Consider the following 72,089-nt stretch of genomic DNA (forward strand, 5'->3'; position numbering starts at 1 on the left):
AGGAGGTCATAGAAAGGAGTTACAGGGAGGTGGTCACTCCAAGACCACGGGAGACAGAAAACTGGGTCACAGTTAGGAAGGGCAACGGGCAGAGGCAGGGACTGGTGAGTACCCCGGTGGCTGTACACCTTAGAAATAAGTACTCATGCTTGAGTAAGGGTGGGGGGGACAGCCTACCTGGGGGCAGCGACAGCGACCGGGTCTCTGGCACAAAGACCGGTCCGGTTGCTCAGAAGGGTAAGGAAAAGAAGGGGAGGGCAATTGTAATAGGGGACTCTATAGTCAGGGGGTCGGATAGGCGATTCTGTGGACGCAGACAGGAGTCCCGGATGGTAGTTTGCCTCCCTGGTGCCAAGGTCAGGGATGTGTCTGAACGTGTCCAAGAAATCCTGAAATGGGAGGGAGAGGAGCCTGAGGTTGTGGTGCATATAGGTACCAACGACATAGGTAAAAAAAGAGAAGAGGTCCTGAAAGAAGAATTTAGGGAGTTAGGTAGAGAGTTAAGGAGAAGGACTGGAAAGGTAACAATCTCAGGATTACTGCCTGTGCCACGCGACAGTGAGAGTAGGAATGGAGTGAGGTGGAGGATAAATGCGTGGATGAGGGACTGGTGCAGTGGGTATGGATTCAAGTTTCTGGATCATTGGGACCTCTTTTGGGGAAGGTGCGACCTGTACAGAAAGGACGGGTTGCACTTGAACTCAAGGGGGACCAATATCCTGGCGGGGAGATTTGCAAAGGCTACTGGGGAGACTTTAAACTAGTATGGTTGGGGGGAGGGACTCAAATTGGGAAAGCTAGCAGTCAGTGTGTGAAGCAGGGGGCAGAGAATGGTAGCACTCTGACCCAAAATGTAGGGGAGAGAGAAGAAAAAGAAAATAATCAGAGAATAAGAGAGGGTGGGTTTCTTAAATGTGTATATTTTAATACTAGGAGCATTGTAAGAAAAGTGGATGAACTTAGAGCCTGGATTGACACCTGGAAGTATGATGTTGTGGCGATCAGTGAAACATGGTTGCAGGAGGGCTGTGATTGGAAATTAAATATTCCAGGATTTCGTTGCTTCAGGTGTGATAGAATTGGAGGGGCAAGAGGTGGAGGTGTTGCATTGCTTATCAGGGAAGATATTACAGCAGTGCTTTGGCAGGATAGATTAGAGGGCTCGTCTAGGGAGGCTTTTTGGGTGGAACTGAGAAATGGGAAAGGGGTAGAAACACTTATAGGGGTGTATTATAGACCGCCAAATGGGGAGCGAGAATTGGAAGAACAAATATGTAAGGAGATTGCAGATATTAGTAGTAAGCACAAGGTAGTGATTGTGGGAGATTTCAATTTTCCACACATAGACTGGGAAACACATTCTGTAAATGGGCTGGATGGTTTGGAGTTTGTAAAATGTGTGCAGGATAGTTTTTTGCAACAATACATAGAAGTACCTACTAGAGAAGGGGTGGTACTGGACCTCCTGTTAGGAAATGAGATGGGTCAGGTGGCAGAGGTATGCGTTGGGGAACAGTTCGGGTCCAGTGATCACAATACCATTAGTTTCAATATAATTATGGAGAGGGACAAAACTGGACCTAGGGTTGAGATTTTTGATTGGAGAAAGGCTAACTTTGAGGAGATGCGAAAGGATTTAAAAGGAGTAAATTGGGACAGTTTGTTTTATAGGAAAGATGTGGAAGAGAAATGGAGTACATTTAAAGGTGAAATTTTAAGAGTACAGAATCTTTATGTCCCTGTTCGGTTGAAAGGAAATCGTAAAAATTGTAAAGAGCCATGGTTTTCAAGGGAAATTGGACACTTGGTTCGGAAAAAGAGGGAGATCTACAATAATTATAGGCAGCATGGAGTAAATGAGGTGCTTGAGGAGTATAAAGAATGTAAAAAGAATCTTAAGAAAGAAATTAGAAAAGCTAAAAGAAGATATGAGGTTGCTTTGGCAAGTAAGGTAAAAGTAAATCCGAAGGGTTTCTACCGCTATATTAATAGCAAAAGGATAACGAGGGATACAATTGGTCCATTAGAGAGTTAGAGTGGACAACTATCTGCAGAGCCAAAAGAGATGGGGGAGGTATTGAACAGTTTCTTTTCTTCGGTATTCACCAAGGAGAAGGATATTGAATTATGTGAGGTAAGGGAAACAAGTAGAGTAGCTATGGAAACTATGAGGATCAAAGAAGATGAAGTACTGACACTTATGAGAAATATAAAAGTGGATAAGTCTCCAGGTCCGGACAGGATATTCCCTAGGACATTGAGGGAAGTTAGTGTAGAAATAGCAGGGGCTATGGCAGAAATATTTCAAATGTCATTAGAAACGGGAATAGTGCCAGAGGATTGGCGTACTGCGCATGTTGTTCCATTGTTTAAAAAGGGGTCTAAGAGTAAACCTAGCAATTATAGACCTGTTAGTTTGACGTCAGTGGTGGGCAAATTAATGGAAAGAATACTTAGAGATAATATATATAAGCATCTGGATAAACAGGGTCTGATTAGGAACAGTCAACATGGATTTGTGCCTGGAAGGTCTTGTTTAACTAATCTTCTTGAATTTTTTGAAGATGTTACACGGGAAATTGATGAGGGTAACGCAGTGGATGTTGTGTATATGGACTTCAGTAAGGCCTTTGACAAGGTTCCTCATGGAAGGTTGGTTAAGAAGGTTCAATGGTTGGGTATTAATGGTGGAGTAGCAAGATGGATTCAACAGTGGCTGAATGGGAGATGCCAGAGAGTAATGGTGGATGGTTGTTTGTCAGGTTGGAGGCCAGTGACGAGTGGGGTGCCACAGGGATCTGTGTTGGGTCCACTGTTGTTTGTCATGTACATCAATGATCTGGATGATGGTGTGGTAAATTGGATTAGTAAGTATGCAGATGATACTAAGATAGGTGGGGTTGCGGGTAATGAAGTAGAGTTTCAAAGTCTACAGAGAGATTTATGCCAGTTGGAAGAGTGGGCTGAAAGATGGCAGATGGAGTTTAATGCTGATAAGTGTGAGGTGCTACATCTTGGCAGGACAAATCAAAATAGGACGTACATGGTAAATGGTAGGGAATTGAAGAATGTAGGTGAACAGAGGGATCTGGGAATAGCTGTGCACAGTTCCCTGAAAGTGGAATCTCATGTAGATAGGGTGGTAAAGAAAGCTTTTGGTGTGCTGGCCTTTATAAATCAGAGCATTGAGTATAGAAGTTGGGATGTAATGTTAAAATTGTACAAGGCATTGGTGAGGCCAATTCTGGAGTATGGTGTACAATTTTGGTCGCCTAATTATAGGAAGGATGTCAACAAAATAGAGAGAGTACACAGGAGATTTACTAGAATGTTGCCTGGGTTTCAGCAACTAAGTTACAGAGAAAGGTTGAACAAGTTAGGGCTTTATTCTTTGGAGCGCAGAAGGTTAAGGGGGGACTTGATAGAGGTTTTTAAAATGATGAGAGGGATAGACAGAGTTGACGTGGAAAAGCTTTTCCCACTGAGAGTAGGGAAGATTCAAACAAGGGGACATGACATGAGAATTAAGGGACTGAAGTTTAGGGGTAACATGAGGGGGAACTTCTTTACTCAGAGAGTGGTAGCTGTGTGGAATGAGCTTCCAGTGAAGGTGGTGGAGGCAGGTTCGTTTTTATCATTTAAAAATAAATTGGATAGTTATATGGATGGGGAAGGGAATGGAGGGTTATGGTCTGAGCGCAGGTATATGGGACTAGGGGAGATTATGTGTTCGGCACGGACTAGAAGGGTCGAGATGGCCTGTTTCCGTGCTGTAATTGTTATATGGTTATATGGTTATTTTGATTTGTCCTGCCAAGGTGTAGCACCTCACATTTATCAGCATTAAACTCCATCTGCCATCTTTCAGCCCATTTTTCCAAATGGCCTAAATCACTCTGTAGACTTGGGAAATCCTCTTCATTATCCACAACACCCCCTATCTTGGTATCATCTGCATACTTACTAATCCAATTTACCACACCTTCATCCAGATCATTGATGTACATGACAAACAACAAAGGACCCAACACAGATCCCTGAGGCACCCCACTAGTCACCTGCCTCCAACCCGATAAACAGCCATCCACCATTACCCTCTGGCTTCTCCCATTCAGCCACTGTTGAATTCATCTTGCTATTCCTGCATTTATACCCAACAGTTGAACCTTCTTAACCAACCTTCCATGAGGAACCTTGTCAAAGGCCTTACTAAAGTCCATATAGACAACATCCACTGCTTTACCCTCGTCAATTTCCCTAGTAACCTCTTCAAAAAATTCAAGAAGATTAGTCAAACATGACCTTCCAGGCACAAATCCATGTTGACTGTTCCTAATCAGACCCTGTTTATCTAGATGCTTATATATATTATCTCTAAGTATCTTTTCCATTAATTTGCCCACCACTGAAGTCAAACTAACAGGTCTATAATTGCTAGGTTTACTCTTAGAACCCTTTTTAAACAATGGAACAACATGCGCAGTACGCCAATCCTCGGGGACTATTCCCGTTTCTAATGACATTTGAAATATTTCTGTCATAGCCCCGGCTATTTCTACACTAACTTCCCTCAATGTCCTAGGGAATATCCTGTCAGGACCTGGAGACTTATCCACTTTTATATTTTTCAAAAGTGTCAGTACTTCTTTTACTTTGAACCTCATAGTATCCATAGCTACTCTACTAGTTTCCCTTACCTCACATAATTCAATATCCTTCTCCTTGGTGAATACCGAAGAAAAAAAATTGTTCAATATCTCCCCCATCTCTTTTGGCTCTGCAGATAGCTGTCCACTCTGTCTCTCCAATGGACCAATTTTATCCCTCGTTATCCTTTTGCTATTAATATAGCTGTAGAAACCCTTTGGATTTACTTTCACCTTACTTGCCAAAGCAACCTCATATCTTCTTTTAGCTTTTCTAATTTCTTTCTTAAGATTCTTTTTACATTCCTTATACTCCTCAAGCACCTCATTTACTTCATGCTGCCTATAATTATTGTAGATCTCCCTCTTTTTCCGAACAAGATGTCCAATTTCCCTTGAAAACCAGGGCTCTTTCCAATTTTTACTGTTTCCTTTCAACTGAACAGGAACATAAAGATTCTGTACTCTTAAAATTTCCCCTTTAAATGTCCTCCATTTCTCTTCTACATCTTTCCCATAATACAAAATGTCCCAGTTCACTCCTTTTAAATCATCTCGCATCGCATCAAAGTTAGCCTTTCTCCAATCAAAAATCTCAACCCTAGGTCCAGTTCTGACCCTCTCCATAATTATATTGAAACTAATGGTATTGTGATCACTGGACCCGAAGTGCTCCCCAACGCATACCTCTGCCACCTATCCCGTCTCATTTCCTAACAGGAGGTCCAGCACTGCCCCTCCTCTAGTAGGTACCTCTATGTATTGCTGCAAAAAACTATCCTGCAATGGAATGAGGATGAATGTGGAAGAGCTGCACAATAATCTGATCGCTGCAAGAATCAACATGGGAGCCTTCAAAGATGACATTGTTCTCGTTCCTAGGATAATGCTCAATTTGATTGAAGGCAAAGACATTCCCCTTCAGCGGAGCCAATTCCAGATTCAGTCAAGTTTTGCTATGACGATCCATAAAGCGCATGGCCAAACCGTGGAGAAAGTGTTGATATACCCCGAGAAACCTGTATTTCAGCATGGACAACTATATGTGCTCTTAGCCGATAAAATGTTAATTTTTTCCTGAAGGATGGAACATCGACCAAGAATGTTGTCATTAAATGTGTGCTTGGTTGAATGATGACTTCTGAGATAAATTCTCAGATTTTCTTCAAATTAAAGTTTGATCACTCAATAATGTCTCTATATTAAAATTGCGTGTCTTTTTTCCCCCATCAACAGCAAAGAGACATCGAGACGCAGTGAGCAGCAGAACGTAACAAGAGATGCAACAAGAAAGAACTGAACTGAACAATTCTCATCTTTAACATTTAAATTGTTGTTGTATTTTAAGAGTTATTCTCGTTTTAAGCTTTAATAAATCCCTTTTCCACTTGCCGTGCCCGTCAACTGTACCTGTGCAGTAATACCTGCGTGTTCTACATCACAGTAACCATATGGTGCCAGCACAACAACCTGGCTCTCTATACTGGCAAAACCACAGAACTGATTGTGGACTTTGGAAGAGGCAGGTTGAGGATCCACAATCCTGTTTACATCAATGGGACGATGGTGGAGAGTCAAAAACTTCAATTTCATATTTCCAACGATCTTTCCTGGACCCAGCACACTGATGCAATCATAAAGAAAACACATCAGCGCCTCTACTTCCTGAGAAGATTACGGTGATTCAGTATGTCAAAGAGGATTCTCTTGAACTTCTACAGGTGCACAGTAGAGAGCATACTGACTGGTTGTATCGTGGCCTGGTTTGGCAACTTGAATATCCAGGAGTGGAATAGACTGCAAAAAGTTGAAAACACTTCCCAGGTCACCACCGGCTCTGACCTCCCCACCATCGAAGGGATCTATCATAATCACTGCCTCAAAAAGGCAGCCAACATCATGAAAGACCCATACCATCCTGGCCACACACTTATCGCACCACTGCCATCAGGAAGAAGGTACAGGCGCCTGAGAACTGTAATGTCCAGGTTCAGGAGCAGCTTCTTCCCGACCAGCAAAAGGCTATTAAACGCTACAACCTCATAAACATTGAACTACAATAGACTATTATTATTATTATTATTATTGCACTGTTATTGTTTGTTCTTTTTTTTCCTGAGTTTTTGTTATGATTATATATTCTGTTGTGCAGCAGCAGCAAGTAAGAATTTCATAGTTCTATCTGGGACATATGACAAAAAAACACCTTGACTCTTGACAATGGGAATCCAATGGGCGGGAATGGCTACACCACCAGAGAGCCACTAAGAATGGATGGAGGGGGTTGAGTGGGATGGGGTGAGTGCGTGGGGGGGGGGGGGGGTGGGAGGGGAGGGCAAGCGGGTGGGGAGGGGGGGGTGGTGAGGGGAGGGGAGGGGGGGGATCAGGGGCATCACAACAGGAACCTGTCAGCTGTGCCTGCGCAGTTGGGGACTATGGGTGAGTGGTGGAATATTGCATTGGGGGACCAGGCCTCCCGTGTGACAATGGGACCCAACGGGTCCCACTTAGTCTAGTGCTTTATATCAGAGATTTAATACCAGGACACTTCACAATCAAGTTAGTTGTTCTCCAGTTGCTTGTCCATTTAGGATGAAAACTCTAGTGAAATCTGTATCTAACATTTTACAATAAACTGTACATTCAAACATAAATGGTGCTCTTTCATTTCTTGGTGTTTGACATTTTGCTTAAAATTTAAAACAATGCTTACATTTCCTGCCAAGTCAAAAGCTAATTCCACGTAATGTTATCTTCCCACCAAGTAGATAATAAATTTGGCAAGTAAATGCACCAAGATATAATTACTTTAGTGGTGGCAATTCATAGCTTTAACCTATTTAAATAAATCACAAATATCTGATCAACTAATCATATGAATTACATTAACAACCATGTGAAATTTGCTCCATTTGACAATTTAAGCATCATTTCAAATTTTAATTTGTTTATGTATGCCATGAGGAAATCACTATTCAAAAAGAATGTTAAATAAATATTGGCAATTTCAAAGTTTATGGATTCAATATGATGCAGATTATTTTATGCTGTGCAATGCTTCCAATAGCTCAGGGAGCTAAAATACCAGCATCCCATGATTTAATACCATTGTGTGCACTTAATGTATTATTCCAATATAGGGTTTTTTTTTTGCTGTTGTATGATGCACTTTTACAGATTAGTTCAGCTTTTCATTTACCATTGCTCCAATTTTCATGGTCATGACTAAGCCGTAAGCCTACATTTTGCTGTGGCAGGCAGGAAATAATTTCTTCAACCAGAACTCTTATACAGGATCATAAATCCTATTGCCCAGATTCACAGGCACATCAGGGACACGTACAACACTTACCACTCCCAGCTCTATAGAATCAAGACTGCAATCCCACTACTCCACCCACAAACTGCAGCAATGCAGCTAAAACCCCAGTTTTAAATCTGCCATTTTACACTGTATATACTAGAGTTATGGGTAATTCCTTAGATTCACACCGTAGGTTTTTTGTGTGAAACACTAATAGGTATGTTATTTATTAATAAATAGTGGTCACTTAATATTTAATACCAACATACCAACCCATAAAAACATATTTTAGTACATCAGTAAGCTGGAATAAACTAACACTTTCACCTTTAGTGCAGATAGCATTGAAACATCAAATGTTGCAAAGATCAAGTACCATTTTTTCCCATTTAAATTAAGGGAGGTAAATAAAGAAATAAATGCACCCCAACATTAAAATCCATTGGGATAGCGTTTACATTTCAGAAAACACTGTTGGAATTTCTACAAACCCAGTTCGGTTTCATGCAGACTGGACTGGATGACATTAACTGTTTTTACCCTGTGTCAGCTGCAATGGAGACTCTGTGGACACGGAATAATCATGTCCACTGTGGAAATAAAAGCAGCGTTTGCGGCGACAGCAGAACAAACAGCTGATGACGATAATAGCAGTAGCGGTGATGGTGAGAGTGGCTATCCAGAGAACGCACTGTGAAACTCGTGGTTAAATATATACTTTATGTGCACTGCTTATAATTCGGTTCAGTTTTGATCAAATGGAAGAAGATGATTGCTTTAAAGCAATTAGCCTGTAAAAAAAAAAATCAAAGGAAACTCGATCTAGCGTTTTCGCCCTCTTGGCTCCATTAATTTAGGAAAGGTAGATTCTGTGAAACAAGCGAACTAACACTAAGAAAACTCTCTCCAGCCACAGATACCAATCATTATAGGACACCGGAGCTCAGAATCTGCCAGGAATTTCCATTTGCCACCTGCCAACACCCATGTGTCGTCCCTGCTCATTTCCCTGTGCCTCTAATCTGCTGACACCACAAATGATAAAAGTAAATTAGCTGAACGAACGCCTAGTTTAGAGCATTTGCCAACACCTTTCAATTAACCTACGAAAGCAGCAGGCCTTTCGTATACATAAGTAGCACGTAGCAAATGTCGCTCTGTTCACAATGCATTAATTGAAATCCAAAATGGTTCTTTTGAGTTGAATTTAATGCTGAATTTAATACTTGCGAGGGCGTGTCTGCAGCACCCTCCCTCCCCATCCCCATCCCCCTGGAGTGCTAGAATATTGCTGCAAAGATATTGAACGTGGTCGATTGTCCGCAACCGCGCTTCAGCACCGCGGACAGCACATAACAAATTACACTGGGCGAGGACGCGGTGCGAATTTGCAGATATTATGAAACCCGCTGCTTCCAAAATATTCATTATTGATGTCAAATATTGAGCATTTTGGTACGGGATGTGCCATTAGCAAAATAGGGGTGAGCCAATATCGATTTGGATTTCAAACTGTCTACTAGCACTTTGTACTTTAGCTTCATTGGTGGATCAATATTTAATGCCTGGAGATCCAGAGAATGCACCAGTCATTTCAAGGGAGCTCTTCAGCCAATCTGCTTCGCTTGGCAGGTGATTATTATTCATAGAAGTCTGCCTGTATTCTTTCCCTTCCTGAGATCCACACTGCTGACTCAGTGCCTTATTCAGTCGTCTCTCTCTACGCCGCTGCTGCCGGACCTTTTTCTCTTACAGCCTCTGAGTATTTGCATCCTCCACCATGTCTAAAACAGCAATCGGTAAGAATTCCTTACTTTTGTACTGACTGCACCGTGATTTTACTCACCAGAAAATGTAGTGAATTCAAAGATAATGATTTGCCTTTTGTTTTCCATATGGGTGTGCGATTGTGTGTTATACATAATATATTTTTCATAATGCTGGGCTTTTTCTTTAAAGGTATATAATTTATTAGATCGATTAATGATTAACTGTAACGTGTAAAAACAGGTTTTTCCTCTAAAATTTGCGGTCCAACGTTGGAAATCATTCAAAATTACCCAGCCTAGAAATGGAAGTAGCACTTTGAAAATTATTGAAATTAGTTCTATTATTTGCAACCAGTAATAGTTCGTGTAGGCGTGAATGAAATAATCTTTGTCGCACAAAAAATAATGCATTTAAAAAAAGCTCTATCGGATGATAGACAATGATTTTAACAAAATATAGTAACCTTGTACTGTCTTTCTTTTATGTAATTGCCTTCTTTCTTTAAAGAGCAGTGTAAGTCCTAAAATCTTTACAGAATAAAAGTGCATTTGCAGTGGTGTGCTTGTTACGTTTTCTTTGACTGGACACTACACAATGCAGACAGACCCCACCCATGTAGCGTTTCTTTCAGCATGCACGCACACTCAGAAATTCATCAGCTTTTGTGGTACCTGGCGAAAATTGCTGGCAAAACCAAAAAAATATATGATTTTGTAATAGATATTTACCGAATAAGATAGGAAATTTTACTAACCACGAGAACTGCCTTTCAATAATAAGGTTAACCGTAAACGAACGTGTCCGCAGAATTGCAGCAGCCCAGCATTTAATGAATGGGACTCGATTAAGACAATGATCAAACAAATAATTGCATTGCCAAAACCTCTTATTTATAATGAGCCAATTCCTGGAAGAAAGCTTAAGATGAGATACTATGTTAGGAATCAATCAGCTGCTAATTATAATTCTATGTCCCCATTATTTAAGACAACCAACCACCTGGGATTTTCAATGATAGGGGCACATATTTGCTATTAGTCCCCTCTTTGGACGCAGATATCGCCATCAATGCATGTTCAGTCAACTTGGACCAAAGAATAGAAGAAATATGTGTGTAAATGAAGTAGACAGCGAGCGGCGCAGAAAAAGGTGGGAAGGGCGGGGTGCTCATTTAAAACAGAGCTGTATCCACATGTACACTGAGACTAAACTCTGGGAGAGCAGCCAGCCCTGCAGTGCTTACAGCAGCGATCCCTCCCCACTGCACCAATCTGGTAATCAGTATTGATAATTTGTAGTTGGTGAGAGGCTGATCGCCGCAGACAGACCTATTAAGAATTATGTTACCATGGAAAGCTCTTCGATTGATGAAAGTGGGCAAACGGCAGATTCAGTTAAGGATGGATATGCTGGGATTAGTAGTTCAAAAGGGCCACTGATGGGAATCAAAGTTCAAGTCAGCAGATACCACAGACAGGCTCTGTAATTGAATGGCCAAAGCATGCTCCAGTTGGTGTCTAGGAAGGGAAAATGGGACATAATTATAGAACCACTTTGTATATTATTTACAACATTAATATTGCGTATTAATTATATCATTACTACAAACACATTTTCACTGGAACTAAACCTTCCTCCCACATCCCTGGTTGCAATATCCTTGTCTCAGTTGGCGTTCAATCTCTTTAATTGTTTTGCAACAAATATTTTACTGACTCGTTTATTAATTATGCTTTTATTTGCATTCTGAGAAACTATAGAAATCAGTTGATTCTATTCTTCATATTGTATTGACATATTTTGTAACATGCCATACTGCAGATTATTCTCACAATAAATGTACGACTCCAGAACGTATAATGTTATACCCCCATCAGGTTCATAAATTCATCTCTTGAACAAATTAATTCTTGAAGTGGAACAGAAATGTATGTCTCGTATAACTGCATTCTGAGTGCAATTGTTGCACAAAAGCACAAATGGATGATTTACTGCCATGACGTCCCAATCCCCTGCATGTCATCAATTATCCGGAGACCAAAGTGGTCTGGGTCATTGACTCTTCAAGAACCACTACCCCTGTTATTCCATGACCAACCACCAGGTAGTGCAATTCAAAGATATTCAAATTACCCCGGCACACCCTAGTGTTCATTCTTTTGTATTGGCTGGGGGGACTACGACATTTCTCCTGCTCTTTGAGAAAAATAATTCCAAATAGTATACAGGATTTGTTACTGAAATGCATTTTATTCCCGGTTGGGCATCAGTCATTGGACTGAGTGGAATCAAAATGTTTTAGGAAAAAGAAATTCTCATTGATAAAGGTGTTATGAGAGCATAAAGAATAGCTCATCTCCCATATTTCTTTCGCCAGTTCCACTGCTTAAGATAACATGACATTTGGAAACAATGTTAAGATAATTAATTTTAAAAGTCACATGTTATCAACTATCAATACTGAGGATGAATCTGATTCTATCTTTATGGCCTTCAATTCAAATACAAAATTGGATGATTTATTATGATTCAGTAAATAAAAGAGAAATTGCCTGGGCTACAGCTCAAAGTATTATCCAACCAATGCCTTTCAGTACTGCAATGTTAACATACAGTAGGATATGACTGAATGCACTTTTGTAATGGGATTTCAGTATATTATCTATATCTGTAATATGCACATTAGCTGCCTTTAATCTTAAGATTTCAGGAACATATAGCTTCTACAGTTGTCCTATCATGTTAGTATGTTTCAAAATGTGGGTGTCTATATGTACATGTGTGCATAAACTGCTAATTGTGTTCATGCCAACATACCTCTCCATTGAGATCAACTCTTAATTGCCTTTTGACCTGCAAGGCAAAGAATTGCTTAAAAATGCCATCAGTGATCAAAGAAAAAGCCTTGTCACTGTATTCCAGGACGGATGAAGCATTGTACTGAACAGATAGTGATGTCCTTTGCTAATGGTTCAGAGAATTGATTAAGACGTGCATGCTCTGCTTTTATGCACCAGACCTTCGCAGGCAATTGTTTGTGACTAATCCTATAATTGCTTGTGGCCTTGCCTCTGTTGTTATTCTTTACCACAAAACTCCAGTGCTACAGCAGCTATGAAAGTGATATTTAGAATTGTCCTCCAGTGATGCATATTTAAGATGAAATGCAGAGTGATATTTGGTATCACGCAACATTAGATATTGAAGAATATTCTATTCCAAGTGAAATTCAATGTTCTTTCAGATAATAATTCTATCACTAATTTTACTAAAAAAACAAATAATGTGGAGAAAAAATTGGGAGAGACAGGAAAACAATGATAAAATGTTTCATTCAAATAAAAATAGTCATTATATTTATTTTAAAAATAATGATATTGGAGAGGTTGGAAATACTCAACGTCAGGTAGTATCTGTGGACGGCAAAACAATTCTGCTTAATGAACTTTCAAGGGGTTTGGACCCTGTATTTCATCAAAATGTTTCGAGGCTCACCATAGTTGCCCTCAAACAGGAACATTGTGGTAATAAGGTAGGTAGAGTGCCTGAAGCAGTAGGTGGATTTTAAGGTGTTATGAGAGCATAAAGAATAGCTGTCAGAGATTTGAAAATAAGGACAAGGGGAAAGAAAAGAGACCTGGGTCACTTGTCCAAAATATTGAGTACAGCAGCGACAGCGAGTTGATTTCTCTATTCCAAATTTAGTTTAATTAGGTGCAGCATATTTCATTTTTAGAAATAATGTAGCAATAATCAATTTGATACCAACTTGGGTTATATTTGCATCATATTACCAAGAAGTTCAACTGCCCAATGTGCCATTTGGAATGATTATCCATTAAAGTGATTGCAGTTCAATGTACCCCTGTCAGCATGGTGGGTACGTGTATTGCACATAGTGCTACAATTTCATGGTGACCAGCAACATTTAACCTTGTCTGCAATGTAATGACACATCTGAGCATTAAAATTCAATCTCCTGCAGATTGTTTCCATCAAGTTTGGAAATAAATGATCAGAACATTTGTTTTTTTATTTTGCTTTTTGTAAATTTTGTTTATAAAGAGGGCAATCACTGACCAAAAGTCGAGGATCATGCATAGGCAACAGCAGTTTTTGCCCTCCAGTTGACATGGGAAGACAGTGACACAAGACATTTGGATGTGTTGAAACCTTTACAGGCTGTGTCTGGTCAGAATTGGCAACATTGTTAAGATCACCGATTGGAAAATATATGTATGTGCAATAGGACAGATGTGGTCCTGATTGACTTCCCTTCACTCCTTCACACTGTCTAACCTTGCATGGTCGCTTAAGATGCTAACAGATCTACGACATGAAATCTGGATCCTGGCATCACGAAGAAATATAACTTGAATTTGCTATATTCAGATGGCTAGGATAGCATTGCAGATAAGATTAGGAAGAGAATAATTAAGATTTTTTTTTGTTTTAAATTATAGATTTTGCTATACCCTCACTTTTTTTTAATTTGCCTGCTCACAATGAAACAAATCAATGTGAGTAAGATTGTGGAGCACTATGATACCACCCAGTGTTGATACATCATGGTGCAGAGCCTCAGCTTTCCAGGACTTGGTTTTACACCCGAGCTTTCCAATATTCAATCACAGTTCGTATGTGTTTCCAAGGAGTTGGATCAACTGGACTTTCCTGAGTCGGCAGATTCGGAGTGGTGCAGCGAGTGCTAAACGTAGCACTTCTCCCCTCACTCTCCACTTCAAATTAACATTGGAAAACACACAACTTGGAAGATTACTTCATCGACAAGATTTTCTAAAGTCAGTTCAAAATCTGTCCTTGATGTTTAAAGCTATGGTTCTAAATACTCAACATTTCAAACTTCAAAATAGGGAAATGCAAGGAGCAGTATAAATTTCACTGAATGCTGTTAATATCAACAGTTTCTATATGTAGGTTGTATTGTGGAATTCATTGTGAAGTAATAGTTACTTAATGTAGTATTTTCCTACAATGAAGAGAGTATGAAATTATGCAGTGAGTCTTTGGCTCGTAGCTGCATCCCAATTTGTTCTCAAAGTCCAGTGGTTTAATGAGGGTGGGGATGAAGGAAACTATAAATGGCAACGGTTTTTGAATAACCCATCAATGAATGTGTTCCAAATAATATGTGCTGCAAAGGAGAAGCATACCGGTAATTATCATGCAGGTTCTGTCGGTTGTCCAACCCAGGGATGTCATCCAGCTGCCATTGTCCACCTTCAAACTGGGCAAGCAATCATTCTCCACCCATCAGTTGGTGAGCCTCCCCACCGTGGCGTGTCAGCATTCTCCATTGTACTCCTGCTATCTCCTTCCATTATGGTACTACCATCTTTCTCTAGCCCAGGGATGCCATCATTCTCCATCGTAAAGATGCCAACTCTTTCCATCATAGGTTGCCATCATTCTCCTCTCTGAGGATGCCATCTTGAAGGGGGCCCAAACATTTCCATCCTCAACATGCTCTCCCCCTCCATCTTGTGATTCTGTCCCTCTCATATCATCATAAGATCATACAGTACCCTCCATAATGTTTGGGACAAAGATCCATCATTTGTATATTTGCCTCTGTACTCCACAATTTGAGATTTGCAATAGAAAAAAATCACGTGGTTAAAGTGCACATTATCAGATTTTATTAAAGGGTATTTTTATACATTTTGGTTTCACCATGTAGAAATTACAACTGTGTTTATACATAGTCCCCCCCATTTCAGAGCACCATAACGTATGGGACACATGGCTTCACAGGTGTTTGTAATTGCTCAGGTGCGTTTAATTGCCTCCTTAATGCAAGTATAAGAGAGCTCTCGGCTTAGTCTTTCCTCCAGTCTTTCCATCACCTTTGGAAACTTTTATTGCTGTTAATCAACATGACCAAAGTTGTGCCAATGGAAATCAAATAAGCCATTATGAGACTGTGAAACGAGAATACAATTGTTAGAGACATCAGCCAGACCTTAGGCTTACCAAAATCAACTGTTTGGAACATCATTAAGAAGAAAGAGAGCACTGGTGAGCTTACTAATCGCAAAGGGACTGGCAGGCCAAGGAAGTCCTCCACAGCTGTTGACAGAAGAATTTTCTCTATAAGATAGAAAAATCCCCAAACACCTGTCCGACAGATCAGATACACTCTTCAGGAGTCAGGTGTGGAATTGTCATTGACTACTGTTTGCAGAAGACTTCATGAACAGAAATACAGAGGCTACACTGCAAGATGCAAACCACTGGTTATCCGCAAAAATAGGATGGCCGTTTTACAGTTTGCCAAGAAGTATTTAAAAGAACAACCACAGTTCTGGAAAAAGATCTTGTGGACAGATGAGACGAAGGTTCACATATCAGTGATGGCAAGAGCAAAGTATGGAGGAGAGAAGGAACTGCCCAAGATCCAAAGCATACCACCTCATCTGTGAAACACGGTGGTGGGGGTGTAATGACCTGGGCATGTATGGCTGCTGCAGATACTGGCTCACTTATCTTCATTGATGATACAACTGCTGATGATAGTAGCATAATGAATTCTGAAGTGTATATACACATCCTATCTGCTCAAGTTCAAACAAATCCGTCAAAACTCATTGGCTGGTGGTTCATTCTACAGCATGATAATTGAAACATAGAAATTAGGTGCAGGAGTAGGCCATTCGGACCTTCGAGCCTGCACCGCCATTCAATATGATCATGGCTGATCATCCAACTTAGTATCCCATACCTGCCTTCTCGCCATACCCTCTGATCCCCTTGGCCACAAGGGCCACATCTAACTCCCTCTTAAATATAGCCAATGAACTGGCCCAATGATCCCAAACATACTGCTGAAGCAACAAAGGAGTTTTTCAAAGCTAAAAAATGGTCAATTCTTGAGTGGCCAAGTTAATCACCCGATCTGAACCCAATTAAGCTCGTCTTTTATATGCTGAATAGAAAACTGACAGGAAAACTGACCAGAGAAGACACCCAGCAACTGGTGATGTCCATGAATCGCAGACTTCAAGCAGTCATTGCATGCAAAGGATATGCAACAAAATACTAAACTAGACTACTTTAATTTACGACATTGCTGTGTCCCAAGCATTCTGGTGCCCTGAAATGGGGGCACTATGTATAAACACTGCTGTAATTTTTACATGGAGAAACAAATGTATAAAAATGGCTTTGTTAAATTCAGACAATGTGCACTTTAACCATATGTGATTTTTTTATTTTCTATTACAAATATCAATTTATGGAGTACAGATTCAAATAAATAAACGATGGCTTTGTCCCAAATGTTATGGAGGGCACTGTAAGTTATTGAAATAGAATTAGGCCATTCGGCCCATCAAGTCTACTCTGCCATTCAATCATGGTGGATCTATCTCTCCCTCCTAACACCATTCTCCTGCCATCTTCCTATAAACTCTGATACCCCATAACCTCTCCATTCTAAGGATGCAATCACTTTCCCTTCAGATGTTGAGATGTCTCGTCATTCTCAGTGTTCCATCACTAACACACAAAGTATAAGGAAAGCATATTGAGAAATCAGCAGATAATCCCACTGAGGATCCATTGATTTAATACCAATGATAACCTACCTATAATAACATTTAAATTGAAATGCGTGAAAGATGGGAGGGGGAGGGGGGTGGTTTCACGGCTTTGTACATAAAATAAGTGGTTTATCATTATTTTTGTAAATGAATCATCACTGCTACTTAGGCAAGTGTGGCTACCATACTCAAAAATATTATCAATAGCAATTTTTTTTATCATGCTTGTTAAGAGAGTAATGTATGGTGGGACACAGGGCCTGTTTATTGAGTGCTGTCGCATCTTCAATATTTCACCATTACAGGCAGATTAGGAATTAGTTTGGCATTTTGTTTGAAGGGCAACATCTATGGCAATGCACTTTCCAATTGAAGTGTACTCTAGATTAGATTATCAGGACCTGGACTGAAGTATTGAACCTGTGACGTGGTGGATAGCAGGAACATAGATGTTGTTCCTCAATTACAGCTTGATGTTCAGCACCTTCATCTCTTCCAACTCATTATCAAATTTGGAGAGCTGACTCTCTGCTACTCCCCATGCAACTAGATCCTTGATTTTTTTCATTGGCAGATCTCAGTCGGTATGGATTGATGCCTCCTCCTCCCTGACCATCAGCACAGGGCACCTCAAGGCTATGAGCATCTGGTAGACACAGATTACTGGAGTAACTCAGCGGGTGAGGCAGCATCTATGGAGAGAAGGAATTGGCAATGTTTTGGGTCAAGAAGGGACTCAACCCTAAACTTTGGCAATTCTTTTTCTCCATAGATGCTGCATCACCCGCTGAGTTACTCCAGCATTTTGTGTCTACCTTTGATTTAACCAGCATCTGCAGCTCTTTCTTAAACAGGTGCTCAATCATCTGTTCTACTCGCTCTATAACCTTGACTGTGTAGCCAGACACCGTTCCAATGTCATCTTTAAATTTGCAGTGATATCACTTATGCTGTTGGAAGAATAACGGAACAACGATTCTGAGCACAGGAGGGAGATCAAGAACCTGGTTGAGTGGTGCCAGAATAACGATCTTGTTTTCAATGTTCACAAGGCAAGCAGCTGATTGTTGAATTCATGAAGGGAAAGCTGAGAAACCATGCGCTTGTCTTCATTGGTGGGTGCCGTGGAGAGAGTCAACAGCTTCAAGTTCCTGGGCATAAATATCTCTGATGATAAGTCCTAGGCCCAACGCATCAATGCCTCTACTCCCTCAGAAGTTGGAAAAGATTCAACGTGATGCCAAATATTCTATGAAACGTCTACAAGTGTAAGGTAGTACTGGTTGCATCACAGCCTGATTTAGAAATTCGAACACTCAAGAACAGAGGAGGCTGCAGAAAGCAGTGAGCATTACCTGGTCTATGATCAATACTGACCTCTCCACTATTGATGAAATTGAAGGAAGAGCTACCTCAAGGCAGCTAATATCATCAGACCCATACCACCCTGGCCACACTTTCATCTGGCTGCTACCTTTGGGAGGAAGATACACGAGCCTGAGAACCATCATCTCCAGGTTCAAGAAGAGCTTCTTCCAATCAACCATCAGGTTCTTAACCAAACCTGCACAATGCTAACCACAACCCTACCGGAACCACACAACCTTATTAGATTAGATTCCTTTATTTGTCATTCAGACATAGACATAGACTGTGGTTGCTTTTTATACGTTGATTTTTTTGCACGACGATGGTCTCGATTACTTGGAACACTGATCATGTATTGTACATTTATAGTTGGTATTACATCTAACTTGCCAGTAAAACTGCAGCTAGTAAGAATATCATCGTTCCAGTTCATATTTGATGCAAATGACCAATGGACATTTTTGACAGTAACTTTTAAAACACATAAAATGTTCCGCCTATTTAATAAACTGCAGTGTTTGACAAAAAGCAACATGAAAAGGGTAAGATGGTATTGTTTGAATAATTAATAATCGCCCTTTCTGGAAAAATAGCTTGTTTTATTTATTATTTAGGCAGAGCATTTTATGTCTTTTAAAATTACTATTTGATAAATGTTCATTAGTCATTTGCATCAAATATCAACTGGAACAATTAAATTCTTACTAGCTGCAGTTTTATTTAGTTTAGAGATACAATGTGGAAACAGATCCTTCGGGCCCACCGATTCCGTGACGACCAGCGATCACCCGTGCACTAGTGTTATCTTACACTCTAGGGACAATTTACAGAAGCCAATTAACCTACAAATGTGCACTTCTTTGGAATGTGGGAGGAAACCGGAAAACCTGGAGAAAACCCATGCAATCACAGGGAGAACGTACAATCTCCATACGGACAGCACACGCAGCCAGGATTGTGCTGTAAGGCAGCAACTCTATGGCTGAGTCATGGTGCCACCTTACTGTATGCAGTTATCTTATACAGCATCTATTTCCTGAGAAGATAGAACCAATCTTTCACTATTCAATGGCATTTTAATTTCCACTAAAATCTGATTTAATGCGAGTTCATTAGGAGAGAAAAACACTGTTGCATTCAATCTAATAATCTTGATAGAACTGGCAGACAGGATGGAGATTAATTCAATCATCTCTAAAATTGACACAGAGCCCATAGTGTGGCAGTATCACATGCCCACTGATTGAAAAGCAGCCTGCATACCAACAATTTTACCACAGTCATGGAAAATATTTCTGCCTCCAGCCAAAACTGAACGTAATGGTCTGAAGAAGGGTCTCGATCCGAAATGTCACCTATTCCTTCGCTCCATAGATGCTGCCTCACCCGCTGAGTTTCTCCAGCATTTTTGTCTACCTTCGATTTTTCCAGCATCTGCAGTTCTTTCTTGCACATAATGAGGTATGAGACGGGATAATACCTTGCATGGCTACTACCAGGTAAAACTAGCCCATACTGCTTAATGCTAGCTTGATCATTTTTGATCAGGAGGTGTGTATGAGTGGAGAAGGTGCTGGCATTTTAGATGCTGCAATAGATGACTTAGCAGTAGTGATACAAAGTAGAAGTGGTCTGTATCCACAGGCATCTGAGCTCTTGAAGACACGCACTCACAAGCCAATGGGAATAGATGGCTGTGCAGGTCATTATTTGGGATCATTTTCAAGGACTGCAGATGCAGTGCAGTAAGATGTCCATTGACCTGACATAAATTGTCAAGGTCAGTTGAAGTATATTGACATGTTCTATTCCACCATCTGCAATGTTAGCCAATGGTCAATTCACCACACAGCACTACTCTTCTCCCAAGCATCTCTATTAGTCAGGACTCTTACATTATATATCTAATATTCCTGTAATCCATCACACTTGCATATACTTGCCACTGTTATAGAGTTTTACAGCATGGAAATAGGCTATTTGGTCCAACTTGCCCACACTGACCAACGTGCACCATCTACACTACTCCCCCCCTACCTGCGCTGTTGAGAACCTCAGACCCACATTTCAGAGTTGCCACTACTGCCAACTGTGCAGCAATGGCAGCCCAAAATGCATGCTAAACACTGCAACAGCTTCCGCCCTCTTACAGGAGAGCATGGAGCACAACAAGATGGCATACAGAGGTCCTAACTACCAGAAGTAGACAAAGCACGCAAAGAAGGACATGACCACTGCCAAGACTGGCGTATGGTGGCAAGGATGGAATCAGCAACAGTTATGGTGGTCGTATACCCAATCTTCCTTCATACATCCCACAGCTTCGGCATGCCATCATCCATAATCTTTGGAACTTGAGTTACTCCTGCAATTTTTGTCATTTTGTGTAAACTAACGTCTGCAATTCCTTGTCTCCACATCGAGACCTGTCTGCTGCGCTCTGCAAGACTTATGAGCTCACCCCTCTCACCAATGTACTGCCCAGCTCAAATATGAAAGCAGGCCTGTGCCATTGTGAATCTCTAGGATCAGTCACAGCACAAAAAGAACGGCTTAATATTGAAGCCACGTTCCCATTGAGTGTGTCAGTGTAAAAGGTCAAGAATTCTTGCAGGTAACAACTGATATAAAATAAATTGAAATTCATATTATGTTTTACTTAACCTTCAATAGATGGACATGAAAATCCCTTTGTCTTTATTTTAAAAAGTGTCAGGTTTCTGACATTATGCTATTACTGTATATTGCATTTGCAGAAGAAAGAATGTCTTATTTAATAATGACCTCAGCCGCACTATCCTTTGACAGAGGCTGAGGTGACTCATTGCTCTAATTTAATTTCATTTGAATTTTGGAGGAAATATTCTATATTGCACATAACCATCATCTTGCCATACTGACATTTTAATAATTGAGAAATGATTTTCTAAAATTGTAAGTTGAAAAATGCCCATCAACATGATGCAGTTTATATAATTTATTTTTGATATCAGCATACCACCATATAGGATGTAAATCTTCAGCGTCAAATGTCTTATATTGGCAAATCAAACGTTTCCTTGAAGCACTCGCACTAAATAATTCACCAAGATTATGCTCTGGTCTTATTCACTGTTAAATATCTTTCATTCTGAATGTCAAAAATCGAATATTACTTTTGCGAAACAATTTATAGATTTTAAATGGATAGAATTTTGCACAATATTTCAAAAATCTATTGTTTTATTTGAACAGAGAATAAATAACATTGCATGATCATATTACAAAAACATGAAGCTCTTCCTTCCATCATGCTCCTCTCATTCTTTAAAGAAATATATTGTGTTAAAAGCTTTGCCTAAGAACATAAACAACTAACCGGCTGGTTATGCTCATAAAATGGTGGCATGTTTTCAGCCTAATGAAGCTTTAGGTTAAACCAAAGCTTGGTCTTTGTGAATTCTTGTAGCATTGAGACTATGTATGAAACAAATAAATGTAATGGGTCTGTTCCACTTGGGCGTGATCCGCGCGGTGACGTAGGCAGTGACGGGCGGTCGCGCACGACGCCCCAGGATTTTGGGATTCACAAAATCTTCACGCGCAACCTGCATGACGCGCAAATGACACCCATGTGGGACAGGCCCTTTAGTGTCAAAAGCTCACTGCAGAAAGCTTAGAGCAGACAGCAAGAAATTACAGTTTATTTATCCTGAAAAGACCTTGACAACATTTGTATGCCACTTAGAAAATAAATTAAGTTGTGCTTTATCCAATTCATTAGTCATTTACTTTCTACTTCCAGGGAAATGATCTGAAATTACTTCAAAACATACAGTTTTCTGAAACATGACCCCTGCTAAACCACATACATCCATCCTGCCAAGTCCATATGGCTTCACATGTGCAAGAATTAATTGCATAGTGCCTTTAAAATGAGCTGACTTAACTGCCGAACATGGTTCTTTTTCTGTTCACTAATCTTTATTGGGAAATGGATCAAACACTTTCTGAAATAAAATTCAATAGATTGAGAACAAATTAATTAGTCCATTTTTCTGCCTATTAATTTTGATAACATTTCTTAGATCAAATATCTATGGAATATGTCATATGTGGCACGGCAGTTGAGTAACTAAGTTAATTGCTCATATTAAGCAGTAGACAAAGTGTAAGAACCCTCTATTTCATTGACTGTTAACATCTCTGTCATTTCCTTTTCTATTTGGTGGTTTCAGATTTTTATTACGAGGCAAATCACAAGAACAAATATTGACTCTTTTTCAATTTGCTCTCCAATTGCATGGCATCAGAAATGGTGATGGTGCTCTATTAAGTGAGCAAGCGCACATACATGGAACATTATCAAAATACAGCCAACATATTGAAGTACAGATTTAGATGCAATAAAAAATATGTTTTGCATTTCCTGACATGAAGTAGCACCAGTCACTGAGAGAGTTGGGGAGGGATATGTTAACAGCTGCTTGCATAGCATCTGTGGTTACAGATCTGTGAAATCCTGTGACAATCTTCCCTTTCAGCTTTCTCTTTCTCCTTCAACTGGATTGCAGCAAGGAATTCAATCATGATGCAAGACATTTTTAAATATCTAGAAGGATTTGAAACTGAATCAGAAACACATTGTGTGCAACACTAGAACAGATCCAAGAAAGAAAAACTAAGTCACAATTAAACTTGCTTCTTTAAATACATTTTTGTTAATGTTTTTTTCGATGGAATGCCTAGTTAGGTTAATGAAGATGTCATTACTTTGTGATTGTGAGTGTACAATTCAGTATACATCACAGCTGAGATCTGAGGATAAGTATAGATGGCAGATTAAGTAATTAACCCTATGGATAAAGAGATGATGGCTGGAGTTTTTTATTAACTACAACTATCATAACCTTGTTTCTGAACTCGTGTTGCTCAAGAGTGTTAATCCTACCTTCAAAGAACCTGCTCCCATACACACCCATCATCTGTAATATTCAATTATTTAACTGTAGTTGTAAATGTCACAAGTATAGTGAACAATAAAAATACAAGATTGATACCAGCAGATTACAGGGATTGAATTGAAACCATTACAACTGATCATCAATAATTTATTTTGGCTAATCATCCAACTGAAGACTTTGCATTTAACTCCTGTTACTAAATCTATCAGGGCATTCTTAAAAGAAAACATGTTTCCTGAAATTCAAGATATCCAATACCCATCTCATTACTATGAAGTTTGAATAATTGGATTTTTTTGAATAGTGATTTTTTTTTTTTACACATGATTTATTTTTGCATAAAAAGTTGTCAAATTTAAGTTGTTGTCTTTTACTCTTGGGAGTTCAAATTCAATATTTTTAAAAAAGAAAAGGGGGAATGGGAGTCAATTATGAGAAATACATCAAAGGAGAAGAAAAGCAAGATTGAGTGAAAAAGGAACGAAAAAGGGGAGCAAAATCTATGACCAAAGAAGCTGCTGCAATTTGTAACTCATTACTCGCCACAATTGCTGAAGATTCTGCACTCATCAATAAACGGCCTTTCTGGATTATCTGTTTTACCGGACCAGCAGAGGTCTCGGCTTCCGAGAGGAGTCGAACGGTACCAGAATGGTCCTATTAGACCACCCAGGGGCCAAGATACCAGCCCATAGTCCCGGCCTTGGAAGTTGGCTATGGGAACAGATATGCCGGCTGCGGCTGGGCCAGAGTTCCAAAGCCCTGGCTGCAGGGGGGGATGTTCGACCCATCGATCGCCATGGAAGTCCCCATGAGATTGAGATGGGCTGTCTTACCCAGCCTAGGCTCCACATTTTCGGGGTAACTGCCAGGGGGGAAAGCGGGATTGCAAGTGCACTCTAGTGATTTTGTCCACGTTAAAGGAGGTGCTGGACCACCAGTTGCCGAATAATCAGCGCTGGACCTGTATGTGCATTAAATCCATTGTTAATTTCTCAAGAATTTCCGGACCTTTATCAGACTATACACAGAAAAAGCAAGTTAATTTGTAGATTCTGTAAAACAAAGTGACCACTGTGTAACCTACCTCTTATGACTGTTAACAACACTGCATGTAGTCCTCCTTCAATAAAGGCTGAGCTGTAGCTAAAGCATTGAATCATTTCACATGGACCTCAAATAATTAGGATGCAGCAGGTAATATATTGTAATAATTATGAGGCGATTAATCATATAATACAATATTCTAAATGTACCAGCCTTTCAGTCTATTCAGAGTTTAAGTCTCTGAGGTCTCTTCACAGGCGATTAAAACAGCTATCAAAAACTGTTATGAGGATTTTCTGAAGTATAAAGTATAAGATGCCAATGCGATATTTAAGTAACAGCTAAATTTAATTGACGTGTGTTTTAGTGGTTTGGGACCAGACGTTACGAGAATGAAATGTATTTTTATTTCTCAGTAGACTGCAGATTTAAATCATATAGATTATACTGCTGGGAAAGCCAAGCTTTGATCGGTGAATCTTTCCCTCTCACAAAACAGCAGAAACAGAATACGTTTTAATATTTAATTTACACCTCAACGACATGGCAAGAGGTGGAAGCACCTGCTCATGAATGTCTTAGAAGAAATTCACTGAAAAGTGAAAAACACTTTCATGAATAAAATAATCGGAAATCTCTGGACAGCTTCTTTTGGGCTTGGTTACAAATAGCTAAAATGAAATTGCATTTCCAGATACCATGGGCTGTCTGCTACCCAGCCTAGGCTCCACATTTTATGGGGTGTATGAAAATGCCAGGGGGGAAAGCGGGATTTCATGTGCACTCTAGTGATTTTGTCCACGTTAAAGGAGGTGCTGGACCACCAGTTGCCGAATAATCAGCGTTGGACCTGTATGTGCATTAAATCCATTGTTAATTTCTCAAGAATTTCCGGACCTTTATCAGACTATACACAGAAAAAGCAAGTCAATTTGTAGATTCTGTAAAACAAAGTTCGACTCCTCCCACTTCCTCCAAATACAAGGCGTACCTATGGGCACACGCATGGGCCCCAGCTATGCCTGCCTATTTGTAGGTTACGTCGAACAATCCTTGTTCCATGTAGGCCCCCCTCAATAAAGGCTGACTGCTTTAGCTAAACCCGCACACAACTGACTGATCATTTCACATGGACCTGAAATACAATAATCTAGGACGCAGCAGGTAATATATTGTAATAATTCTAACCGGCATATTAATCATATAATGGCTATATTCTAAATGTACCAGCCTTTCAGTCTATTCCTAGTTTAAGTCTCTGAGGTCTCTTCACAGGCGATTAAAACAGCTATCAAAAATGTCCTTATTCAGGACGGGGGTTTTCTGAAGTATAAATATAAGATGCGCACCAGGGTCTCTTCCAACCCCGTACACTGCTCTCTTCCCCATCCCCGCACTCGCAACAAGGGCCGAGTCCCCCTAGTCCTCACCTTTCACCCCACCAGCCATCACATATTTAATCCTCCGTGTGTTTAGTGGTTTGGGACCAGACGTTACGAGAATGAAATGTACTTTTATTTCTCAGTAGACTGCAGATTTAAATCATATAGATTATACTGCTGGGAAAGCCAAGCTTTGATCGGTGAATCTTTCCCTCTCACAAAACAGCAGAAACAGAATACGTTTTAATATTTAATTTACACCTCAACGACATGGCAAGAGGTGGAAGCACCTGCTCATGAATGTCTTAGAAGAAATTCACTGAAAAGTGAAAAACACTTTAATGAATAAAATAATCAGAAATCTCTGGACAGCTTCTTTTGGGCTTGGTTACAAATAGCTAAAATGAAATTGCATTTCCAGATACCATAATTGCAAATATTTTCTGCTGAATCTACCTGGCATATTCCAAAATCATTAAAAAAATTATGGGTTATGTATGAAAATGCTTCACAAATGATTTTGTTGTTCTACTGATGTTGCATTGTTGAAATGCAAAGTTCAACTTCTCCAACATTAAAGCTGATCTGTGGTTTTAAAGTTCTGAAACGTGCTGACAAGCAAGCATTATCCAAATAGATTGCTTGAAGGTATCCCTTCCACTGGCTTTACATTTCACTCTTCTCTCCTCATCTGACAACCTTTTTTCTCCTTTGAATCCTCTCGCTTTTGTCACGTAAGGGCCTGTCCACTTGCATGCGATTGCGTGCGTTAGGCGCGTCCAAACGGAAGCGGAGTTCACGCGAAGTTCGCGCTAAGTACGCGTGTGACATCATTTGCGTCATGCTTACCAATCAGCTGGGCAGGAGGTGGGCTGACTGAATTTGGGCATCGCACTGCGTCGGGCGGTGATGTCGCCACGCCGGGCGGTGACATGATCGTGCAACGCCACGCACTAGGCGTGCGCCGTCAAGATGCTGCATACGCCGTCAAGACGCTGCGTACGTCGTCAAGACGCCGTCAAGACGCTGCGTATGACCGCAATGCCCCTGCGTGCCGACAGGCCGTTGACGCACAAAGATTTCGGCCACTGCAAGAATTTCAGAGCACCGCGGGATGTCGGGACCAGTTCCACACAACTCCGCGCTTCTAAGTGGGACCGACTCCATGCGGCCATATGGTGCCTGCACGCCTCAAGCGACCACGAGGTCGCGTAATTTGCGAGCCAAGGTCGCATAAGTGGGACAGGCCCTTTACTCCACCCATCTGCCAACAAAACTCTCCTCACCTGTATCCACTTATCACGTGCCAGGCTTTGTCCTACCCCCACCTCTTTCCCAGCTTTCTCCCTTCTACTACAATCAGTCCAAAGAAGAATCCCGACCCAAAATGTCACCTGTCCATTCCTTCCCCAGACGCTGTCTAACCCACTAAATTACTCCAACACCAGGTGCTTTGTGCATGTTGGGTATCATGCTTACTCAATGCATTTTGAGCTTCAATAACAACCGGTTATGCAGAGCTTAATACAAGTTTTTCTATTGAATGAAGTCTGGAACAATGTTGACTGCCAATAACTTTTCCACTGCAGCCAAATTGGATTTAAATACAAATTCTGTACATGAGCAAAACCAAGTTCTGTTCATTATCATGTGAACATTAGGATTTCAGTCCCCTCCAAATGTTCCTGCTCTTTTGCCCAGAGTTGGCATAGTTGTATTAACTGTAATATTGACTGTATTAACTACATCTTCAGAATGTGAATCAGCAGGTGAGAAGTGCCAGGTTTTGCTATTTGCTGAATGTGCACCTTTGGTTTCATTGGAACAAAATGTCCAGGACATGGTGAGCAAAACTCTTCCACATATTGAGTACTGGCAAGCAAAGATGATTTTCCTACCAAATAACATCCACATCATCATTAATTTTGTAGTAGCAGTTATGTAGGCTCGATCCTCAAAGTTATCAAATTACCTGATTTGTGATTTTTGCATTTTGCATCTCTCCATCAGACAGATGACACGAAAGCTTGAAAGCATGTAGCACAAAATTCGGGAACAGCTTCTTCCTGGTTGTTATCAGACTAATCAATAGTCCTTCCATAAGCTTGGGTTGAAACCCCAGTCTCTCAACCTTCCTCATCCAGCCCTTGATAGACACAAAGTGCTGGAGTATCTCTGTAGGTCAGGCACTATGTCTGGAGAAAAAAAAGATGGATGACATTTTGGGTTGGTAAACCAGCACCTGTGGTTCCTTTCTCCTCATTCAGCCCATTATTTTTATCTATACTTTCCCTGCAGCTGTAATGCTATAACTTTGTAACTCTGTGCTCTGTTATGTTTCTGTTTGCACTACCTGTTGGACTGGTGTATGGCTTGATAGTACTTATTTATGGAATCATTTGACAGGATAGCAGGCAAACAAAAATGTTTCTCAGCACATGTGTCAATAATAAAGCAAGACTAATACCAATAAAAGAGGGTTCTGCCTTCACCTGACCTCCTGAGATGTGGCAATCCGGGTCCGCAGTCCTCCTGCCACTCATTCAGAACCCATAGTTCCTCATGGAGAGGGAAATCGGATCTACAAACGGTTCATTATCAAGAATGTCACCAGCATCAGCATTTCAACTAAGTGCTCCTACCTCTCATTTCTGTAGTCAGATGGTCCCACCTGCTTCAGAAGGGTATGTATGCTACCACTGCCCAAGAAGTGCATGGTAACCTGCCTCCAAGACAGGTATAACAGTATATACGTACATTGAGTAACACGTACATTCACTGTAATGAGGTGCTTTGAGAGGTTGATTATGGAGTACATCAGCTCCTGCCTCAGATTCACCTCAAATAACCTATTGCCACAACAGATCAACAGCAAATGCTATCTCACTGGCTCTCTGCTCTGAACCATCTGGATAACAGGAGAACTTACATCAAGCTACTGTTCATCAACTACAGCTCAGTGTTTGAGATCATCATCCCCTCCAAACCCATCACCTAGCTCCAGGACTTACACCTCTGCACCTTCCCTTACATTTGGATACTTGATTAATCAATGCGGATAGGTAACGATATCTCCTCCTCACTGACCATCAACACAGGTGGCCCCAGGGCTGTGTGCTTCGACCCCCTGCTCTATTCACGTTACACCATGACTGGGTGATTAGGCACAGATTCAATGGCAACTACAAAATGTGCGGACAACACCACGTGGTGTGCGGATTGGTGGTGATGAGTCGGGGTGCAGGGGAGTGTTGTTGAATGGTGCCGTAACAACAACCTCTCGCTCAACATCAACTAAACCATGAAACTAATCATTGTCTTCAAAAAGAGAAAGACCACGTGCCAGTGTTCATTAGTGGGTCAAGTCAAGTCAAGTTTATTCATCACATACACATACGAGATGTGCAGTGAAATGAAAAGTGGCAATGCTTGCGGACTTTGTGCAAAAAGACAAACAAACAAACAAACAAACTATAAACACAATCATGAACACATACATATTCTTTTACATATTAAATATTGGAAGGAAAAGCTTTCAGTAAAGTTAGTCCCTGGTGAGATAGGAGTTTACAGTCCACATGGCCTCTGGGAAGAAACTCCTTCTCAACCTCTCCGTACTCACAGCATGGCAACGGAGGCGTTTGCCTGACCGTAGCAGCTGGAACAGTCCATTGCATGGGTGGAAGGGGTCTTCCATGATTTTATTGGCTCTGGAGTTGCACCTCCTGATGTATAGTTCCTCCAGGGGGGGCAAGTGAAGTTCCCATTGTGCGTTCGGCCAAATGCACTACTATCTGCAGAGGGTCAGCAGTGGAGAGAGTGAACTGCTTCAACTTCCTGGCTGTTAACATCTCAGATGACCTGTCCTTATCCCAGCACATTGATACATTCAACAAGACAGCACTGCCAGTGCCACTACAACCTTAGAGTTTACGGAGATCTGACAAGTCAACAAATACTCAAACAGGCTTCCACAAATGCATTGTAGAAAGTATCTTGACCGGTTGAATCATGTTCCAGTGTGGCTTTTCCAATGCACAGGAATGTGAGAGGCTGCACACAATGATGGACTCAGCACAAGCACAGCCTTCCCCACCTTTGAAAGCATCTACAAGATGGCAGCATCTATCATCATGGATCCCCACCATCCATGCCAAATCACGGATTTGTCACGATTACAATCAGGTAAAAGGTACAAATACCTGAAGTCCCATACCAGCAGGTTCAGGAACATTTACTTTCCTACAGCTATCGAGTTCTTGAACCAACCTGTACATCTAAAGTTAATCCCAACTTGGCAACAGAACATCTCTTTCACTACCATGGTCTTGTTTCTTTAATTATGCTTTGCACTAATGATTTGTAAATTTCCCAGATTTATTTTTTATTTTTATTGAATTGTAGATTTTGTGTGGAATATATGCATAATTTATGATTTTTGCATTGTCTGAATCTATGTGCCTGTTGCTGCAAGCAACATTTTCATTGTACCTGTACCTCACTGTACTCTTGCATATGACAATAAACTTGACGATTTGGTGATCGGACCCAGCAGGCGTTGGAACTGCAGTACCAGTGTGTAGCAGCAGTCTGTGCTATTGCCTTGAAGAGCCAGTGAGCCAAGGCCATGTCAAATGAGGAAAACAGTAAAGATAGACACAAAAAGCTGGAGTAACTCAATGAGTAGGACATCATCTCTGGAGAAAAGGAATAGCTGACGTTTCGAGTCGAGACCCTTCTTCAGACTAGGAATAAATAGTAAACTAATTTATCAGAAGGATGTTATCTCATACTTCCTAATTGACAGTGCTCTTTCTTGATGTTATATCTTGCATTATTTTGAGGTTTTAATTTGGTGTAAACTTGAAGCTTTGGTCGTATTGAACTATTTTGCCTAAATGAAATTTAATAAATATAACCATGAAATCTAAACTCGTTTGCTAAACACAGCAAATACCCACTTCAAAATAATATATCAAACCTAGGCTGTTCCTTCTGCAATGTCCAATTCTATGTAAATCTGATTAACAATTTTACTTTGGTCTACTGCTTCTCGCTGAGGAACATCTGTAATTCTTGAATAGCCATCCATATAACATACTGTAATTTATCTAAAAGTTAATTGCAATAAGTTATTGACAGTGTTTTATTTTATTTCAGCCTACAAGGAGAAAATGAAGGAGCTTTCGATGCTCTCTCTGATATGTTCCTGCTTTTATTCTGAACCACACGCTGCGGCATTCTATAACTATGATGGTGAGTCGATCCTTGCATTTGAATGAACCACAGTAAAGGTTTATTTAATGTACAGGCTTCACACAACAATTCTATAAAGATGAATATAACGAAGGACAGTAAAGGCTTCTTTAGATATGTTAAGGGGAAAAGAGTAGCAAAATCAAATGTGGGTCCCTTGGACGCAGACACGGGTGAAATTATTATGGGTAACAAGGAAATGGCAGAAGAGTTGAATAGGTACTTCAGATCTGTCTTCACTAAGTAAGACACAAACAATCTCCCAGATGTACTGGAGGACAGAGGATCTAAGGGGGTAGAAGAACTGAAATAAATTTTCATTAGGCAAGAAATAGTATTGAGTAAACTAATGGGACTGAAGGATGATAAATCCTCTGGGCAGGATGGTCTGCATCTCAGGGTCCTCAGGGAAGTGGCTCTAGAAATAGTGGATGCATTGGGGATCATTTTCCAATGTTCAATAGATTCAGGATCAGTTCCTGTGGATTGGAGGATAGCTAATGTTATCCCATTTTTCAAGAAAGGAGCAAGAGAGAAAACTGGGAATTACAGACCAGTTAGCCTGACTTTGGTGGTGGGAAAGATGCTGGAGTCAATTATTAAAGAGGTAATAATGGGGCATTTGGATAGCAGTAGAAGTATTAGTCCAAGTCAACATAGATTTATGAAAGGGAGATCATGCTTGACTAATCTCCTGGAATTTTTTGAAGATGTGACAAGTAAAATGGATGAAGGGGTGCCAGTGGATGTAGTGTATCCAGACTTTCAGAAAGCCTTTGATAATGTCCCGCACAGGAGACTGGTGACTAAAATTAGAGTACATGGTATTGGGGGTAAGGTGTTGACATGGGTAGAAAATTGGTTGGCAGACAGGAAGCAAAGAGTAGGAGTGAACGGGTCCATTTCAGAATGGCAGGCAGTGGCGAGTGGAGTGCCACAAGGCTCGGTGTTGGGGCCGCACCCGTTTACCATATATATTAATGATTTGGAAGAGGGAATTAGGAGCAACACTAGCAAGTTTGCAGATGACACAAAGTTAGGTGGCAGTGTGAACTGTGATGTTAGGAGGCTGCAGGGTGACCTGGACAGGTTGAGTGAATGGGCAGATGCAGTATAATATAGATAAATGTGACGTTATCCACTTTGGCAGCAAAAACAAGGGGGCAGATTATTATCTCAATGGGGTTAGGTTAGGTAGGGGGAGGTGCAGCGAGACCTGGGTGTCCTTGTACACCAGTCACTGAAAGTTGGCGTGCAGGTACAGCAGGCAGTGAAGAAAGCTAATGGAATGTTGGCCTTCATAACAAGAGGATTTCATAATCAGAGTAAAGAGGTTCTTCTGCAGTTTTATAGGGCTCTGACAAGACCACATCTGGAGTATTGTGTACAGTTTTGGTCTCCTAATTTGAGGAAGGACATCCTTGTGATTGAGGAAGTGCAGCGTAGGTTCACGAGATTGATCCCTGGGATGGCGGGACTGTCATATGAGGAAAGATTGAAAAGACTAGTCTTGTATTCACTGGAGTTTAGCAGGATGAGGGGAAATCTTATAGAAACATATAAAACTATAAAAGGACTGGACAAGCTAGATGCAGGAACAATGTTCCCAATGTTGGGCGAGTCCAGAACCAGGAGCCACAGTCTTAGAATAAAGGGGAGGCCATTTAAGACTGGGGTGGGAAAAAACGTTTTCACCCAGAGTGTTGTGAATTTGTGGAATTCCCTGCCACAGAGCGCAGTGGAGGCAAAATCACTGGATGGATTTAAGTAGAGTTAGAGCTCTAGGGGATAGTGGAATCAAGGGATATGGGGAGAAGGCAGGCACGGGTTATTGATTAGGGACGATCAGCCATGATCACAATGAATGGCGGTGCTGGCTCGAAGGGCCGAATGGCCTCCTCCTGCACCTATTTTCTATGTTTCTATGGCACATCCCAGAACACTTCATTGTAGCAGCATTTCAAATGGAGCCATTCTGGATTCATTTAAGACTTAACTCTTCAAATTAATTCACTCTCAAGCAAGCAACTGTGAAATTTCTCACTTAATTGGAGGGTGAATCCAACCAAATTGTGTTTTGTGGGATTCCGGCAAATATTAAATTAAATGAAACTGTTTATTCTTAGTTATTGTCCCCGTTTTCTTATTCAAGTCAAGTCAAGTTTATTTGTCACATACACATACGAGATGTGCAGTGAAATGAAAGTGGCAATGCTCGCGGACTTTTGTACAAAAGACAAACAACCAAACATACTATAAACACAATCATAACACACATATTCTTTTACATAATAAATAATGGAAGGAAAAACATTCAGTAGAGTTAGTCCCTGGTGAGATAGGCATTTACAGTCCAAATGGCCTCTGGGAAGAAACTCCTTCTCAACCTCTCCGTTCTCACCGCATGGCAATGGAGGCATTTGCCTGACCGTAGCAGCGGGAACAGTCCGTTGCAGGGATGGAAGGGGTCTCCCATGATTTTATTGGCTCTGGAGTTGCACCTCCTGATGTATAGTTCCTGCAGGGGGGCAAGTGAAGTTCCCATAGTGCGTTCGGCCGAACGCACTACTCGCTGCAGAGCCTTCTTGTCCTTGGCAGAGCAATTCCCAAATCAGATGGTAATGTTCCCGGACAAGATGCTTTCCACCGCCGCTGCGTAGAAGCACTGGAGGATCCTCGGAGACACTCTGAATTTCCTCAATTGCCTGAGGTGGTAAAGGCGCTGCCTTGCCTTACTCACGAGTGCTGAGGCGTGTGATGCCCATGTCATATCCTCGGAGATGTGGACTCCCAGATATTTAAAACAGTTCACCCTATCCACAGGATCCCCATTTAACCTCAATGGAGTGTACGTCCTCGGATGATGTGCCCTCCTAAAGTCCATGATCAGCTCCTTCGTTTTTTTGATGTTCAAGAGGAGGCTGTTATCCTGGCACCAGAGTGCTAGATCAGCCACCTCCTCCCGGTAGGCCTTCTCGTCGTTGTCTGAGATCAGGCCCACCACCACAGTGTCATCAGCAAACTTAATTATTGAGTTAGAGCTGAACCTAGCCACACAGTCATGTGTGTACAGGGAGTACAATAGGGGGCTGAGGACGCAACCCTGGGGCGATCCTGCGCTCAGGGTGAGGGACTTCGATGTATTCCCTCCCATCTTGACTACCTGGGGCCTGGCAGTGAGAAAGTCCAGGACCCAGGCACACAGGGAGGTGTTGAACCCCAATTCCAGTAGCTTCCCGGCCAGTCTGGTGGGGACTATCGTGTTGAAGGCTGAACTGTAGTCTATGAACAGCATCCTCACGTAGCCCCCCTTCTGGCTGTCCAGATGGGAGAGAGCGGTGTGCAAGACCTGGGAGACCGCATCATCCGTGGATCTGTTCGGTCGGTATGTGAACTGCAACGGGTCCATGTTCTGAGGGAGGAAAGCGCAGATGTGTTTCTTCACCAGCCTCTCAAAGCATTTCATGACTACTGAAGTAAGGGCCACCGGACGGTAGTCATTCAGACAGGCTGGGGAGGCATTTTTTGGTACCGGTACAATGATGGATTTTTTTAAGCAGGCAGGGACCACGGACTTGTCCAAGGAGAGGTTGAATAATGTAGTGAGCACTGGAGCTAGCTGCGTAGCACAGAACTTGAGTACTCGCCCCGAGATGCCATTCCTCTGAAATACCCATCTTTTGAGGTGAATATATTTGAGATTGGGTTTCAAGCCACACTTCAATGTGAATTCCATTGCTGTATAAGAGCCCGGATTTTTTTAAACCACAAATTACAGCCTGCAAATGCATTAGGAGCATTAATTTGCACTAGAGAACAGCTGCCCAGAAGAGGGCTGTAATGGATCATCTACATTGAATGCACATCATAGATTCTGCAAGCCTGGGAAGAGAGACTAACATCAGCATGGCAGCTCAGCCACTGTGCTAATGCCATCCTCTCAGTGAATTGTCTTTTCAGTTGGGCTAGTTCATTGATTTGCAGAGAAATAAAAGGGAAAATCACAACGAGCATTTGTTCATTTAAAGAATCAACCGAGAAAGACAAGAACCTGTCATCCAAAGCTATTAGAGTCTGAAATGTAGTCTTCAGAACTATTCTTTGAGTCCCTTGCTCTTTTTCAATGTACAGCTGCAGTGTCGCATAAAGGTCCAGGTTAGAGGAAGTCATAGTTTCACAACTGAAATCAATAGAATTCCACAATCACTTAAAACAAGAAAGATAAACTTTGCTTCACCCAAGGTTGCTACTCACTGGCTAACACAATGTGATTTGCATGTTGAGGCCTTAGTATTTTCTTCCCACTAGACAACACTTGGCTTGCACCCTGGCCCCTCCCTCTTCTCACAGATTCAGGGACAGTTTCTGCCCAACTGTTATCAGGCAATTGAACCATTCTAACAATAACTAGAGAGTAGTCCTGAGCTATTATCTATCTCATTGGAGACCATTGGACTATCTTTGATCAGACTTTACTGGACTTTATCTTGCACTAAATGTTATTCATGTTATTTCCTTTATCGTGTATCTGCACACTGTAGATTGCTCATTTCTAATCATGTGTTTCCATTGACTGGTTAGCATGCAACAACAGGTTTTCACTGTACCTTGGTACATGTGATGGTAAAGTAAGCTCAAACCCAGTGCAATGATTTGATGTAAATTGGTTCTGTGGTAAAATGCCTAAACTTACTTGTGATGTGTTATTCTCCAGACATGGAAGTGAAGCAAATCAACAAGCGTGCCTCAGGTCAGTCCTTTGAGGTGATTTTAAAGCCACCTTCTCCAGAAGCAGCTCCAGCACTGGACCGAACTTTGTCACCTCCAAAGAAGAAGGATCTCTCTCTGGGTGAGATCCAGAAGAAGCTGGAGGCTGCCGAGAGCAGGAGGAAGGTAGAAAATATGCTTTGGATTATGCAGAAAATAATTAGATTAGTGATAAACCAAATTAAGAGGATAGACACAAAAAACTGGAGTAACTCAGTTCTGACAGGTAGCATCTCTGGAGAGAACGGATGCCATTCCTTCTTTACAGAGATGCTGCCTGTTGGAACTGAGTTATTCCAGTTTTTTGTGTCTATCTTTGGTTTAAACCAGCATCTGCCCAACCAAATTAAGAGGTTCATTTGAAGACCCCGAGTCAAATGTCGAAAATCAGTATCTGGTTGAAGAGGGGCGACTTAGTCTTCATCAGCTGGCAGTGAAAATGATCCGTGTCAGTTTAAAATATCAGGTGAGGACAGGATGAAAGAAGATAAATTCACCAGCCCTCACAAGCCTACATGCAGGTTATTGGGGCTGGAAGCAAGAGGGCAGAGAAACGGGCATCAGAAGTCTGCAACCATCTCCTGACTGTCCTGGTGCCTACAGGGTAGAAAGAAACTTGAAAAAAAAAATACTCCTAGTAAACTCAAATTTCTGATTATATCTCGTATTATGTAATTTTAAAGTTTAACTTCACAATATCAGTGATGCAATAATGACAAAAGAAGCATGTTTTTAATATAAGACTAGCTGAGCTTTGGAAGATAAAACACAAGGAACTACAGATGCTGATTTACAAAAGTTGAGGGGTGATCTTGTGGAGATGTATAAAATCATGAGTGGAATAGATAGGGTGGATGCACAGTCTTTTACCCAGAGTAGGTAAGTCACGAATCAGAGGACATAGGTTCAATTCCCTCTCACTTTAAACCTGAGGGGCAACTTTTTTACTCAGAGGGTGGCGGGTATATTGAAGAAGTATCCCAGCCTGAAACATCACATATCCATGTTTTCCAGAGCACTGAGTTACTCCAGCATTTTGTGTCTTTCCTTAGCCAGAGTTCACGCTTGCATAATTACTTGATTTGTACTGCATGATTCAAAAATCTATACTCCAAGCACTAGGATAAATAATGCCCTAGCAGTACATTAATGTAATTACTTTATTAGGTTATGTTCCCAATTAAATTAAATTTATTGTAATAGTTAAGCAGGTCTTAACAACTGCTTTCATTATGATTATCTTTCATGAATACATGCAAATAGATGCATATTAGGTATATGGATTATTGCATTATTATGCAAATGATGATTAGTATTTCATAACTTTGCACAATTTGTCAGTCAAGTCCTTTGGAGATCATCACTGAACAGCTGAAAGAAAGTAGCTAACACAACATTACTCACTCATGAAAACTTGTATTCATTGCAGCAGCGTCACTGTAAAGTAAATGATTTATATCGGTTTTGTACAATATCTTTTGCTGAGAGGATCAAAATAATAATTCAAGACACTTCTGAGGGCTCGTCAGGTAAAATTATGTGAAGGGCGCTCACCATTGCCATATAAACCATGCTCTGATTCTGGTCTCGTGGGGACCAGTGGCAGAATACTAACTTCCTGCAGATTTCCAGCAGCTCTATTGGGAAGTCAGAATCCTGAACATGGTCAAGGTTCAGCAAAGCCATGGTCTTGAACAGTTCCCAAGAGAGCCAATAAGTTTCAGGCAATTTATATGTTTTTGAATTAATTCACAGTCATTTTTTTTTTTTTTCAGATCATTACTTAAAAATTAATGTTTTAATATTATTATTTGTTTTTAATAGGTTTGAAATATCTTTATCCTTGTGAACATTTAGGGTAATGGAGTCATAACGTCATACAGTGTGGAACAGATCCTTCAGCCCAACTTGCCCATAATGACCAACATGTCCGATCTACACTAGTCCCACTTGTATGCTTTTAGGCGATAACCCTCTAAACCAGTCCTATCCATTGAACCTATCTAATTGTTTCTTAAATGTTGGGATAATCCCTTCCTCGACTACCTCATCCAGCACTGCCTCTGTTCCATACACCCCACCATCCTTTGTGTGAAAAAGTTACCCATCAGATTCGTATAAAATCTTTCCTCTTCACCTTAAATTTACATTTACAAACATTTCCAGCATCTTTTGATAGATAGTAAGCCTGAAATAGTTTGCTATTAAATCATACCTGAAGGTGGGGCTCCCCATTTATAGCAGGTAATTACATTGGGCCTTGCTGATCCGAGGTCATTCAGAACCCATTGGGAAGTGACTCTTGCAGACAGCTCGCCATTCAAGGTGGACCAGACTGAAACATCATATGCACCCACAGGCCTATATTACACATCACTGTTTTTTTACTGGACATAGGGCCCTGTTGGTACATCTTGAGTTGTTGGTACTGTACAAAACACTACCACATATGTTATTTATAAGAAAGCAAAGTTTTTCACCACAGTTTGCAGCAATCGTTTGCTCGTGATACTGTATACTATGTCTCACTGTAACGTTTGTTATTTATAGATCCTTGATTAGCAGAAATGTACAAAAGAATATTACTGCAAAATATTACATCACCAACAACTAATAATAAACTGAAAGACCATACATTTGGTTTTATTATAAATTCCTACATTTGCTGATACATTTTCATTTGAAGTATTTAAATGTTAAGCATCTATTAAACAGAAACTGTTTACCAGCTCAAGGGGTTTGTCACCAACTAAAGTAAAAACTGGTTTATAATTTTCCAACATTCCTCTTACCTAACTTGTAGGGAGCTGTCTTATTTAATCATGTTTATCCCATAGATGAAATACATGGCAATTAGTTATATGTTTCTTTGAATCTCCCACTCTCTAATACAAATTCCATACCACCACTATCCACTAAGACACTCCAATCTTCCAGAAGTCCCATACCTATCTTGAACACACTTTTGCTATACTTTTAGAGATATTCAGTTACCTTACAAGTTATCCTCTCAGTTAACAATCTCCACATTTGCTGATTTTGTTTGATTAGGTGGGCATCTGGGCCATGATCGATTTGGGGTGAATGTCCTATTTCCATGCTGTTGAGTATTTATCAACCTTTTCACAACACCACAGAACAATCTTATTAGAATCCTTGATTACCACTTGTTCATTTCCCCAGTTTAAATAGTTCCTATTAGTGGTACCTTAATAACACCTTTCTATTTAATTTGGGCAACAACCTTTTTTTAATTCCAACCTAATTTGATTTTAATCAAGTAATGAATGTTTCTTTCTTCACAGAAAGTCCAATTATGTCAAGACAACGGCTTTCTGTGATAAATTGATACATTTTGATCTTTAAAAAATATTGTGTTCCCTTTGTTAAATGAAAATGCAATTTCTCCGAAATGTGGTGAAAATTCTCTGGTGAAAATAATGGGGTTTTTTCATGAATGTATGAAAATGATGGAGCCAAAATAGAGATGTATTTGTTCACATCATCAATTATTGTTTTTCCCTTTTAATCCTCTTCTTTTGTTTTCTGCATCGATGTTGATAAATGCGAACTGCACTTTTGTGACAGTCTTACCAAAACTAATAACATTTACAGTACTTATTTATGCAATAGAATTCCTATCATCAGTAACATAACATATAATTCAGAGCCATATTCATAGAAAATCACGATAGTTTAAAAAGAAAATATAGAGTACTTTTTCATTTCCGACATAGATATGCAAGTCTTTTAGCCAGAATAGGGGAATCAAGCACCATCAGACATAGGTTTAAGGTGAGATGGGAAAGATTTAAAAGGAACCCGAGGGGTAATATTTTCACCCTGAGGGTGGTGGGTACATGGAACAAGTTGCCAGAGGAGATAGTTGAGGCAGATTCGATAACAGTATTTAAAAGACACTTGAACTGATACATGAATAGGAGGGATTTAGCAAGACATGTGCCAAACATGGGCAAATTGTGGATATTATTAAGGCAGAGGTTGACAGATTCTTGATTAGTAAGGGTGTCAGGGGTTATGGGGTGTTAGACAGGAGAATGGTGTTGAGAGGGAAAGATAGATCAGCCATGATTGAATGACGAAGTAGACTTGATGGGTCAAATGGCCTTAATCTGCTCCGAAAACTTATGAAGCACTAGCTCAGATGGGGCATCTTGGTCGGCAAGGGTGAGTTGGGTCAAAGGGTCAATTCCGTGCTTTGTGGCTGTATGACACTCACGCACGTGCATATGCGCACACGCATTCACATATTGCATGTATAAATGTTGCATGTCTTTCCTGTTAATTCCAGTCTCAGGAGGCCCAGATTCTGAAGCAACTCGCAGAGAAGAGAGATCATGAGCGAGAGGTCTTGCACAAGGCCTTGGAAGAGAACAACAATTTCAGCAGGACTGCAGAGGAAAAACTGATCATCAAGATGGAGTTGAACAAGGAAAATCGCGAGGCTCACTTAGCTGCCCTTATGGAACGTCTCCGTGAGAGGGTGAGTAGAAAAGTACTTGATCATTGCCATTTGTGTCGACACGGGTTGTCATCAGTTCCATCACCTCAGTGGAGAGGGAACACTGGAAGGCTCCTGGTTGCTTATTAACCTATTACCCCAGTGTGACCATTTGTACCAAATATAGACAAAAAATGCTGGAGTAACTCATCGGGACAGACAGCAACTCTGGATGGAAGGAATGGGTGACCATAACCTCTGACACATTTCAAAAAGCAATTGGCTTTCATCTTTATGGCCACTACGTAAAGAATACCCCTGCTGTCTGTTCACCACAGACCATCGGCATCTCTGACACTGCACTTCAGGACATGCCAAGAGAGGAGATGATAACACAATGCACAAACCATCCCAAAACACAAATCTTCTCCATGAAAGTAGAATGTGTGAAGCAGCCAAAAAGAGGCAAGCCTTTTTACCATACCATCTCCCTTTTACTGTCCATATTAAATCGAGGATCACATTTGATTTAATGCAACAGCTTGGATCAGAGGCAGGTGATGCTGGGAACCAACTGTTGGATATCTATATGAACCATATATGGTAATGAAGGATGGCCAATATATGATAGCCTTGCCAACAATGCCCATGTTTATTAAAAAAAAATGATAAATATAATCATTGATACTTTTTCAATAAAAACTCTCAAAATGTTGCCAACCAAGACTGCTGACAACGGACATTGGTCCCTCGACAGTCCGTTGCTCAGCCACTTGGCCGAGCTTAGTCAGTTCACCACACAACCCCAAAATGTTACAGGGAATGTTTGGTCCAAATTGATTCTATTGCCATTATCTACAACTTCGATCATGAAGGTTTGTCTCCTGAAATAAACTGTTTAGATCTTTTGATGCAAGTAAGATAAATGCATCGTAAAACACTTCCCCTCGATAGCTATATTTCTTCCCCTTTCACATTTTGGAATGTACTGCAAAAATATTTCATGTCTGTTAGAGATTAAACCTGAACAATTCTTCAAAAGTGACCAGCAGCTGACCATATAATCACTCACCCCAAAGACCTTTTATTCTTCAACACATTTCTAATTTTCTCCTTTAATCAGTTTTATTCGCCACAGCTTGTGGTGTAAACATTACTGGGTGTGGGCCAAGCATTATTTCTACGACAGGCACAGTTATCATGTTATCACAGTCATCCCTTGTCATGTATCTATACACTGTAAATGGCTCGATTGCAGTTGTATATTGTCTTTCTGCTGACTGGGTAGCATACAACAAAAGCATTTCACTGTACCTCGGTACATGTAACAATAAACTAAACTGTAACAATGTTGCACAGTAGCCAAATCGCCCATCCTTGGGCAACAACCGGTAAATGGAATTGATGCTGGTGCTCACCACTGTGGTTGAAGCAGGAACTCAGCTGTAAATCCAGCTCAACAGGAAATACAGGGACAGGACTCTCAGCATGCTGAGATTATTGAGGGCATGGGGTGAGGACCCTGTCCCAGAGATTGAACTTCCCCTGGGTCATCAGTGGGCCAAAATATTTTGGAAATCCTGTAGAACAATCCATGCCCTTTTGGTTCCAACAGAAATAAAAATTAGATGTCTTGAAGTTCGAGCCTGGGTCATCTGCAAATGGTACAAAAGGTCAGAGCAGGCAGAGCAGGCCTAATGTGACTACCATGCTTTTGGGGTCAAAGTTAGACAGTAGGGTCACAAACCCATTGGCCCCTCATCCAATCTTCCCTTCCTTACTATAGATGAGGCTCTCACCGGGGTCTCTTCCATACCCTGTAACACTGCTCTCTCTCCCCTTCCCCCCACTCGTAACAAGGGCAGAGTCCCCCTAGTCCTCACCTTTCACCCCACTAGCTGTCACATTCAACAAATAGTCTTCCGTCATTTTCGCCACCTCCAACGTGACCCCACCACTCGCCACATCTTCCCATCTACCCCCCATCTTCCCCCCCCACTGTCTGCTTTTCACAAAGACTGCTCCCTCCGTAACTCCCTGGTCAATTCTTCCCTTCCCTCCCGCACCACCCCCTCCCCGGGCACTTTCCCTTGCAACCGCAAGAGATGTTACACCTGTCGCTTTACCTGCCCACTCAACTCCATTCAAGGACCCAAGCAGTCGTTCCAGGTGCGACAGAGGTTCACCTGTATCTCCTCCAACCTCATCTATTGCATCCACTGCTCTAGATATCAGCTGATCTACATCGGTAAGACCAAGCGTAGGCTTGGCGATCGTTTCGCCGAACACCTCTGCTCAGTCCGCATTAACCAACCTGATCTCCCGGTGGCTCAGCACTTCAACTCCCCATTCCAAATCTGACCTCTCCGTCCTGGGCCTCCTCCATGGCCAGAGTGAGCACCACTGGAAATTGGAGGAACAGCACCTCATATTCTGCTTGGGCAGTCTGCACCCTAGTGGCAAAAACATTGAATTCATCAATTTCCAGTAGCCTTTGCTGTCTCCTCCCCTTCTCAGCTCGCCCTCGGACTCCTCCTCTTTTCAATTTTTCTTCTCCCCCCCCCCCCCCCCCCCCCCCCCCCCCCCCACCCTCCACCCCTCCACCCTACATCAGTCTGAAGAAGGGTTTTGACCCGAAATGTTGCCTATTTCCTTCGCTCCATAGATGCTGCTGCACCTGCTGAGTTTCTCCAGCACTTTTGTCTCTCACCCAATCTTCAAGAATGTAGACTCAACGGGACAATCAGCATCTCTGGAGAGAGGGAATGGGTGATGTTTCGGGTCGAAACCCTTCTTAATCCAATCTTCAATTTTGACCCTAAAATCAGGCACTTTCCCCAGTTAATGTGGATCTCTGAGCTGCACATTTTAGCAGTCTCTTTGAGGACAGTTTATCGAATGTTTCGTCTGAAAATGAAGATGGGTAAGACTTGGGTGTAAAATGGCTGCTCGAGATGGCACAGCCCACAGAAGCAGTTAAGACTTGACCTTGAAAATTGCCTGAGTCTCCATCTCTGCTATTTGTTTTGCTTCACTACCAGCAGTTCATGGGGATATTATTGACTTGGAAGAGACAAAACTTACAGGTATCTTTCCGAAGAGCAGAAATAAAGATTAGGAGGGATGGAAAACAGGCAGTGTTTCACCCTTCTTTCCTGAACATAAAGGCATTTCTCCAATTTGTTTTTGTGTGATATCACTCACTGAAATTAGAGTTTGACCTACAATGCCATCTGGAGGCATATCGGGGATTGCAGCTAATCACAGACAAAGCAAGATTCTGCACATACTGGAGATCTGAAATAAAAGGTCTGTGCAGTGAGAGGGTTTCAGATCACTGACCTGAAATGGTAACTCTGTTTAACTCTTTCCACTCATGCTCCCTGACCTGCTGAGTATTTCCAGCAATTTCCATTGTATTTCAAGTTTCCGACACTACCAATAATTTGCTTTTGCACTTTCAGTGAGATTAAAGTGGCACGGTGAGATTAGGACGGCACAGTTGGTAGAGCTGCTGCCTCACGGTGACAGAGACCTGGGTTTAATTATGACCTTGGGTGCTGTTTCTGTGGAGTTTGCACGTTCTCCCTGTGACTGCTTGGGTCTCCTCCGGGTGCTCTGGTTTCCTCCCACGTCCCAAAGGCAAGTGGCATTGTAGGTTAATTGTCCTCTGTAAATTGCCCCCAACTATGCAGGGAGTGGATGAGAACGTGGAATAATATAGAACTAGTGTGACTAGGTGATCAATGGTCAGCATGGACCCGATGGGCCAATTAACCCGTTTCCATGCAGCATCTCAACTCAACTAAATAAACCAAGGGGCCCGGTTTTGACAGAGTGAAAAAACATGTTGCGACCCTACTGACTATTATAAACCAGTAACAACATCAATCTTGCTGGCAATTAAACTGTTAACGTAAGCAGGTACTACCAAGGCTGAAATATCCTGAAATGGTTCATTGAAATTGTTTTATCGATCCATTCTGTGCCTCAGATGATTTCTTCTTGTTAAGCAAGTACCTATATGTTTTGTAAATGCGTCTCGTTATCTTCATAGGAGAGGCATGCCACAGAGGTCCGCAGGAACAAGGAACTGAGGGACCAGATCTCCGGCTGAAAGCTACAGCCCGATGCATTTCACATCCTGAATCCAGCCTTCTGCCCATAAATTCTGGATAGTGATACATTAGTATGGAAGTCATGAGACATGGTTTAAGAAAATCAATAAATCAATTACTATAATCAAAATTCTAGTTTAAAAATTACACAAAGAAAAAAATGTGAACCAATCAATTTGCAAAAGGATTTGCTTGATGTGGAAACACAACTTGGGTCTTGTTTTGTAATTACCCACTCTTTTTTGTTAATGATCGGAGTATGCATAATACAAGCAGTTTCATACTTTACTGCATCCTGCCTCACGTCCTTTATGTTGCCTCCTTGCACTGATTTGACATTGCTAGATTGGCTCTTTGGAAGCTCTGTGCTCATCAGTCGATAGAGAGGAACCTGAGGAATATCAAGGTCAGATAGTCAATGGTGCTAGTGACTTCTGCCTCAATTTCAACCCCAGAACTGTCAGTTCTCTTTTCCTCAACACACACTGGCCTTGACCTTTCACTCTCATGGTCTGTTTTTTTCCCTTTGTTCAAACCCCCTTGATCTGTGAGCAGGGCTTTGTACTGGTCTTTTTGAGGGAAGGGGGAATTGTGCCAAGTAAGGCCACTGAGCACCCAAGACCTACAAAATTTGTTCCAGCTGTTAAAGTTATAACCTAGAAGGATGCTGCCTGCTTATTCTAATCTTCATTAGTGGTATTTTCATGTATGTCATTGTGAGCAAGCTGTGATAATAAAGAATGGAGTTCTGTGAACTGTAAAATGTTCAGCCTGTTCATTGCTTTATTCTCCTGCATACAGACTCTCTTCATAAAACACTGACTGTCATTTAAATCATTTCAAAGGAATCTGCTTTGTTCAACAAGTGTCAGTAAGTCACCTCTTGGTAACTTTGCTAGCAGATACGATGGGTACCAGTAACAGGAATATGCCTTGTAAACATTAGAGTCGAGTCCATCATTCACTCAGTGCATGCTATCTTTAGTTCAACCATTTTTACCTGCTCTTTGATCCATATGCTTGTGCAATATGGTTCAGTGCTTTCGAGTCCATTATCCTGAGTACTGATTCTCTTCAGAGAACAGTGACAGGCACTTAATCATTTTGCAGTGGTTTATTCATTGCGCATTGGCAAGGCATCCCTCGAGACCCAAGCTGCAAGATGATATGCACAACAGTGCTTTGAAATAGCCCACGTTACTTTTAATTTTGGTCTCAAAAGTAGATTAAGAAGAAAATGTTTAAAGTATTAAGCATTTCCATTAGCCTCTAAAAAAAGAGCATAAACCGGTAACGTTTCAGTTTTAACGCTTTATCCAGTGTTAGTGAAGTTGCAGACCTGGAACTATAATAATCCACAGCTCTAACCGTGGAGGAATGAAATCCTGTGTTATACCCACTCTTCATTGCTGAGCCTGGAATAGCAACGTGCTGCCCACTGAGTGAATGGCGACTATAGTGGTATCTGAGGTTGATCAGCCTGGCCACATTCAAATATCGGTTCATAGATTAGTCACTGCTTGGATGATACATGAAAAGACAACTCCTTCAGGTTTGGAAGAGAGAAAAAATTTTGATTTTTTTTTTTTTTTTTTTTTAAGTGTTAATACAACAACAAAATGCAATTAGACAAAATAAAGATTGACTGAGGTTCCTTCATTTAGGTTAATCCCTCCGGCATTTGTAACCTGATTTTATTTTTACTTTCATCTAATATCACACAATCTACCTACGGTATTCAATGCTTCTAACCTATCTTTGATACACATGCACTTTCTGTCTGGCAATCTTCAGGTACAATTCAGCAATGTCTCGCTGCGATTGATTCAAAATAAAACAGCTGCACATCAGAAACTGAGATTGTGGGGATGGGAGAAGGAGAAACAGCTGGCCTTGAAATCAAAAGGCAGTGACATTTTTTAAAGTTTTTCCAGTAACTGTTTTTGAAAGTTAACTCCAATTATCAATTTCCTTTCTGATGAATTCCAATGTAGTTCAGAATAAAATGAGGACCACTCAGTTCGCCCAGTCCTAGCCCTTGCCCTCCCCCCCCCCCCCCCCCCCCCCCCCCCCCCCCCCCCCCCCCCCCCCCGGTCCAGCTACGGTGAAGGTGGCTGCACCATGATTATTCTGGGCTTGTTTAGCCTCCCAAATCTCAGCTATGATCCCGTGTAAATCTAGCCTGTGATTACTAAGCAGACATAAGATATTGCAGATGCTGAAATCTTGAGCAAAACTACAAATTCTGCCACAGAAGGCAGTGGAGGCCAATTCACTGGATGTTTTCGTGAGAGAGTTGTATATAGCTCTTGGGGTTAACAAAATCAAGGAATATGGGAAGAAATCAGGAACGGGGTACTGATTGTAGATGATCAGCCATGATCACATTGAATGGTAGTGCTGGCTCGAAGGGCCGAATGGCCTACTCCTGCACCAATTTTCTATGTTTTTATGTTTCTAAATTCTGGAGGATCTCAGCAGATCAGGCAGCATCTGTGGAGGGCATCGACTGAAGACGTTTCGGGTCAGATTCTGGTTCCCAAGAAGAAATGCTTCTGTCCATTCTCCCCCTCAATTGCTGTCTGACCGTTTGAGTTCCTCCCGCATTTTGTATTTTACTCTGCATTCTGGCCTTAAAAGCCAGCCACCTGTCTGCCTGCTGGTCCCTGAAGTGGATCTACAATAACACATTATAATCGCTCCACTCTTATAAACCTCTACCATTCCCTTTCTCATGTATCTGTATATCATGCATGGCTCGATTATAATCATGTATAGTCGTTCTGCTGTCTGGATAGCATGCAACTGTACCTCGGTACATGTGACAATAAACTAAACTAAACTTTAAAAATACAAGAATTGAATCAATTGTCTCATTGTAGCAAACAATATTAAGTACACGTAATTCTGAAGATAGGCCCCAATGTGAAATGTCACCTGTCTATTCCCTCCCCAGTTTCTGCTTGATCCGTGAGGTCCTCCAGCACTTTATGTTTTGCTCAAGATTTCAGTATCTGCATTTTTTTTGTGTCCCCGTGACATTAAAGGATGTTGTTAGGAAACAATGAGTGCTGATGAATCACTATATAAATTGTTATGAGATCCACAAGTAATGCTAAAGAATCACTTGGTTACAGATTTTTCTATTGTATCTACGCCTCTGAGATTAGTTGTAGAAATTTGCCAGCAGAAGTACACATTATATCATTTAAAAACACCGAAGTTCACGATTAGATACCTAAACTTATCAAAATGAGGAAAGTGGCAGTTTTGCTTCTCCTCCAAAAATAACACAGGATACGCAGTGAATTTGCCATTTTCTATTAATAGGGCATTGTTGCCTGTGTGTAGTGCGTCGTTCACATTGTACTGTGGCAAGTTTCTGGAGTCAGCGTTTTAACTCAAGCACACGATTTATCAGCAAGTTCATTGTGTGCTTGCAAGTCAAGATAAAGTTCCTATAACTGTCAACGAGGCAGTTTGCCTTGTAAAATCCATCACTGACTATTTCTTTCATCACCCTCCAAACATTTCCAAAGCATCTTTTCCCTGATATCTACGTCTATCTACTTCGTGATGGCCCTTCCATGTTCTGGGTATAAATCACTCCAGTACTCGATGTGGAGGAAGGAACTGCAGATGCTGGTTTAAACCGAAGATAAACACTAAAAGCTGGAGTAACCCAATCTCTGGAGAAAAGTAATAGGTGACGTTTTGGGTGTGAAGAAGGGTCTCGACCCAAAACATCACCTATTCTTTTTCTCCAGAGATGCTGTCTGACCTGCTGAGTTACTCCAGCTTTTTATGTCTTACTCCAGTACTAGATGCAGTTTGGTAATCAAATGTTGGTTAAATGTACTTTTCTCTGAAGTAAGGGCCCCAGTGCTGGAGGATGGATGTTTAAGCAACATGTGGCACAATGGCGTAACTAGTAGATCTCCTGCCTCACAGCGCCAGAGACCCGGATTTGATCCTGACCTTGGGTGCTGTCGGTGTGGAGTCTGCACGTTCTCCCTGTGATCATGTTGAGTATGCCCTGGTAGTTGCCACATCCCACACATGTGCGGATTTGTCTGCTATTAGCCGCAGTGCAGGCAGTGGATTAATGAATGAATTAATAAGTTTATTGGCCAAGTATTCACATACAAGGAATTTGCCTTGGTGCTCCACCCGCAAGTGACAACATGACATACAGTGACAGTTAGGAATGACACATAAAAACTTAAACATTAATAATAAAACATTATCAATTAAACACGTGAATTAAATAAAATACCAGAGCAAAAGAAGGCTACAAATTTTTGGTTATTGAGTAGAGCTACTACTCATGGAAAAAATATGTTTTTATGTCTGGCTGTGGCAGCTTTGACAGTCCCGAGTCACCTTGTGCATCAACAGCCATATGCATCACAATAATTCGCAAGATAAGTTTGTGAAGTGGTGTTCATGTCAATTCTTCCCAAGGAATATTGGACTAGATGTGACCAGGCACACCATACTCAACATCTGACTTGTATGCTTCGAGGTAAAAGAATATCAATTCAGCACTTTCTTGGAAACCTAATGGGCAACTTGGAGAGGTGAAATGCCTAAAGGGAGAAGTTGAGTTTACCAACCCTGATACAAAACTCAAAGAGAGCTCGGGGATGACAATAAGAAAACCAGAAGGTGAGGACATCAGGTCTTGCTGACCGGGTCTTGCAACAACCGACCAACAATGAGAACAAGGTGGAAAACACATCATTACTGATGATGGAGTTTGATATACAACAATGCAAACACCTAAACCATCTGTTTATCACGGATGAGCCGACAGTCCTATGGTTTATAGAAATGTGCAAAGTGAGATAATATAACACTTAATGTCACTTGCAGGATAATGGCATCTTGATCCATTCAACGACATTGAATGAAATTCCACCACTAAAGAGGAAGGCAAGAGTTAAAGCTCTACCCAAACTACCCAAATCTTCAGTGCAAAAATCATTACAAACTTCTTCCTCTCCATCACTTACAATCTATGAATATCTTATTGTGCGATACAGATCACCCTTGGTACATTTTAAATTGACACAAATCCAAGTATCCAAGGTTTAACAGCTGACTGATTTTGTTGTCGGTTATTAATCCTACTAGACACATTGAAGCTGGTTTGTTGTAGGCATCAATCATTTGTGAACCGTTTGTCTCTTTATCAGCTGAATCTGACATTGTCCAACGTACGTCTGATTCACGAGCTGTACCGCATGACTGATGGTAGATCTTGGCCAGATATCAGCCTTTCATAGTGCCAAGAACAGAAGCTTCTATTCTTAAAAGTCTCTCTTTTATGGTCAAAACAAAGATGGCATCTAAAAATAATTGATTACCAAAAAAACATATTCCAATTTTTTTCAACATTTCAATCAACAACCAGCTATTATTTGTCAGCATTTCATCTGCGCTGATGAAATAATTGTCACAAAAACTAGAGTGGAGAACGAGAAGAATTGAGAAAGGATGATAGTGCCTCTATCACCAGAAGGAAGGTAGCAGCTGAGAATAACCAGCAATTAGACATCTGCCACCTCTCAGCCAGACACAGCCACTTGTCTTCTCTGTACCAATGAGAATAACACTGGAACCAAACTGAACGAACTTCTGGCAAAAAGAATGGGAGTTACTATCCTGCAGAGATATTGAGAGAGTATGAAATTATCCCCAGTGAGGAAGGGTGAGTTAAGGGCCTGTCCCACTTGACAAATTTTTCGACGACTGCTGGCATCATTGACTGACGTATCAGGTCACCGAAAAATACGCGGGGTGATGCGGCGTGACACGGCGTGTTGACGTGGCGATGATGTGGCGTGAAGATGTATGTCGCGTGTTTTTTCAAGTGTCGCAACATTTTTTTTTCGCCGCTGGATTTTAAAATTATCAAAATCTTTTGGCGACACTGATATGACGCCGGCAGTCGCAGAAAAAAATCACCAAGTGGGACAGGGCCTTTAGCACCTAGTTCTAATTACGAATGAAATGCCCTTCTGAAATCATGAAGATTGCTTGCAACTAACTATCATGTGCTGGAGAGACATCGGAGAGTGTGGTGGGCGGTGGGAAAGCGAGGAGAGCTGCCGGAGAGTGAGAAGGGCTGTCAGAGAGGGAGAAGGGCCACAGAGAACAAAGGGGGGGACCCAGTGGAGGGCCGCCGAGAATAAAGGGTCGACCCCGCGGGGGTTGGGGGGGGCTGCCTCGTGTGGCGGCCGGCAATAGATAGGACTATTCGGTGAACTTTTGTGATTGTCAGTGCCAAAATGGGGCAACACTAGTCTACTGCCCAGGTGAGGTCTGCTATATAATTTTACCAGGATGTATGCAAAACAAAGCATTTCACTTAGGTGCATGTGACAATAACGTGTCATTAATGGATATCAGGAGAAGTGAACCAAAGGCCATTTCCTGAGAAGCTTTGCTGCACTAAGATGCATGTCACAAGAAACATAGAAACATAGAAAATAGGTGCAGCAGTAGGCCATTTGGCCCTTTGATCCAGCACCACCATTCAATCATGGCTTATAATCCAAAACCAGTACCTCTTTCCTCCTTTCTCCCCATATCCCTTGATTCCGTTAGCCCTAAGAGCTATATCTAACTCTCTCTTGAAAATGCCCAGGGAATTGGCCTCGACTGTCTTCTGTGGCAGAGAATTCCACAGATTCACAGCTCTCTGGGTGAAAATGTGTTTCCTCATCTCAGTCCTAAATAGCCTACCCCTTATTCTTAAATTCCGTCACCTGATTCTGGACTCACCCAACATCAGGAACATTTTTCCTGCATCTAGCCTGTCCAATCCCTTAAGAATGTTACATGTTTCTATAAGATCCCCTCTCATCTTCGAAATTGCAGTGAATATATGCCCAGTCAATCCATTATTTCATCCTGGAAATTAACCTAGTGAACCTACGCTGCACTCCCTCAATAGCAAGAATGTTCTTCCTCAAATTAGGAGACAAAACTGCACACAATACTCCAGGTGTGGTCTCACCAAGATCCTATATGACTGCAGAACTTCCTCCTTGCTCCTATACTCAAATCCTCTTGCTATGAAGGCCAACATGCCATTTGCTTTCTTCACTGCCTGCTGTACCTGCATGTTTACTATGAGTGACAGATGTACAAGAACACCCAGGTCTCGTTGCACCTCCCCTTTTCCTAACCTGACACCATTCAGATAATAATCTGCCTTCTTGTCCTTACCACCAAAGTGGATAACCTCACATTTATCCACATTATACTGCATCTGCCATGCATCTGCTCACTCACCCAACCTGTCCAAGTCACCCTGCAGCCTCACAGCATCCTCCTCGCAGCTCAGACTGCCACCCAGCTTTGTGTCTTCTGCATACTTGGAGATGTTACATTTAATTCGTTTGTCTAAATGGGTAATATATATTGTAAATAACTGGGTCCCAACGCCGAGCCTTGCGGCACCTCACGTCACTGCAGTGGTCACAAGCAGTGATCTGTGCAGAACATTGGCAACCGATCGTGTAGAATAGTTGTTCTCCTGAAGACTGAGAGCAGTTTATCAAATTATTTAATAAATACATTAAATTCCATGGCATGTTATTTTTCTATAAATTTTCTATAAAGATCTCAAATTATTTGTTACAAGGCCATTCCAAATGAAATCTACCATTCACTTTTTCAAACTCATATAATTACTGAATCAAATCCCAAAACTCCTTTACAAATATAGCATGCTGTCAAATCCATAACTCAGCCATTAACGAAGATTGTCGATTTTTAGACATTTTGTCCCTTAAGGATTTTACCGTGGAAAAATAACAATAAACATGACAATGTAGCTATTGATATAGTCTGGAAAGTGCATGCACCGCCAGAATTATTTAGGTTGAACAACCTGTAGTTCTATTGTGTTGCAAGGAATGCAAAAGGCCAGGACCTCAATCTGACAATCACCCCTTTCACTCAGTCCCTTCAAAAGAGGATAAACCCCAAAGCCTGGGAAATGTTTTAGAAAAATTGCACCAACAGCTATGACTGGTATTTAGGCAGCATGTTGGCAAAAAAGAACTGGCAATCCTGGTCCCTCCTTTGACAAAGTGCAGAACAGCACAGTAGCACAGCAGTAGAGTTGCTGCCTTACAGCGCTTACAGCACAAAATACCCGGGTTCGATCCTGACTATGGGTGCTGTCCGTATGGAGTTTGCACATTCTACCGTGACCACGTGGTTTTTCTCCGAGATCTTCTGCTTCCAATCCAAAGACATATAGGTTTGTTGGCAAATTGGCTTGGTATAGATGTAAATTGTTCCGAGTGTGTGTAGGATAGTGTTGATGTGCAGGGATAGCTGTTTCCACGCTGTATCTCCAAACTAAACTAAAATAAGTCCCCGATTTTAGATCCAGACCGTGCGTATGTGGGAAAATGTGCTTTTGCTTCTACTAGGTGAGAAATTTGATGGAACCCAATGGACCGGACATATATAAATATGTTTTTGACTCTGAGGTTTGTCCCTTGCAGTGGGTATCTAGCTGATTTCGACAACCACTACGTTGATGCTAACAGCCCTTTGAGTTTTGGAAAAGCAGATAAGGAGGAATTTCATTAATCAGAGGGTGATTGGACTTGGTTTACACCAACACCCCAGAGGCTTACAAGGCAGCCCCACGCCCTCACCTGGGCCACTCGGACCACATTTCAGTGTTTTTAACACCAGCCTACAAACCTCTGCAAAAACAAGTCAGAGCGGAGAGAAAACACACCAGGGTCTGGCCAGAGGGAGCAGCCTCAGCACTGCAGGATTGCTTCCTGCACACTGACTGGGATGTGTTCAGGACAGCAGCATCCTATGATGACCTCATCAACATCGAGGAGTACGCAGAGACTGTAACCAGCTACATTGCCAAGTGCACTGAGGATGTCACCATCATGAAAACTTTCACTGCACGTGGAAACGAAAAGCCATGGATGACAGCAGAGGTGCGCTCGCTGCTGAGGGCTCGTGATGCAGCCTACAGAGCCGGTAACACAGCCGCTCTCCGATCCACCAGGACTGCACTGGGAAAAGGAATCAGGGCAGCGAAACGTGCCTTCGCGGGGAAAATCCAGGGACACCTCTGCGACACAGGAGACACCAGGAGGATGTGGAAGGGAATCGAAACATTGACGGGGTACAAGGCAAGGCAGCAGGTAACCGACACAGACACTTCTCTCCCAGATAAACTAAACAACTTCTTTGCACGTTTTGATGCAGCAAACACCACACCCAAGAGGAGAGCCAGCCCCTGCTTACAAACCGACCAGCCAGTCCTGACCATAGACACAATGGACACACGGAGAATCCTGTCTAAGGTCAACCCGTGGAAAGCAGTCGGACCCGACAACATCCCAGGACGTGTGCTAAAGGAATGTGCTGAGGAGTTAGCAGATGTGCTAACAGACATCTTTAACATCTCCCTTAGTCAGGCCATTGTCCCCACATGCCTCAAAACGTCCACGATAATCCCCATAGCAAAGAAACCAGTGGTTGCCTGCCTAAATGACTACCGCCCTGTCGCCCTGACCCCAATAATAATGAAGTGTTTTGAACGCCTGGTGAAACCCAACATTACTGCCAGCCTCCCCTCATCGTTAGACCCCCTACAGTTTGCCTATCGCCCCAACCGCTCTACAGAGGATGCCATCTCTACCACGCTGCACACAGTAATCGCGCATCTGGAACACAAGAACACATACGCCAGAATCCTGTACATTGACTTCAGCTCAGCGTTTAATACCATCATCCCACAGAGACTTGTGGAGAAACTAACCCTGCTGGGCCTCAACACCACCCTGTGTCACTGGATCTTGGACTTTCTGACAGAGAGACCGCAGTCAGTCCGTGTGGGCAAGAACACTTCAGGCTCGATCACGCTGAGCACCGGCTCCCCTCAAGGCTGTGTGCTCAGCCCGCTGTTGTTCACTCTGCTCACACATGACTGTGCTGCCAGATTCAGGGAAAATAAAATCATAAAATTCGCGGACGACACTACAGTGGTGGGACTCATCAGTGGAGATGACGAAACAATGTACAGGGAGGAAGTAGAACAACTGGTGGACTGGTGCGGCAAAAACAACCTAGAATTGAATGTCGACAAAACTAAGGAGATGGTTGTCGACTTCAGGAGGGCGCAGCCAAAGCATACACCGCTCAACATTAGTGGCACTGCAGTGGAGAGAGTGGAGAGCATAAAGTTCCTCGGTGTGCAAATAACGGACAGCCTCACCTGGTCCAGGAACACCACTGGGACCGTCAAACGGGCCCATCAGCGACTGCACTTCCTGAGGAAACTAAAACAGGCCTCACTCCCCACCAACATCCTCAGGACTTTCTACAGGGGCACGGTGGAGTCTGTACTCACGTACTGCATAAATACGTGGTACTCCACCTGCAACTGTTCGGACAGGAAGGCTCTGCAGAGGGTAGTGAGGGGAGCAGAGAGGATCATTGGCGTCTCCCTACCCTCGGTACAAGAACTGTTCCAGAGCCGCTGTCTGAAGAAAGCACAGAGAATTGCCAAGGACAAACTGCACCCCCTCCACGCACACCTGGATCTCCTGCCATCAGGCAAGAGATATCGTAGCATCAAAGCCCGGACTACGAGGCTGCTAAACAGCTTCCTACCACAGGCTGTGAGGCTGCTAAACAGTCACTCTGCACCCACAGTCACTTGACTTGACTCTGCGGCTGGCACGGACACTTTAATACTGGCACTGGCCACTCGAATCAGCGGCCCCGGACATTTTTTATGATTGGTTTATTGAATTTTAACATTGTGTTTTTTTTACCTGCTTTTAACTATTTATACTGTTCCATCAGGGACTGGATTGTTTTTAGTGTTATTATGTGTGAAGTGTTTAAATTTCATGTGCGATGCTCCGCTATTCACTGGGAAACGTCTTTTCATTTTGCACTGTAACAACTGTTGCTTGCAAGATGACAATAAAGGTTGATTGATTGATTGATTGATTGATGAATCAGTGAAATTCATTGTCAAGGATGGCTGTGGAGGTCGTCACTGGGTATTTTTAAAACAGAAATTGACAGATTTTTAATTAGTATGGGTATCAGGGGTTATAAAGAGAAGACAAGAGAATGGGGTTGAGAGGGAGATATAGATCAGCCATTATTAAATGGCGGAGTAGACTTGATGGGCCAAACTGCCTAATTCTGTTCCATTCATTTATGAATTTATGAACTTACATGCATTCAAAAAGGAAAGTGAAACCGATTTGACTTTTTTACATCCATCACCAGTGACTAGGAGGAACTTGAAACTGCTCGAGACAAAATACCTCAGACAACCTGGGTTATTCTTGACATTCTGGTAATTGCTTATCACCATAGTAAATGAGTTTGTGACTAATCATGACAATGTCTCCATTAATAAGTCTATTCAAAGGCCGGACTTGAAATGAGAATCCTTCAGTGATGGAAAACACTAAACCTTGGTTGAAACTAGATGATAGACACAAATTACTGGAGTAACTCAGCGGGACAAGCAGCATCTCTGGAGAGAACCCATTCCTTGTCTCCAGAAATGCTGCCTGTCCCGTTGAGTTACTCCATCATTTTGTGTCCATCTTTGGTTTAAACCAGCATCTGCAGTTCCTTCCTATACATCTGGTTGAAACTAGACTTCTTGTCCCCCGGGGATGATTCTTTGATTCATTTTATTTCAAGTTTGAAATTTTTTGTTCTCTTCCCCATCCACCAGATGTGCAATGAGATCCTCCAAAAGTCTTGGGGGTGGATCATGTTGGTCCAGCCCGCTTGACCCGAGCTTTACCAGTGGCCATTCTGCAGCCTCCCACATCTAATTGTCACCCAAACCTGGCTGATTAATCTGCACTATGGGGTGGATGGCTCTGTGACCAAGGTCTCTAGTTGTGGACCATCAGGCTTTGACCCTACTCCACCCTGATGACAATTTAAAAACAGTACAAGTGAAATTAAATAACATTTAGATAATTTAAGAAGTAAAAAAGTACACTACATTTTGTTAAAACATCTTTAAATGCTAACATGAATTATAATCATTAACTAGACTAAGTGGGACCCATTAGGTCCCACGTTCACGTGGAGAGCTTGTCCCCCAATGCAATATTCCACCTCTACACCAATTCCAATAATGGTGGCCAGTGGGGGGGGGGCTTCCTGGAACGCTAGTGTGGGTCTTGTGGGTTGAAGAGATTGGTTTCCAGGATGCTAGTATGGATATGTGCGTCAAATGGATTCTTGGGGTGGCAGCTCAATCACTCAAGCCTGATGTGCTGGCAGCTCGCTCATGGTTGGTGGGCTGGCAGTTGACTCATGGCTATTCCTTGAAATTCCATTTCAAACAGGGTGCAAGGCCATCAAATTCAAGTGCAGTTTCTTAATACTTCAAGCAGGGTGCAAGGCCACCGAATTCAAGTGCAGTTTCCGATCACTTCAAGTAGGGTGCAAGGCCACCAAATTCAAGTGCAGTTTCATGCCACTTCAAGCAGGGTGCAAGGCCACCAAATTCAAGTGCAGTTTCATACCATTTCATGCAGGGTGCAAGGCCACCACATTCAAATGCAGTTTCACACCATTTCAGGCAGGGTGAAACCACCATAAAACCGCCATAAAACCACGCAAAACAGTGCTAAACACCACACTCGCAGTTCAGTAGACATTCAGTGTGTTCAGTTGATTCACAGCTCAGTCGTGAGCTCTCCCTCCCCCATCTTGCAGAGGCTGAGCCACACCCACACTTCCAGCTTTTTAATCCCTCCCCCTCCCACCAGAAGGGGCGTGGCCTTCATGGTGTGATTGACAGGAGAGAGATTCTCACCATTTTTTAAACACTAATAACACTTTTATTTTTAATTGATGAGAAGAATCCTCTGCACCTGATGAGCGGAGGGGGACTGAGTAAGATGGCCAAAAATCACAGCCGTAAGTGATAGCGTTTTATCTAAAATCAATATACAGTGCAAACAGGAAGTTGTCAAATTTAGACTTTTTATCATTTGCCATTTCAAACTAACCACCACCAACCATTTGCTGTGCATTATTTCAAACCAACCACCACCAACCGTTTGCTGTGCTTTATTTCAATTAACCACCACCAACTATTTGCTGTGCTTTATTTCAAACCAACCACCACCAACCATTTGCTGTGCTTTATTTCAAACCAACCACCACCAACCATTTGCTGTGCTTTATTTCAAACCAACCACATTTTCATTTTCAAACCACATTAAGGGCACTCAAGGTCAATAAAACCACACTCACAGTTTAGTAGACATGTGTTCAGTGTTATTCACAGCTCAGTCTGAGAGACGTGACCCTCTCGCTCCCCCATCTTGCTGAGACTGACTAAGGCACTCGACATTTCCGGGTTTTATAGTCGCTCCGGGTTTTATAGTCTCTTCAGGAAAGAGATTCTCAACATTTTTTAAACACTAATAACTCTTTTATTTTTCATTGATGGGTAAAATCCTCTTGTCCTGCACAGCGGAGGGGGACTGAGTAAGATGGCCAAAAATCACAGCCGTAAGTGGCAGCGTTTTTTCTAAAATCAATATACAGAACAACAGGAAGTGGTTAAAATCAGACTTTTAGTAATATAGATATTAAGTAAAATGAGAAAACGAACCTTTAATCGTTTCATTCAGAGTTGGTGTTCCCATTCATTTGAAATGGGGCTGTACCCCGGATGCCAGCCATCACTGGTATAAAGGAGTGCATCTGACCTCTGTGCTCAGCATGTCAAGGCTCAGTGCTGGAGCCAGAGATGTTGTCATCTAATCTCCAGCTTCTGACTAGAGTGATGCAAGGTGCGGGCATGGAAATCAGGAGCATGTTGACCGGGCGCTGCTGCATGTTCTCAGCCATTGTTAGTATTGGCCAAGAGCATGCAGCCAATGCATGTTTGGCATGCATTAGAAATCAGCAGGTCAGCACGATGTAGGAGTGACAACCTTTGAGTTTAGTTTAGTTTTAGTTTAGTTTATAGATACAGCACAGAAACAGGCCCTTCGGCCCACCAAGTCCTCGCCAACCAGCGATCACCGCACACTAACACTATCCTACATAAACTAGGAACAATTTTACATATATACCAAGCCAATTAACCTACAAACCTGGACGTCTTTGGAGTGTGGGAGGAAACCGAAGATCTCGGAGAAAACACACGCAGGTCATGGGGAGAACATACAAACTCCGTACAGACAGCACCCATCAGGGCCGGCCTTAAGCTGATTGGACCAATTTCTCCGAATCGGGCCCCGCGCGTAAAGGGGGGCCCCGTGTTAATTTTCCGTATTTCGTACGGAAATACAAATTCCGTACGAGTGGTTTAGAGGGGTGTAGGTAGACAAAAATGCTGGAGAAACTCAGCGGGTGAGGCAGCATCTATGGACTGAAGGAAATATGTAACGTTTTGGCTCAAAACCCGTCTTCAGACCCTATTTTCTTTGCTCCATAGATGCTGCCTCAAGCCCTGTCCCACTGTGCGAGTTCACCCAAGAGCTCTCCCGAGTTTAAAATCTCTGTGTAGCATTTCTGTCCCTATCTTCAAATTCCCACTTTGAAATAAAATACAACTTAAAAAATTTGCTGCAGGATCGTGATTAGTCGATTCCCACGCATTTTCAATCATCAGTGTAATTTTCACACCTGGTTGATGTCGGGTTTTTTTTAAAGATACAGTACATTACAATAAATAGTTTCAAGCATACCCGGTACTAAATGCACGAACATTAAGGTTGTTACTGATGTTACAAACGGTTATAAATGAATATAATTTCAAAGTGAATTAGGAGATTTCCGTGGAAAGAATATTTAACCAGAATATAAGGTGAGGTCGCTGCAAAATGCTCACTTAAAACATTACACCGTCAACTCAGGATTGTTTCTTAGCCCTCGGACAGGTGTTTCAATCTAACCTCGTAGCTCGCTGTTAATCGATTCATAGCTATTAATTTTCATTCCTGGTCCGTAAAGAAATTCTCCAAATGCAAACACTTCAATTTACGCTTCTTGTGTGGTGGTAAGATGGGAGGTGGGGGGGGGGGGATAAAATACCATATAGTTGCATTTATATAGCAATCCTGCTGTGAAATGTTTAAGTCGAAAGTTGCATTTTACTTCAAAGTGGGAATTTGCAGAGATAGGGACAGAGATGCTACACAGAGATTTTGATAGGAAGGAAACGTTACAGCAGCTGAGTAAAAGATTGGTCAAATGGTAGGTTCAATGAAGATCGGGCGAGGGGGATTAGGGGTCGGGGAAAATTATCTATAGCTTTGGACTTGCCTAAATGAGTACTGAGATGGATTATCTTTCCACACCAAATTTCATAGACAATAATACCTTTTATGCAATTATCACAATAGTTTGTTGGATATGGATCAACGGACTCTGTATGGTACATGCTCGTAAATTAGTAAAACAAATGTTCTTCTTTAAGTACTGTTGTTTTTGGGATGGGGTGACTGATTACAAATAACCTACATTCCATATTTTGTCATAATGTGGCTGAAACAATGGCATATTTTGTGATATTTATTGAGATAAAAAGATACAACTGAGTTTGGGCAAAATATTACCTTGCAACATTCTGTATGTCTGATAGATATTGTGAAATGGAACTCAGAAATTATGGGTGGATTACATAAAACTACAATTCAAAGGTAATGAATATACTGAGTATTCTTATTTCCATCATGAACATACAATAGTGATATAGGACACCAGATCCTACTACGGTAAACTCATGAGCTACAACGTATGACTACGTTAAAAAGTATAACATTTTTACATCCCAAGTATATTTTACTCGTGGACATTTTTCAACATGTTGAAAAATCTTCACGAGTTACCACGTTTCTCAAGTGCCTGCCGTTAGCGCTAAGAAACGTCCCGAGATTCGACGTACCCGCTACGTTCATTCTACGTGCTTACCACGAGTTTTAATTTTTTTTTAAACTTGGGAGAACTCTTGGGTGAACTTGTACAGTGGGACAGGGCTCCACACCCGCTGAGTTTCTCCAGCATTTTTGTCTATCTTCGATTTTCCAGCATCTGCTGTTCCTTCTTAGACGTTTTGCGGTGACGACTGCAATTGCGGTTCCTTTGTGTTGGGGGGGGGGGGGGGGGGGGGGGGGGGGGGGGGGGGAAAGAGTCCTGGCCCGTGGTGGCTCCTGGTAAGTGATATGTTCCCTCCGCTGGTGCTACCTTGCCCGCTGAGTTCCTCCAGCACTCTGTGTTTTTTGTTTGGCTCTGAAGTTGAAGGTGGAACCCCCTGTGTCTACCTTCAACTCCCTGTCTGTGGTGGCTCAGTGGGACGGGCAGGGGCTCTGGGGAGAGGGTTGCGTTTCTGGTCGAGACCCTTCTTCAGACAATCACAAGTACTCTCACCAATGAGAGTTCAGTTCAGTCTGAAGAAGGGTCTTCTATCCAGAGTCATTGCGCTGCCTGTCCGGCTGAGCTACTCCAGCTTTTGTCTATCTTCAATTTCAGAGTTAGATACCATTTCTCATGGGGGGCTTATAGCGTACCTGCATCTTGGAGACCAAAGGTTAGGTTGTTAGCCAAGAAAGATAGACTTCGTTATCCCTCAGTGCAGCAACATCAAGAACGATGTTGCTGTACTGAAGGATAGCCAAGTCTATCCCTCATTGCTAGCAGCTGATGGGGAGCGGCTGTAAAGTGGGAAGTGGCTGTAAAAGGACAGCGGGCAGTGGAGCTTACTCCATATGTCAGGGCGAGTAACCTCAATTGATCCCTTGTTCGCGCTGATACAGGAGTAAGTTCCACCGCCCGCTGTGATGTTATCCATCACTTGCTGACCCTCTCCGCTCTATGATCTTTGCTCTTGAGCTGGTCCCCTCACTGTTCAGACGGAGAGCACTGCCAGAGGTAAGCGGGCCGGCAGAAGGCGCTGAGATGGTAGTCGGTTCCGCTGTCCGGTGATGGTGGCCGCTCATAGCCACGTGAGCTGCTTCTCTCCCCGGCCACAATGCAGTGGCTCCTCGCCCGGAGCGTCGCGGCAGCGGTGAGTGAGTGAGTTACTGGCATGAACCCGGCCCCCTTCTTCTCAACGCTCCTGCCCTCCCCGCAACTTTACCCCTGGCTAGACTCCCCACACGCTGTGAAAGGAATTCTCCCCCCCCCCCCCAATTGATCCCTTGAAATAGTATAGTCATTCAATAAGATGACAACTGATTCATGTTGTCCCGGTGTGCTCCCGTTTTTCCCACCATCCTTCCACTTGCCTTCATCCTCCACCCCACACTCATTCAGTAATTCAGAAAGGAGGAGATTTGGAAGCCTTGGGGAAATTGAATTGTTACTTTATTTATTCTTTTTATTTTTATGGAGAGAACAATATGCGCATGCGCGGTTTAAGATTTTTCAAAGCCGACTGACTGTCATATTACTCATGACACGTGACTCATTTATAATTATTTATTTATATTTCTATGAAAATTGTTCCCAATTGGGCCCCGCACCTCCTAAGGCCGGCCCTGGCACCCAGAATCGAAACCAGGTCTCTGGTGCTGTAGGACAGTAGCTCTAACACTACGCCACCATGCCGCCCATGTTCTTGGCACCAAAATGGAATATGGACTGTTGACATATTATTAAACGTATAATTATGACTTTTGAACATCTTTGTTAAAATGTTTCATTTATGTTAAATCCCAAATTTTGACTAAATTTTCTCCTGCTCTTTTATGTTAGTATTTCTGGCATGGCTGCTTCAATAACTTCATGAAAGCTGCAAGAATGGGTTGGGATAGCTTTTCCAGGAGCGCCTGAAAATGATAGCCTTAAGAGGTTTTAGAGAGATACAACACGGAAATAGGTCTTCCAGCCTACTGAATCCTCAATGACCATCGATCACACGTTCAGATTGGTTCTATACTATCCCACTTTTACATCCACTCCCTACACACAAAGGGCAATTTACAAAAGTCAATTAACATAAATCTGCATGTCTTTGGGATGTAGAAGGAAACCTGAGCACTCGAAGGAAACCCATGCAGTCACCCATAGAATGTTTTAAACTTTAGAGATACAGCGTGGAAACAGGTCCTTCATCTCACCGACTTCACGCCAACTATCAATCACCCTGTATACTAGCACTATCCTACACACAAGGAACAATTACCAATTTTCAATGCCAATTAACCTACAAATCTGTACATCTTTGTAGAGTGGGAGGACACCAAAGCACCTAGAGAAAAACCACACAGTTACAGGGAGAACGTACAAACTCCGTACAGACAGCACCCATAGACAGGATCGAACCCAGGTCTTGGGCGCTGTAAGGCAGCAACTCTACCGCTGTGCCACCTTGCCGCCCAAGTTCTGCATGTTGGAGCAACCTTTGCGTGATAGCGTACGTTTAGCATGGCAAATGAGTAAGGTGGTGAAGGGAAATTGCTTGGGCCTCTGTTTAAAGAAGTAGAAGGCCCCAGTCAATGACTTTTTGGCTTCTGGAAATCCTGGCTTTTAGTAGGAAAGAGATTGGGGAGGGGATGACTTGAACAAAGGGAATAGTTCTAAAAGGGTGAGACCAAATGATTTAATAAGGGCTGTGACAAGCACCTTGGGCTTTCTTGTCTGTATAATGTGTTGTTAATGGTGAGGCTATGAGATGTACCCAGATGGAATAACAAAAACTGAACCAAAATGATCAGCCAGAGATGGTAAGCCATGATACGAGCAGAAAAAAAGAATTATTTAATTTGTCTTTATCTCCCCAAGTCCTCTGGTATCACCCCTACTGTCCACGCAGACAGATGTTTTATTCAATTGAATCAAATGTTATTCTGGTTCCGTGGTTATTCCTTTGGTGGAGAATTTTTTAACCGGTTAGGGATTTGTTTATCCATTCATCTAGGAGTTAATTCAAATATGCATCTGGAGGTTGTAATTCAACTTTCAGTTTGGGCACTTAACAGTGCGATCTTGTCCAGCAGCTGAGTTTGACATTGATGGAGAGATCTACAGTTAGAGGTCCAGCTTTTAGAAGTGATGTAAGCTCAATGCTTGACTTCCTTCATGGGTTTGGGAACAGCTCCGTCCAGGACCAAAGAAATTGCAGCGAATTGTGGACGCAGCCCAGGAACATCACACAAACTAACCTTCCATTTATACCTCACGCTGCCTCGGCAAGGCCAGCGGCATAATCAAGGACGTGTTGCACCCTGGCCACTCCCTCTTCTCCCCTCTCCCATCAGGTAAAACGATTAGAAGTGTGAAAACGCACACCACCAGATTCAGGGACAGTTTCTTCCCAGCAGTTATCAGGCAACTAAATCATCCTATCACAACCAGAGAGCAGTGCTGAACTACTATCTACCTCTTTGGTGATCCTCGGACAATTTTGACCGAACTTTGCTGGCTTTACCTTGCACTAAACATTATTCCCTTATCATGTATCTATACACTGCAAATGGACTGATTGTAATCAAGCATTGTGTTTTTGCTGACTGGTTCACACACAACAAAATGCTTTTCACTGTACTTCGGTACACATGACGATAAACTAAACTGAACTGAACTATATGAGGTCCATTTTTGAAAAACAGTTAGCTGCTCCAGACGTCTGGTCAAAACTCGGCATTTTATCAACATCAGTGGATTGGATTATCTGGTTACTTACGTTTGCTGAACTTCACTCCCCACATTACAACATGACAATGCTCCAAAATGCTTTGCATGTAAAACATCCTATGATCATTGAAAGCGCTATATTAGTCATAAGGTCATAAGGAATAGGAGTAGTATTATGTCATTCGGCCCATCAAGCCTACTCCGCCATTCAATCACGGCTGATCTATCTCTCCCTCCTCATATAATTCTCCTGCCTTCTCCCCATAACCTCTGACACCTGTACTAATCAAGAATCTATTTATCTCTGCCTTAAAAATATCCACTGACTTGGCCTCCATAGAATTCCGTGGCAAAGAATTCCATAGATTCACAACCCTCTGACTAAATAAATTTCTCCTCATCTTCCTAAAAAAAATGGCCTTTAAATCTGAGGCTGTGACCTCTAGTCCTAGACGCTTCCACTAGTGGAAACATCCTCTCCGCATCCACCCTATCCAATCCCTTCACTATTCTGTATGTTTTAATTAGGTCCCCCAATTTTCTAAACTCCAGCGAGTACAGGCCTTCTAATCACCTTCTGATTCAGATATTTCTGATATTGTCTGATTTCGACAGTTTGGCTGTTTTGGAGGCACAAGGAACTGCTGATGCTGAAATCGTGCCTCGCATGCAAAGTGGTAGAGTAACTCAACAGCTCAGGCCATGGAGAACAGGTATTTTGTTAGGTGGAAGAGAGTCATCAGCCTTGCAGGTTCCACCTCGATAAAGCAATAAAACCCACCAGCAATCAGAAAACCTTCAAACGGCTTACTCAGCCATAATCCACCACAGTGCTCCATCCACAAACACATTAAACAAATGAGCAGCAAAATTCAAATCCATAATGTGCTGCTCTGCTGTCTTGAGAATAGAAAAGGTAAAGATTTGTTTGTTTAAGTAGATGATTCATTACGTGAAAGAAGGTCAAAATTCTGAGATTAATTTAAATTAAAGAGTATATGCTCCTATGAGATTACTCAATCAATTGCCAAGTTGTAGCTAGCAAACAGGAGAATTTTCTCCACCTACTGAAAACCCAAGCAATTATTTTTAATTTGAATTACACATAGGAGGATGTAGACAATGTTTAAAATCTTAATTGTAGCTTAACCTACACTTCCTTCAAACATAATTGATTACATGCATGGCAAACAATGTCTGCAGATGCTCAACTAGAGCTGCTATCTCAGCACCAGAGACGGTTTCAATCCAGATCTCGGATGCTGTCAGTGTGAAGTTTGCACATTCCCCCTGGGTATCACATGGGTTTTTTCCTGGTGCTCCCAAATTTCAAAGAGGTGTAGGTAGCTGAGTTCATTGCTCGCTGTAAATTGTCCCCATTGTGTGGAGGAGAAGATGACAAGAATGTGGGTGGAATTGGGATTAATGTAGGATTAGTGTAAATAGTTGATGATTGTGGAGGACTCAGTGGGCTGAATGGCCTGTGTCTGTATTGCATCGCTCTATGATAGATCAACCATCCACAGTCTTTGAATCAGCCTGTGCATCTTCTCTGATCTGTTTAATGTCAAGACATTTTCTGCAGGTTAAGAGGTAGAAACAGGAACTACTTAAGTGACCTTTAGCCTACTCGGATGGGTGGGCAAAAGCTAGAGCTGGGAAGAAAACAAAAGGTTGTGAGATAAAAGAGAGAAGAGGCATGAAGCTAGGGGGGGGGGGGGGGGGGGGGGGGGGGGGGGGGGGGTATAGGTGGAAGGGGAAAGTGAGGCAGGATAGTTAGATAAATAGTTGCACATCTGGGCACGGTAGTGAGGGGATAAATTCCGGCGAGGGGGTCTGATGGTGTTGGTAGGTTACCTAACATTTTAGAATTTAATGTTCATATCACTGGGTTGTAAGCGACCCAAGCAGAATAATTTAGTTTAGTTCAGTTTAGATTAAAGATACAGTGTGAAAACAGGCCCTTTGGCCCACCGAGTCCACGCCGCCCAATGTTCACCCATATACTAGTTCTATCCTACACCCTAGGGAAAATTTACACAAGCCAATTGACCTACAAACCAGAACGCCTTTGGAATGTGGGAAGAAACTGGAGCACCTGGAGAAAACCTACCTGGTCACAGGGTGCCGTTCCTCCAGTTTGTGGGTGTCCTCACTCTGGCAGCGGAGAAGGCTCAAGACAGCAATGTCATTAAGGTCATGGGAAGGGGAGTTAAAATAGTTAGCGACCTGGAGATTGATATCCAAGGCAGGCGGGATATTCAGGTGGCAGTAGACTTGACCAGTCCGGGACGGGGGAATGGCACAGTTGCTGTATCAATGGCTGAGCAACTATTTTGTCCAGTCATTTATGGCCTTTTCACATTCATCGGTCCAATAGATGTCTGCTTATATTTCCATGCATTAAATATCATCCACCCTATTCTTCTGAACAGATATCTGGAGCCCCACTGTCACTTACTTCATGAAAAATCACATGTTGCTGGGTGAAGCCTTGTTAATGATAGTATGAGTCTAATGACTTGCCTGCAGTGGCTGAAGGAAAAATCACCCTCTGAAACTGGGCATTAAACATTGTCCCTGCAGGTGACATCCTTCATTCCAGAGTCTAATAGAAAAGATAAGAATCTTCCTCTAGTGACTCCTTAAAACTGATTCCCCAAATAATTGGTGAAACAATACATATATGAGAGAGACACAAAAAGCTGGAGTAACTCAGCGGGACAGGCAGCATCTCTGGAGAGAAGGAATGGGTGACATTTCAGGTCAGAAGCATCACCCATTCCTTCTCTCCAGAGATGCTGCTTTACCCGCTGAGTTACTCCAGATTTTTGTTCAGGTTAGTGGGATTCTGGAGGAATGGGAAGCTGTTAAAAAACAACAAAAGGTAACTAAAAAAAGGTAATACGGGAATAAAAGATTGAATAGGAATGTAAGGTAGACAAAAATGCTGGAGAAACTCAGCAGGTGAGGCAGCATCTATGGAGCGAAGGAAATAGGCAACGTTTCGGGTCGAGACCCTTCTTCAGACGAAGGGGCTTCTGAAGAAGGGTCTCGACCCGAAATGTTGCCTATTTCCTTTGCTCCATAGATTCTGCCTCACCCGCTGAGTTTCTCCAGCATTTTTGTCTACCTTCGATTTTCCAGTATCTGCAGTTCCTTCTTAAACAATATGAATGTAAGCTCACCAATAATATAAAAGAACATAGAAAAAGTTTCTCCGGGTATATAAAGAGTAAGAAAGAAGCAAGAATAGGCGCTGGACTGCTGGAAAATGATGCTGGAAATGTGATAGTGGGGAATAAAGAAATGGCAGATGAATTGAATATGTTTTTTGCATCAGTCCTCAAGACGCAAGACAACAGCAATGTGCCGGAAATTCAAAAGAGTTCAGTAAGTTAGTGGCGTGGCTATGACTAAGGGGAAGATGCTTGGGAAGCTGAAAGGGTTGAAGGTGGATAAGTCAACTAGACCGGATGGACTGCACCCCAGGGTTCTGAAAGAGGTGGGTTTAGAGATTGTGGAGGCATTGGTTGTGATCTTTCAAGAATCACTAGGGTCAGAAGTGGTTTCAGATGAGTCGAAAATTGCAAATATTACTCTGCTGTTAAAGAAGGGAGTGAGGCAGAAGAGTGGAAACTATCGGCCGGTTAGCCTGACTTCAGTTGTTGGTAAGATTTTAGAGTCCATTATAAAGTATGAGGTTTCTGAGTACATAGATGCACACGATAAAATAGGCCAAAGTCAGCATGGTTTTGTGAAAGGGAGATCTTATCTGATGAATCTGTTGGAATTCTATTAGGAAGTAAATAGCAGGAGTCAGTGGATGTGGTTTACCTGGATTTTCAGAAGGCCTTTGATAAGGAGCTATGTGAGGCTGTTAAAGAAGATGAGAGCCCTTGGTATCAGAGGGAAGTTACCAGCATGGATAGCAGGTTGGCTGGATGGCAGAAGGCAATAAAGGAGACTTTATCTTGTTGGCTTATCGACTAAGTGTTCCGCAGGGGTCGGTGCTAGGACATTGTACATCAATGATTTGGATGAGGGAATTGAAGGCTTTGTGGCCAAGTTTGCAGATGATATGATAAGTGGAGGGGTAGGTAGTGTAGAGAAAGCAGGGATTCTGCAGAAGGACTTGGACAGGTTGGGTGAGTGGGCAGAGAAGCAGTAGTAGCGAGGTCATGCATTTTGGTAGTAGGAATAAATGTGTACACCATTTTAAAAATGGGGATAGAATTCAGAAATCGGAGGTGCTGAGCTCCCTACTTTACTGACTCTTTTCTCATGACTGTGTAGCCAGACATAGTGCGAACTCCATCATCAAGTTCGCCGATGACACTACTGTTGTGGGACAAATCACTGATGGTGACGAGTCAGAGTATAGAAGTGAGATCGACCGATTGACCAAATGGTGCCAGCACAATAGCCTGGCTCTCAACACCAGCAAAACCAAGGAACTGATTGTGGACTTTGGAAGGGGTAGGATAGGGACCCACAATCCAGTTTATATCAATGGGACGATGGTGGAAAGGGTCAAGAACTTCAAATTCCTGGGCGTGCATATTTCCGAAGATCTTTCCTGGTCCCAGCACACTGATGCAATTATAAAGAAAGCTCATCAGCACCTCTATTTCCTGAGAAGATTACGGAGAGTCGGTATGTCAAAGAGGACTCTCTCAAACTTCCACAGGTGCACAGTAGAGAGCATGCTGACCGGTTGCATCATGGCTTGGTTCAGCAACCTGAGCATCCAGGAGCGGAAAAGACTACAGAAAGTTGTGACCATTGCCCAGTCCATCATCGGCTATGACCTCCCCACTATTGAAGGGACCTATCGCAGTCGCTGCCTCAAAAAGGCTGCCAACATCATTAAGAACCCACACCATCCTGGCCACACACTCATCTCTCCACTGCCATCAGGTAGAAGTTACAGGAGTTTGAAATCTGGTACATCCAGGTTCAGGAACAGCTACTTCCCCACAGCCATCAGGGTATTAAACTCGCCATCAAACTCTGAACTATAACAGCCTATTGCACTTTATCTGTTTATTTATGTGTGGATACATGGTCTATTCTATATAGACACACTGAACTGTTCTGTATTTATGCTTACAATACTCTGTTGTGCTGCAGCAAGCAAGAATTTCATTGTCCTATCTGGGACACATGACAATAAACTCTCTTGACTTGATGACTTGACTTGGGAATGCTGGTGCAGGTTGCCCAAAAAATTAATTTCCAAGTCAAATGGGTAGTAAGGAAGGCAAAGGCAATGCTACCATTTATTTCGAGAGCATTAGAATGCAAAAAACAGGGATGTAATGCTGAAGCTTTATAAGGCACTGGTCAGACCACATTTGAATTATTGTGAGCAATCTTGGGCCCCACATAATAATAATAATAATAATAATAATAATAATAATAATAATAATAATAATAATAATAATAATATATTTTATTGTCATTGCACGTCAATGCAACGAGATTTAGTATGCAGCTTCCAATCTGAGGAAGGTTATGCTATCTGAGGAAGGTTATGCTGGCTCTGGAGAGGGTCCAGAGGAGGTTTACAATAATGATCCCAGGAATGAGTGGATTAACATATGATGAGTTTTTGACGGCACTGGGCCTCTACTCGCTGTAGTTTAGAAGAATGAGGGGGGATCTCATTGAAACATACCGATTAGAGAAAGGCCTGGATAGAGTGATTGTTGAGAGGATGTTTCCACTAGTGGAAGAATCTAGGAACAGAGGTCATGGCCTCAGAATAAAAGGACGTACCATTATAAAGGAGATGAACAAAGATTTCTTCAATCAGAGGGTGATGAATCTGTAGAATTCATTGCCACAGATGGCTGTGAAGGCCAAGTCAATTAATATTTTTAAGTTGGAGATTGACAGATTCTTGATTAGTCCGGGTGTCTGGGGATATGGGGCATAAACAGTGGAATGGGGTTGAGAGGGAAAGATAGATCAACCCTGATTGAATGGCGGAGTAGACTTGATGGGCCAAATGGCCTAATTCTGCTTCTAGAACATGAATTTACGAACCTATCATCTCCAATTAGAACAACTAAGATATATTTTATTACATCTTTAAATAGCTTGGATTGGAATAGTAGAATAACCATAATGGAGTGAAGCTTCCTTTCTTAAACTGCAGCTGCATTGTTGAGAGTGGGGGGCATTTGCATTTGCATAGGGTGCCAAGATGGCCCATATCAAACACTTGAACCACCTGATAGTTGCAATAGGGGAGAATCCCACGATATCCCACCATGTATCCTTGTTTCCAAGGCAGAACAAGCATTTCATACAGGCATACACTATTCTGGAGGAAACGGATACAACATTAAAATGAATTTAACATTAAACATAGAAAAATACAGCACAGGAACAGGCCCTTCAGCCCCACAATGTGTGCGCCACACATGATGCCAAGCTCAACTAATCTCATCTGTCTGCACATGATCCATACTCTTCCATTCCCCGCACATCCAATCTCCACTATCATATCTGCCTCCATCACCACACCTGCCAGCATGTTCCAGGCACCCACCACCCTCTGTGTAAAAATTGGCCCTGTACATCTCCATTAAACTTTGCTCCTCTCACAACTATGCCCTCTAGTCTTTGACATCCTCCTGGGTAAAAGGCTCTGACTGTCAACTGAATTGCCAAGCATGCTATCATTTCTGCAGTGAATGCAAAGACCATATGCTCAAACTGGTTGATGAAGTCCAGGATCCATCAAAGCCAATTCTCACCAAGATAAGTCAGTGTGGTATAAAGCAATGAATGATCACTCCGTAAACAGTAGCTATAATATTATTTCCATGTCTAGTATTCTGGGTCTTATTTTGCCGCTAAAACCAATATTTTCTCCTAATCCCTGTATTTTGCATTTACAATCAAAACACAGTTTTAATTTGCTTATCAAGTCTAATTTGAAATGAGACCATTGCTCTTTGTGCATACTGCAAGTGCCTTCAATAAGACTAACCCTTAATCACAGTATTTTTCACCAGAGACCAGTGGGATGCAGCCGCGTTTTCTTGTCTAATCTGAAAGGCAGTAATTGTACTACAATGACCATTAAATTCGTTAAGAGCGGGCACCATAAATTCAAAAGGGACAAGATAATAGCCTGAAAGAGAAATACCCAAGAATATGGAGAGAGTGTGATTAGCCTCGGTTGCTTTCCTTACTGTTCTAGCCAGAGATTGTTTGCACTGTATCTTGATGGAAGTGGGGGTTTCTGCTTCACTGTCCCAAACAAGAGGCACTCAAGTGCAAAGTGTTTGGCAAATGAACCCGAGACAGCCAAATAGATCGCTATCCTGGTTTTGTTCTACACAAAGTCGCGCATGCACACACATACACAATAAAACCCTACCAGCACGGGTTACTGGTTGTCGATCAAGTACCACGATCTTTTTCATTTTCTCACTCTTGTAACACGTTAACTTTCAACTCAAGCAAGGTCAGCACAGACCAAAGATTAAACCTCAGATCTCATTGATTGTGATAAAGCACAAACAAGTTACCCAAAACCGGGAAGGTTTGCTGTTTGAATAGTTAACTCAGGTCCTATCATATAATTAGTATGGTTGAAACACAAACATCAGATATACCAGAAACTGCTCGGTATACGAACCCTGCATAATATAGTTAAATGATAACAATCCCTTTATAAATTGTCCGAACTCAGTCAGACTTTTTGCCAAATGCCAGATTGTCATGAATTCCCACATCCTAATAATTTCACATTAAACCATATTTCCAGGTTGTAGTTGCGGCTACCTTTATTCTGATTCCAT

At 42.0% G+C, this 72,089-nt stretch overlaps 1 protein-coding gene across 1 annotated transcript; it reads left to right on the forward strand.

Moving 5' to 3' along the window:
* Positions 1-9,449: 9,449 nt before the first annotated feature.
* On the forward strand, positions 9,450-45,380 carry stmn2b (stathmin 2b). The gene is made up of 5 exons (XM_055634536.1): positions 9,450-9,749; positions 31,183-31,278; positions 35,993-36,171; positions 40,358-40,549; positions 44,565-45,380. The coding sequence occupies exons 1-5, from the start codon at positions 9,731-9,733 to the stop codon at positions 44,622-44,624; spliced, it is 546 nt and encodes a 181-aa protein (XP_055490511.1). The 5' UTR covers positions 9,450-9,730; the 3' UTR covers positions 44,625-45,380.
* Positions 45,381-72,089: the final 26,709 nt, after the last annotated feature.

Source organism: Leucoraja erinacea, chromosome 4, assembly GCF_028641065.1.
Source record: "Leucoraja erinacea ecotype New England chromosome 4, Leri_hhj_1, whole genome shotgun sequence".
NCBI lineage: Eukaryota > Metazoa > Chordata > Chondrichthyes > Rajiformes > Rajidae > Leucoraja > Leucoraja erinaceus.

Excerpts from the sequence above, each read along its gene's own strand:
- stmn2b (XM_055634536.1), top strand. Across the intron at positions 31,279-35,992 it reads GGCATTCTATAACTATGATG|ACATGGAAGTGAAGCAAATC; the intron begins GTGAGTCGATCC and ends GTTATTCTCCAG. Across the intron at positions 40,550-44,564 it reads TGGAACGTCTCCGTGAGAGG|GAGAGGCATGCCACAGAGGT; the intron begins GTGAGTAGAAAA and ends TTATCTTCATAG.